The following is a 72,089-nucleotide window of genomic DNA, read 5'->3' on the forward strand; positions in this document are numbered from 1 at the left end:
AACAGAATCAAAGACAAAAACCACATGATCATCTCAATAGATGCTGAAAAAGCATTTGATAAAATTCAACATCCATTTATGATAAAAACACTGCAGAGAATTGAAATAGAAGGAACATATCTCAACATTATTAAGGTAATCTACAATAAGCCCACTGCCAACATCATATTAAATGGGGAAAAACTTCAAGAATTTCCCCTAAAAACTGGAATGAGACAAGGATGTCCACTATCACCACTTCTCTTCAATATAGTACTAGAGACTCTAGCCAGAGCAATAAGGCAAGAAAAGGAAATCAAAGGAGTACAAATAGGAAAAGAAGAACTTAAGCTTTCACTATTTGCAGATGACATGATACTATATTTAGAAAACCCAACAAACTCAACCAAAAGGCTTATAGAACTGATCAACAAATTCAGCAAGGTATCTGGATACAAAATCAATCTTAAAAAGTCAGAAGCTTTCCTGTACACCAACCATAAATCCACTGAAAAAGAAATTCAGAAAACACTTCCACTCAGGATCTCGATCTCCCACAAAAAAATAAAATACCTAGGAATAAACTTGACCAAGGAAGTAAAAGATCTCTACAAAGAAAATTATAAAACACTGAAAAAAGAAATCGAAGAAGATCTTAGAAGATGGAAAGACCTTCCATGTTCATGGATTGGCAGAATTAATATTATTAAAATGGCCATCCTCCCAAAAGTGATCTACAGATTTAATGCAATGCCCATTAAACTACCAAGATCATTCCTCACAGACATAGAAAAATCAGTCCTTAAATTTATCTGGAATAACAAAAAGCCCAGAATAGCCAAGGTAGTTCTCAGCAACAAAAACCACGCAGGAGGAATCACAATACCTGACTTTAAACTATACTACAAAGCCATTGTAATAAAAATAGCATGGTACTGGCAAAAGAACAGATATATAGACCAATGGAGCAGAATAGAAGACCCAGAAACAGGTCCACACACTTTCAGCCAATTGATTTTTTGACAAAGGGGCCAAAAACATACACTGGAAAAAAGATAGCCTCTTCAACAAATGGTGTTGGCAAAACTGGTTAACCATATGCAGAAAATTGGATGTTAATCCCACTTTTTCACCCTGTACAAAAGTCAACTCACGATGGATCAAAGACTTGGAAATTAAACCAGAGACCTTGAAGCTCCTTGAAGAGGGCATAGGTCCAACACTACAACACATAGGCACAGACAAACATTTCCTCAACAAGACCCCAAAGGCACAACAAATTAAAAGGAGAATCAATACATAGGATTGCATGAAACTGAAGAGCTTCTGTTCAGCAAAGGAAACTATCAAGAACCTCAATCGAGAGCCAAGAGAATGGGAGAAGATTTTTGCCACCTACACCACTGATAGAGGACTAATATCTAGAATATACAGAGAACTCAAGAAACTCAACACTAAGAAAACAAAGCATCCAATAACAAAATGGGCAAATGAACTAAATAGACACTTCACAAAAGAAGAAATTCAAATGGCCAATAAATGCATAAAAAAATGCTCAACATCACTGGCAATCAGAGAGATGCAAATCAAAACTACCCTGAGATTTCACCTAACTCCAACTAGAATGGCCATCATTCAAAACACAAACAACAACAGATGCTGGCGAGGATGTGGAGAAGTGGGAACTCTAAGACATTGTTGGTGGGATTGCAAATTAGTGCAACCACTTTGGAAAACAGTATGGAGAATCCTCAGAAGAATGGGAACAAATCTTCCATTTGATCCAGCAATACCACTGTTGGGTATCTACCCAAAAGAAAAGAAATCAAACTACCAAACTAATGCATGTGTATCTATGTTCATAGCTGCACAATTCACCATAGCCAAACTATGGAACCAGCCAAGATGTCCATCAACAGATGAATGGATTACAAAACTGTGGGATATGTACACAATGGAATTTTACTCAGCCATCAAAAAAAACTTAATTACATCATTTTCATGGAAATGGATGGAACTGGAGGACATTATGCTAAGTGAGATTAGTCAGGCACAAAAAATAAGAAATCAGATGCTTTCCCTAATATGTGAGAGTTAGGGAGAAATGGGTCATAGGAGGAACTCTTGGAAGAGGATCAGTAACTTTTAACTCTGTTTACATTGTCTTTGGATATACAATATTTTTTTTATTTTTTAGGGAGTTTATTTACTCTTTTGTTGCCTGTGCCATTGAAATCATATCCAAGAAATCACTTCCAATTTCAATGTTGTGAGGTTTTATGACCCAGATTTTCTTCTAAAAGCTTATAGTATTAAGATTTATATTTAGGTCTTTTATCTATTTTGAGTTAATATTTGTATATGTGTTAGGTAAGGGTCCAATTTTATTCTTTTTCATTTATTATTATTTTTCAACAATATTTAGTTAAAAGACTAGTATTTCCTCCACCAAAAGTTCATGGAAACCTTGTCAAAAATAACTTGACAATGTATGGAAGAATTTATCTCTAGGCTTTTATTTAGCTCCAATGGTTTATATATCTGCCTTTAGAACAGTACTACACTGTTTCAATTATTGTAGCTTTATATGGTTTGAAATCAGAAAACATACATCTTCTAGCTTTGTTCTTCTTTGAGACTGTTTTGGGTATCTAGAGTCCATATTCCATATCAGGATAGATTTTTTCTGAAAAATAAATAAATAAATGTATGATAGTTTCACCTAAAAAAAAAAAAGAAAAAAATATTCTCTGGTAAGAAAGAAAGCAAAAAGAAATATTGAAATGTTATCTTTAAGTCATCAAAAGTTTGGTACCAGACAAATGAAACTGTTATGTGAGATTATCAATGTTAATATTGTATAAATTGCTATAATACTAGATGTCAACCAGTAAGCCAAGCGTGGGAAGGAGGGATGGGGAGGGAATGGGGTGGGGATCGTGGTAGGGGCTAACTGGGCGAGATGTGCATGTATGTCTACAAAAGTATTTTCTTTATACCACTATGATGTATGAATACATTGCACCAATAAAAAATAAATTAAAAAAAAAGAATTTTATATTCTAGAATTTTCTAGAATATTAAGTAGAAAATTCTAGAAGTAAACAATGTTGAATAACATTCTGAGTAGTGTGAGGAAAACTATCACCATACTATTTAGGCTTGCCTGAGATTCAAATCATCCCTTCATCCATAGTACTCATGCTCTATCCTCCTACGTGTTCATCTATCACTTAGTAGCTCTCTCAGTTCTCATATTGACTACTGAGGTATGCAGTCTTTTTCTTATTCATTTAATGATGATCAAAAGGCAAAAATAGTGGTATGGCAATTTAAATATGGAACAAATGTATAAAGTGTTTTCTTTGGTGAAAAGCTGAGTTTTCCACTTAAAAACTAAAAAAATTATATGCTGAAATGTATAATAAAAATCAAACTCTTTTATAGCATTCAGTATTATCTATGAATTCAGGCAACCATTGGAGTGTTGGAAAATATGCCTAGTGGATAAATGAAAACTACCTTAATATAAAATATCAAAATCCATTTATTATATACTACTTAATATTAAATTAATTGTTGTAGCTCTGTGCAGCAACACATACTTGTAAACCCAGTACTTTAGAGGCTGAGGCACGAGCATCACAGTTCATTTATCACAGAACTCAAGTTGCTGTGTTAGTATCTCAGGTCCAGGTCAGTTGTGAGTCTGGTCCAGGTCTTCAGATCTGACCTTAACCAGTATCCAACCAGAACCAAAAGTGGGAAGTTGCTTGATAATTAGTAGCAGAGCTGGCTGGATCAAAGTTCAGTCTCCTTACTGGTGATTCAAAATGGCAAGGTGGCAAGGTTTGCTGGTAGAAGAAGCTACAGGTTTTCAATCTCAGGTGCTAACACTTACAGTCCTTCACTTGCTAGGGATGCATTGTGGTTGTTAAGGTGCTCCTGGCCAGCAGCCAATGCTCCTGTGCACTGCTGATCATTTGTGTGCATTGCAGCTTGTGTATAATGCCCACAATTCCTTGAGGGAATTGTGCCACACTTGTGTGTGGATAAAAAGTTTTGCTTGCACACTGTACAGCATGTAGGAATGTGGTGAGCCACAATCAGAAGTGCTTTTTGAATTAAGTACATCTTTGGCATTAATGAAGCCCTTTAAAAATGTGTGCGCCAACACTCAACAACTTAGTAAAACCATTTCAAAAAAATAAAAATGAAAGAAAGGTTGAGAGCATAGCTCAGAGTTAGAATAACACTGAGTTAATCTATACATAATATCAAAAATATCATTTCTCAAAAATACCTGTTCCAAAAGAAATACATTAAAATATAAAAATTAATTAGAATTATTAGAATTACAATATTTTTTAAGAAAAACAACAGAGCAAAATATTTAGATAAAATGCTGTAAAAGTTAATGGTTTATAATAAAGACAGATTTTTACTTTTCAATACATCACTTACTTATGAGTATAACCTTAGAAATGAAATGCTTTAAGTAGAAAACCCAGAAATTTTCCAAAATTGTTATAATTGTTCAGGTAACAGTTATGTAAGATGTGTTATAGAAGATGTTTTCCAAATCATTATTCTTTGAAATGAAAATCCAAAGATTATTTTAAGTGGGGCATGGTGATACACAGCTGCAAACTAGAATTTGTAAGGCTGACCAAAAAGATTTCAAGTTCAAAGCCAGCCTCAGCAACATAGTGAAGCACACCTCAACTTAGTGGGATCCTATTTCAAAATAGAAACTAAAAACATGGGCTTAGTGTATATCTTGGAGTTGGAATGCTTCTAGGTTTAATTCCTAACCACACACAAACAAACACACACATACCCACCCACACACACACATTTAAAAGCTTTAATATTATGCCTTTTAATGCTTCTATTCTAATTTTATGTATAATTTAAAACCCCTAAATATAAAAATTTTTGTTTTGTCATAAATAAATAGATCTACAAATATCTTCTTACATTAACTCAAGGAGAAAAATGAGCCAGGTGTGGTGAGGAATACACATAATCTCAGTACTTGGAAAGCTGCGATGAGAGGAACAAAGGCTTGAGGCTGTCCTTTGCCAGTTAACAAAGTTCTGTTTCAAAATAAAGAAATAAAAGGAAATAAAAAGTGTTGGGGTGTAGCCTGGGTGAAGAAACTGCTGCGCTCAATCCATGGTATCAAAAAACAATAAAAGGAGGACAGTGATGTAATTGTTTTGTAATAACTATGTCTACTTTTCTATCTTTTGGAATGCAATCAGATATAAGCAACACACAAGAGTTGTGAAACTCTTTATACCTGTACACAAACACATTTTTTTTTTCTTTTTTAGGAAAATAAATAAAAGACGTTTAAAGCAGAGAACACTTTTTAATGAATAACCAAAGAAATCATATGTAAACATTGATGGAGAAAACATTAATGGATAAATGCCTCAGATATTTTACTTTTCAGGTAGAAAACCTAGGAGGCACGTTTTGTAGTCTCTCAGAGGCTTAGCAGGTGTGTGTTTGCAACCTACTTATTGATATCAACTATACTTCCTCCTTTTATTCATGGCTTAATTCCTGATCCACTCAACATTATTTCCAGGAATTACCTCTTGAATGAATCATTTGCAACCAAGTTCTGCTTCCACTTAGGATGTGAGAGCCACAAGAGAGCCATATTCTGATTTTAAACTAAGAAACCAGAAAAATAAATTGAATTCAAACTTTTCTCATGATAATAGGATCACTATGGATACAAGGTTACCAAAAAAGACAAGAATAGGCAAGAGTAAAATGTGAAAAGGAGAAACTAATATTTAACCAATTTATCAGTGACAAACTTTAAATAGAATTGAGATAGGATATAAGAAATAAAAACAGAAAAAAGGAGACAAAATAGAAGAAGTATGAAACATAATTTTTTTGTGTGTGTGGTACTGGGGTTCCTGGAAGCCCTTCTACCTCTGGGCTACACTCCCAGACCTATTTTATATTTTTTTAATTTGGAAGCAGGGTCTCTTAAGCCAGCAAGGCTGGCTCGGAACCAGCGTGATCTTCCTGTCTCCACCTCCCAAGCGTGGGGATTACCAACATGCGCCGCCATGCCCGGCTGAAACATAATTTTAACATCAAATTATAACCAAATTCTTTCTTCACTGCTTTCCTTCCCTCATTGTCTGATCTTGGGTGACAAAGGTGACACAGGCTATCTCCTCTTAATGGCTTCTTGCCCAGTGTGTTTTGCTGAATAAATTGCAAGTATTAATGAAAATTTGAGAAAAGTCAAAGTTTATTTTATTTATTTATTTATTTATTTATTTATTTATTTATTTATTTATTTTGGTAGTACTGGGGTTCCTGGAAGCCCTTCTACCTCCGGGCTACAGTTCCAGACCTATTTTTACATTTTTATTAGGAAACAGGGTCTCTTCAGCCAGCACGATTGGATGGCTTTGAACCTGAACGATCCTCCTGTCTCTGCCTCCCAAGATCGGGGATTACAAGCGTGCACCACCACCCGGCTTCAAAGTTTATTTTAAGTCAAGAAAATATAAAAGACAAAAATAGCCCCTCAGACACACAAGGAGAAGGGTCCTTGAAAGAGAGTAACTACAGAATTACTTAGAAGATGAGATATTATACTTTATGGATGTTTTTTATCTTCGCTTTTATGACTGGCCAGGATTGGGTCTTGGGAAACCCATGTCTTCTTCCCAGTCTCAATCTCTAATTTGAATCATCATCTTGTAGGCTAGTGAACTTTAATTTTCTGGGGCTAGTGGATTCTAGGTTTCTGACAACACTTGTCTGTCTCCCCACTTTGTACACCCTTGAAATTGATTTATATCATTCTGCAGGAGGGCCTGAAGGTTTGTTTTAATTTTCATAGATTTTATTTGGTCATTGTTGCCCCTCCCCATATTTTGTTAACTTTTCTTGTTTTTGTTTCTTTTATAGATGGCCTCTTTTATTCCTTATTGTTCTCAGGTCATCTTTCCTGCCTTAGAAGCCTGTGGCAAGTTCTATTAGATCCAAAATGTTATGGTGTAAGATGATATGGTTTGGGAGAAACTGTCCCTGATGATGCCTGTTAGGGTCCCAGACACAATTTCCCTCAAAACACACACACACACACACAAAAAAAAAAAAACAAAAAACAGAAAAAACAGTAAAATTGCGGGTTCTTGTCCTGAGCTAAGTATAAATACACATTAGCCCAGACTCTTGCTGAAGATTTAAAGAAGTTTATTAAAAAAGATAGAAATACAGAAGATAGTTACAGCCTCATGCCAGAATGGCATAGGGGGGTGGTGGTTCAAATTAATGCCCCACCAAAGAGACAACCGGACTTTTTATACCCATGACCTCCATCTTGTTTACATAATTCTGAGGTAGTAAATGTCCCTGTAAGGTTCCTCCTCCAGCAAGGTGTGGCAAGGTGTCTCCTTTCAGGAAGGTTGAAAGTAGACCTTCTTCTCCTATCCTACCTAGATTATTATGTATATCTGTCTTTAGAAAGAGGAAGCCCTAGCTCCCCTCTCCTATTGACTTGTTAATTACTTTTATCTAAGTCAATAGCTGTTTGCTCTTTCTCTCCAGGTCTGCCATTTTGACACAATTATTATTGAAATATATCTATTAATAATCAGAGCTTTCTCAATTCTTCCTAAGTCATTCCCAATACTGGTACACAAAGGTTCCTGAGGAATTTGCATGGGATACTAAGCACTGAGCCACACAGTGGGAAGTATTTATTTTTTATTTTATTTTATTTTATTTTTTTGGTGGTACTGGGGGTGGAACCTAAGGGCTATACTCCCAGACCTATTTTATACTTTCTTTGAAAACAGGGTCTTACTAATGTTACGGTTTGGGAAACTGTCCCCAGGGATCTTTGTTAGACCCCTGGAAATAATTTCCCTAAAACTCCCCAAAGATACACAAAAAACAGAATAACAGAAAAAGAGGAAAAGATAGAAATACAGGAGATAGAAATACAGCTCCATACCAGACTGGCATGGAGGGGTGACTCGAATGAGTACACCAAAGGGATTGCACGTGGACCTGACTTTTATACCCATGACCTCCATCTTGTTTATGTAATTCTGACGTAGTGAACTTCTCTGTAAGGTACCTCCCCTTAATCATGTTCAGGACCTCTGCTAGCAAGGTGTGGCAAGGTGTCTCTTTCATGAATGTTGACCCCACCAACCATCTTAGCTAGCTTATCCAATCATGTAGATCTGTCTTTAGAAAAAGGCCTAGTTCTCCTCAACTAAGATCTGTCTTTAGATAGAGACAGGCCTAGTTCTCCTCTCATATTGACTGGTTAATTGCTTTTAGCTAGGTTAATTTACATTGGAACAGTTGCCTGTTTTTAGGCAGAAACCAAGTCCTTGCACAGATTTGCCCTTCACCCAGTTTTTGAAATATATTAATAATCATAGCTTTCTCAAATCTTCCTAGGCCATTCCCAATACTGGTACAACTAAGTTGCTGAGAGCCTCACTAAGTATCAGTGGCTGGCTTTGAACCTGTGAGATCCTCCTGTCTCAGCCTCCCAACCCTTGGGATTAGAAGAGTGTGCCACCACACCTGGCTTGACTTATTTGTTTAGACAAGACTGATCACATAATAAGAATAATCTTTTTTATCACCTTCCAAGACAGTCATTTCCTTAACATTGCTGGCTACCCTTGAATAGCTTAAAAGAATAACTGCTGATAAGAGGGCAAAGGTCAGGACCAGAAACATCCTAAATCAATTTCTTACTACTAAAGTCATCCTCACATATCTCCCCTGGCCTATTCTTGAAAAAAATTCCTTATAAGTTAAAAAAAAAAAGTTTTGAGAGACTAGAGTAGATAGGCTAGAGTACGGAAATTTGTAAATGGAATGGGGGAAGAAGGAAACAAACATGTATGAAGTAACAAAACAAGTTATAAAAACTAACAATTATAAATCAAAGACAAAAAAAATCAACCAAAAGGAATAAAAAAGATATAAGAAAAAAAAGAAAGAGCAAAAATAAGAAAAGAAAGAAAAAAGAAGAACTAGCAACAGTGTGAGAGAAAAAAAGGAAAAAAATAAAAAACAGTAGTCTTGCCAATTTACATATATAGGGGCCAGGCTCATATAATATCTGTATGTCTGTTCACTGTAGCATATTCTGGAGTATATTCCAATGTCTCTCATTTGCTCTGTAACCTATTGTCACCTTTTGGACACTATGAGTTTGTGCTCTATACCCTCCAGCCCTAGCTCTGAGCACTCAGTCCTTGGCTCTTTGACTTCAGGCCTTGTGCTTTGCACCTTCCTTCCCTGGTCTTGTGCCTCCCTACCTGCACCAGCAGAGAGCATCCAGCAGCATAGTGTTGGAGAGACCGCCTGTGACTCTGCAGGCACCATGTCTTGAGCATTATGCCCGTTATGGTGGGAGATGATATGGTTTGGGGGAAACTGTCCCCTAGGACCCCTGTTAGTGTTCCGGGCACAATTTTCCTCAAAACACACAAAAAAATCCAAAACCAGAAAAAAGCAGAAAAACAGCTGGTTCTTGTCTTGAGCTAAGGGTGAATACACATTAGCCCAGAGTCTTGCTTAAGATTTAAAGACGTTTATTAAAAAGATAGAAATACAAAAGACAGTTAAAGCCCCATGCCATTCAGAAATGGCACTGGGCGGGGGGAGGGGGTGATTCAAGCGAATTCACCAAAGGGACCACAGGTGGACCCAGCTTTTTTATACTCATGACCTCCATCTTGTTCACGTTATTATGATGTAGTCCCCTTATTTCCCTGCCAAGGTGGAGCCCAGGTGTCCTTTCAGCCTAGGTCTCTTTTCATGAAGGTCATGATCAAAGGTCAGGTCAACCCCCTCCTTTAATCATATAGATCTGTCTTTAGACAGAGAAAGTCCTAGTTCTCCCCTCTCCTATTGACTTGCCAATTACTTTTAGCTAAGTCAATCTAAGTTTCAATAGCTGTTTGCTTCCTAACTGAAGCCAAACCTTTCTCTCTAGGTCTGCCATTTTGAAACAATTATTTCTGAAATATATCTATTAATAATCATAGCTTTCTCAAATCTTCCTAAGCCATTCACAATACTGGTACAATGCCTTTCCTGTGTCTCTGGAGGTTCTTTGGGACCCTTGGGGTCCCAAGGCCTCTCAGAAATTAAGTCTTCTGCCTCCTCTGAGTAATGAGTAACACAAGTGGTTACCTTGCTGTCCTATGGGCTAGGTTTCTTTAGGACACAGTGCACCTCTGTGGCAGAGAGCATCCAGTGTAGTCTTGGGGCAACCCTCTAAGACCCTGTGCAGGCACCTTGCCTTGAACACAATGACTTTCTTGTGTTTCTGAGGATTCTAACTGGACTACCTCCTGGATGGGATGCCAGGTCTTAGCCTGCCAGGGTCCTGCGTCTGCTCCGGGCAGTCTTCTGCCTTCACCAAGTACCGAGTAACACAAGTAGCTACCTTGCTGTCTTGCAGGCCAGGTCTCTTTATTATTTATTTTGAAACAGGGTCTCACTGAGTTGCAAAAGGCCTCACTAAGCAGCTCAGGCTAACCTTAAACCATGATCCTCCTGTCTCAGCTTCTCAAATTCTGGGATTACAAGCATGCACCATCATGCCTGGCTTTTTAAAGGACTTTTTGCAAGCATATCAAGGATAATTCCTAGAATGCCTCTTCCTGAAACAAGAATACAATGTACTAAGCAACTCTTAGTTGAGAGTTGGGGAATAAATATATGATTACTTAAAATCTAGGCAGACTCTCATATTTTAAATTTAGAGCAGATATCTGAAAGATTTATTTTTAATAATGGCTCATAAAAAGTCATATAGTGCTTACATAGTTTTAGGCACATTGAACATCATGAGACCTATTTTTGAGAAATATCTTTGAAAATGCATTTATGAAAAACGTTATGTCCTCCTAAAAGCCCTATAGCCCCTTAACTGAAACATTATTTGCACATTTATCTTTCAGGCCCTCCCACACAATCTAAAGCATATAAGCTCTGCTTTAAAAAAAATGTCAATACCTACTAATTGCTTCCTGAGTAGGTCTTGGTGTTATTTCAGTGAAAGGTATAATTTAGCAAACAAATTTAGCAAGCAGCAGATAAAACAATTAGTATAAAGATCTTTTGTGAACGAAGTGGCTGGCAGTGCACCCGCAGTGAAGGCTGAATTTGTAATTTAGAAAACAGATTTAGCAAGTGGCAGATACAACAATTAGTCTAAAAATCTTTTTATGAGAGAAACAGCATGCAGAATAGGAAAAAGAAAGATATATTTGCATAAAAATGATATGTCAATTTCACTGAAGAACAAATAATATCCCATCTCTACCTTTTATTTTTTATCTTATGATTTTATTTTTTTTTCTTGTGTATTGAAGGCGGTCAATGTACCAGGATATCACACACTTTATACCATAAGCAATATTTTCTCATATAGTAGGACAACTAACTTTTAAAGAATAATCTCAATTCTCAACCTGCCACAGCTTATACTGAATTGTGGAAAGAATTAAACCCTTTTTCTGTACTGACTCTAAGCTGTGCTAGTCATAACCTGTATTTCAGAAATGGCATTACCAGTTTAAAAAAAAAAATACTGGAAGCCAAAACTAATGTGGGCCTTTAGTAAAAGAAGCTATCATAGATATCATTCATTATTAGGATTCTTATATAAAAGCACGAAAAGCATCTAGACAATGGAAATGGATCACAGAATGTACTCACAACAGACATAACTGGATTGCATGAGCTTCAAATTTCTTCATCTTACTTAGGAAAGAATACCAGGTTTGTGATGGTAAACACTCAGTACCAGGGCCCAGTGCAACTCTTAGATCATCATGTTATATTCTAAAAGTGTTCCCAGTTAAAAAAAAAAAAAAAAAAAAAAAAAAAAAAAAAAAACTGGAGATAGAGCTCTGCTGCAAAACACTTTTCTACTATGTGTGAGGCTGTGTTGGATTCCCAGCATCAAAACAAACAAAACCAATACATTTATTAAAGAAAGAGGTACTTGTCTGTAGCAGAAGCCTTGTTTGTTGAACTTGTGCTACCCTAAGTGGAAAGTCATGAGAAGCCGTCTAGAACCCATAACTATTAAAATGGATCACACTTGACATTTACTAAGTCTTTGGGGTTTATGCTGCATTAAATGATTTCATTAATTTCAGAGACCTTGAGTTAGACTTTGCAAGCTAAAACTCATTGGTTTCATTTTAATTTGTTTATTGTTAATAACCAACTGCTGTTGTGTTACCCATTGTGTTTAGCTATCAAGTGCCCATAGTATATGATGCAAATATTTACTCCAAACTTTCTCCAGCTCACAGACAATGCAAAAGAATGTGCTTTTTGCCGGGTGTGGTGGAGCACGTTTATAATCCCAGCATTCGGGAGGCTGAGACCAGAGAATCGCGGTTCATGGACAGCTTCAGCTACTTGGTGAGGCTTTGCAACTTAGTGAGACCCTTTTTCAAAATAAAGAATAAAAAATAGGGGCAAGGGTAAAGCTCTGAGGTTGAATGCATCTGGGTTCCATCCCTAGGCCTGCAAAAAAAAGTGCTTTTTGGCTTAGTTGATATGCTTGTTAATGTATACCATGTTCATTAGGGAATTTTTCTTTCCCCGGAACCCCTTCAGTTAGGTCTCCTTATTTGCTCATCCATAGTTTCTCCTTTTTCGTCTAGAGGGCAGAAGGAGAGAGTGAGGTGGGAATTGAGTAAGGGCTGAGTGATGTGTGCATGTATGTCTCTACCATTTGGTACTGCATTAAGATGTATGACTACAATACGCCAATAAAAATTTTAAAATATGTACCTTTAGTACAAGAAATTTTTCAAAATTGAGTAAATTAATATTTAAATTGTTGAATTACATAAGGGAAAGCTATCTGTAAATGAATGTATATAGCATCAATGCTATTATGCATTTTTTAGATTTTGTATGTAAATGGTATTTTGGTTATTATGATTTTTTTTTTTTACAGTACTGATGATTCAGCCCAGGGGCTTTCTAACTCCAAGCTACACCCCTAGCTCTATTTTTTACTCTTTATTTTGAAACAGGGTCTCATTAAGTTGCATAGGCTTCACTAAGTAGCTGAGGCTGATCACAAATCTACAATCCTCCTGTCTCAGCCTCCCAAGTATTAAAATTACAAGCATAAGTCACTATGCCCAGCTAATCTGATTGACTTCTGTGTTTTGTTTTCTTTACTATTTTTGAAATAGGGATTGTCAGACACCATTGTACGGGGCTGTGCAGACAATGTGGCCTCTGTTACAACTACTTAATTCATGCATTTTAGTATGAAAGATCTCTTAGCCAGACTGAGTGAGCATTATTGTGATCTAATAAAAATTTATTCACATAGCAAGTTGAAGATATGATCTGGCTTGCATTAACCATAGTTAGCCAATCCTTCCTTTGGGAAATTATTAATCAGTCCTAAATTGTGTGAATTTATCCATGCTCTTTTTATACGAGAGGTAAGTTCACTGATCATGAACTTTCAGAATGAAAATTTTCTTTTCAATGTTGTGCAACTATGTGATATATTGTTTGGTATATATTAATAATAATGCACAAATAGTATCTTTTTATACTTTTATTGGTACATTAAAAAGTTTTTATTTATTATTATTATTATTATTATTATTATTATTATTATGTGTGTGTGTGTGTGTGTGTGTGTGTGTGGTGGTACTGGGGTTTCTGGAAGCCCTTCTACCTCTGGGCTACACTCCCAGATCTATTTTATATTTTTTTATTTGGAAACAGGGTCTCTAAAGCCAGCACGGCTGGCTTCGAACCTGTGTCATTCTCCTGTCTCCGCCTCCCAAACACGGGTAATACAAGAGTGCGCCACCATGCTTGGCTAAAAAGTCTTTTAATTTAATAAACTATCTCTCAAGTTTTTTGTATTATACCAAAGTGGAAAATACAAATTAATTTATAAAAATAATATATTTGTGAATTTTAATTAATTATATACTACATATAAAATTATATTTATATATTATATTTCAGTGCTATAATTATTACTAAAGTTCAGAAGTAAAAAAGATGATAGAAATAAATTTGTCCAGGCTCCATATTATACAAATAGAAACTAAAACCATGAATGTCATATATCTCATTGTGCTGAGAACAATAAGGCTAAGAAATAATTTAAGGTTTTTTTTTAGTTTTTGCAAAATTTCCCATTTCCCTGTTCCATTAGCTTATGAATTTAGATTCTGAGGGAACATACAATGTATAAATCACCAGTTTTTATCATTTAATATGCTACTTATTCAATTGACCCAGGTATGTAGCTTTTTTTTTACTTCCACAAATGCTAAAATAACAGTTTATATTTTACTATAAATATTGCTTACAAAATTATTTATTATATTCTGACCACCAACTAGTAATAAAACTTACATTCTTCTATTCTCTTCTTTTGACAGTATAAGATATAATAAATTCAAATGGCTTCTGGTAATTATAGTAAAATAATTCCACTATAGTCTATTTATTATTTAGTGTTTGTTTAATGTTTTTTATTTTTGTAATTAAAATATTTATGTGTACATATAGCTATTTATCTAGTTTTGTTAGTGATAAGTTTTTCCATAAAAAATGGTTGAGCCAAACAACAAAAGACTTAAGCATTGATGTTGAAGCATTACTATTAAATAATATTGAAAATAATCATCTTTCAAATTTTTTATAATTCATATAATAAAAGAAACATCAGAAATTATCCATTATTTGAAAATCATGCCATCAAAAATTGTAGATTATATTAGTATTAATATAACTAAAAATTACTGACATTTCACTTAGTGAGTATGATAACCCAGCTGCTAGATAAAAAACATGCATATTATGAAAAGATAAATAGTGGTAAAAATATATGTTTATAGAAAAAGAATGTATGAACTTATTACTTTAAACTTAACTTAGAATGAGCTTTTTGTTTCAAATGAAGCATATTTCCAAAATAATTACAAGTGTAATACTTACAGCTCATTGACTTTTGACAAAGTAACCAAAAATATGCTGGAGAAATTACAGCATTTTAAGCTAGTGGTGCTGTGAAAACTGGATATTTATATGTAGAAGAATAAAAATAGATCCCAATTTCTCATCCTGCAAAAAAAATCAACTAAAGATTCTTCAGATACCTGGAAATTAGAACAGACAATTTGAAATCACTATGAGAGTGCATAGGACTAACGCTCCAAAATATACATAATTGTAAAGATTTCCTCAATAACACCCCCAAAGTTAAAAAAAAAAGTAAGATTGAGAATTAATAATAAAATGGCATCAAGTTGAAAAGTTTCTGTGCAGCAGAAGAAACCATTAAGAATCAACAAAAACAAGCAAGAGTCTATAGAATGGGAGATCTTTTTCAACTACTCTTATAAAGGCCTAATATCTAGAATTTATAAAAAAAAAAAAAAAGCCGGGTGTGGTATACATGCTGGTAATCTCAGCATTCAGGAGGCTGAGACCAGAGGATCACGGTTAATGAATAGCCTCAGCTGTTTAGTGAGGCTCTCCACAACTTAGCAAGACCCTGTTTCAAAATAAAGTATAAAAAAATAGGGCAGGGAGTGTAGCTCAGAGGTTGAACCCCCTGGTTTCCATCCCCAGACCTGCAAAAAATAAAAATTAAAAATTAAAATTAAAAACTGAGCACTAAAGAGATAACCCATACAGAAAGTAGGGAATTGAATTGAATAGACACCACTGAAATGAGGTATGAAAACCCAATAAATATACAAAAACATGCTCAACATTATTTGCAAACAAGAAAATACAAATCAAAATAACATTGAGATATCCTCTAACTCATTGGAATGGCAAAAATGAAGAATACAAACATTCAAAAATGCTGGTGGTAATGTGAGGATATAAAACTCATATACTATCATTCAAACTGCAAATTGTACAACCACTATAGAGATCAGTATGGAGGTGCCTCCAAAGACTAGGAATAGAATCACCATATGACTCAGGTACAGGACTCCTAAATATCTTTTCAAAAGCAAAGCTACAATTCCATAATAATACATGTATTTCCATGTTTATAGTAGTACAAGTTGCAGTAGCCAAATTATGAAACCAACCTGATATTCTTTAACAAATGAATGGATAACAAAAATGTTCTATATATAAACAATAAAAAAAAAACAATTTTTTTTTTTTTTTTTTTGGTGGTACTAGGGTTCCTGGAAACCTTTCTATTTCCGGGCTACACATTCCCAGACCTATTTTATATTTTTTATATTTTTATTTGGAAGGAGGGTCTCTTAAGCCAGCGAGGCTGGCTTCAAACCAGCTTGATCCTCCTGTCTCCGCCTCCCAAGCCCAGGGATTACAAGCGTGCACCACCACGCCCGGTTACACAATCAAATTTTATTCAGCCATAGAAAACAACAAGGTTATTTAATTTTCAGTAAAATAGATGGAACTAGACAATAGTATGCTAAGTGAAATTACTTAGTCATCAAAAGTCAAGGGTCAAATGTCTTCTTTCATATGTCGAAGCTAGGCAAAAATTAGGAAGTAAGGGGACTTGAGATAATTGAGGAAAGTGATCAGGAGAGTAGTAGGAAAGAAGAAGGGAGGGACTGACAAAAAGTTCCAGGTATGCTATATCCGTGTTTGAAGAGATCATTACCAGTCTGGCTTTTATGTATGTAGAGAGTCAGGTAAAAGGATGAGACTAACGAAAATCTATGTCCATGTTTGTTTATACGACTCTGAACCTCACAAAAATGTATAATTACAGTGCAGTAATAAAAGTATACTTAAGAAGAAGAGTAATATTTTCATGTTCTTACCAATAGTGAAAGACTATTATTTGATTTAGCAACTGCCTCACTTTTGCAATTTCAAAGTCTATCTATATTCAACTGTAGCATGGAGTTCTGAACATGGTCATCAATTTTGCTCCACTGAGAATATTCTTATCTATTGGGAATCTTAGAATACTTTACTTTAATACAGTGTTAGTTTTCTTTTATAGTAAACATTTATATGCATAGTTTATTTTATCTGCTATGAAGAACCATAGAAATTAAGTCCTATATAGTACTGGATTTATGTTTGTGCATAAGCTAGTATATTAATTCATTTATTTCTGTAGTAGTTTGAGTAATATCCTGAAAAGAAATCTACATCTTTATCCTCAGAACCAGTGAACATGTAATTTTGTATTTAAAAAAAATTAAAAACTGCAGAAGTAATTAAGTTAAGCTTATTGTAATTATAATATTATCTTGAATTATCCATGTGGGCACGATGTAATCATGAGAGTCTTTAAAACAAAAAGGCAGGGGATTGAGTGTCAGATAGAAATGGAAAGATGCTAATCTGTTGTCTTTGAAGATGGAAGATGAAGACACAAGCTAAGAAATGCAGCAGATTTTATAAGCTAGAAAAGGTAAGCAGATTCTCTCCTAGAGCTTCTATAAAGAACACAGACCTCCCAGGACCTGAATTTTAAGACTGATCATCAGAGGTATAAGATAATAAACGCCACAATTAATCTAATCCCTGCTAATCTTCATGGAATTTGTTATAAAACATATCAAATTAGTACATTAATTTGTAAATATGTATATCTTTACATAAATATGTGTCTGTATAATATAAATGTAACTATTAATATTATTTAATATCTATTTATATTGGTTAGCATTAATGAGAAGCTTAATTTCAACTGATGTAAAATATATATATAGCAAGTACGTTCCTAGTATGTGCTTATGATGAAAGATAAGCGATGGGTACACATAAATGACTATTCACTCTCAGGTAAACTCAATTTAGACTGGTTTCCCTTGATGAAGGGATACACAAAGATTATATAGGCCACTGTAGAATTTTATGATTAATTAATACAAATAAGAAAAGCAGAAATGAGTGGAAAGCTAAAGTGGAAAAACTGAGCCTTGTACTTTAAATTGGTATTGCCATTTATTGGCATCATTAAAATGAGGGATTTTGTGAGGTATATTTTAAAAACATAGTTTAAATAGAAATTTGTGATAGAATCTTAGGAAATGTAAAAATTTAACTATTAAAATTATGCAGAAATTTTACGTGTGTGTGTGTGTGTGTGTGTAACTGGGGATCGAACTCAGAGATATTCTACTTCTGAGCTACACCCCCAACCCTGTTTTTTATTCTTTATTTTGAAACAGGGTCTCACTAAGTTGCAGAGCAGCTCACTAAGTGGCTGAGCCTGAAAGCAAACCTGTAATCCTCCTGTCTCGGCCTCCCAAATACTGAAATTACAAGTGTGCTTCACCACACTGGGCTCAGAATTTTTATTTATATTTTTGCATGCATATCCTTCCAATACAACTTTGCCTATTTTTCAAGATAATCTCTAATACTCATTTTATGTGGTGAAAATAATTTATCTTTCTTGTAATAATGAAATCAAGAAATAACAAAATAAGCTATTAATAATGTTGACAATTTCAGATTTTTAGAACTCCATATTATGTCATATATATTCTGGGATGACATATCTTTTAAATCATATTTTTGCTTAATGTCCTGGTGGGAAATTCATTTACTCTTTTTTCACATCAAAAAAAAATATATTTTTCCCTGTATTCTTCCATACAGAATTTTCTTCAATGCTACGAGGCACATCCATTGTGTGTGTGTGTGTGTGTGTGTGTGTGTGTGTGGTACTAGGGCTGGAACCCAGGGGCATTCTACCTCTGAGCTACACCACTAGCCCCATTTTTCATTCTTTATTTTGAAACAGGGTGTCACTGAGTAACCCAAAATAAAAAATAAAAAAATAAGACTGGGGGTGTGGCTTGGAGTTAGAATGCCCATGGGTTCCATCCCCAGCACCAGAAAAATAATATTTATACTAAATAGAGTGTACACACACACACACACACACACACACGCACACACACACACACACACACACACACGCACACACACACTACAGATCTATAGTAGTTGAAACAGCATGGTATAGGCACAAAAACAGGCACATAGACCAATGGAACAGAATAGAAGATACAGAAACAAACTCACACACTTATAGTCAATTGACTAAAGGAGCCAAATGCATGCACTGGAGAAGAAGAGATAGCCTTTCAATAAATGATGCTTTAAAAAACTGGCTATTCACTTGTAAAACAAAAAAAAATGGAACTAAATCCTTACCTATTACTTCTCACAGAAATCAACTCGAGATGGATCAAATACCCGAAATTAGACCAGAGTCTATGAAGCTATTAGAGGAGAGCATAGGTTCTATATTCCAACATATAGGCACAGATAGAAACTTTCTCCCCAAGCTCAGAAAATTAATTATTAATTTTAATATTAAGTTTTAGAAAGTTGAAATTATCAACAGGTTCTAAGATATGGAAAAATAACTCTAAATATTTAATATTTTCATGCATATTAAATGCGCAGCAGCCAAATAGATATATCACACACGCGCGCACACACACACACACACACACACACACACACACACAAACACACATGTTTCTTATAGCCATGTAGCTTTCTTCACTCTAAATACTCTACTTAAATATTATGTTTTCTTTTGCAAGCTAATTTTGAATTATGGTACATCTGTCATAAGAATATCAATATGTTATATGATATAATGAAGGCTTCGTGAGTTGTCAGATATTTAATAGCTAACACCTTGAAAGATCCTTATTATATGTGACAATAAGTTTAATGCCCAGAGTAGTTCACAGAATAATGATATCAAGGTGCTCAAATCTAATTGCTGGACTCTTTAGAAAAAAAAAAAATTATCTCTTAGGATCACTCCTTTTTTGTGTGTGTGGTACTGAGGATGGAACCTAGGGGCATTCTACCTCTGAGCTACACAATTAGCTCTGTTTTTCATTCTTTATTTTGAAACAGGGTCTCATTGAGTTGCAAAGGGCCTCACACTAAGTAGCTGAAATGTAAGTAGTAAGACACACTAAGTAGTCTTTGAAATGTGATCCTCCTGTTTCAGCCTTCCAAATACTGGGATTACAAGTGTGCACCCCCATGCCTGGCTGGATTACTCCTTTATTAATGGTGTGCAAATATCTTATTCACATAGCTAAATTATTATGTAAGTATATTTTTAAAGTATATTTGAAATAGCAAATAATTGTGTATAGAGTCCAGATTGCAAGTGTCAGCTGTTGGCTAAAGAAGTACCATTTAAATAAAGTTGAGCTATAAAATAACAATATTGCTTAGACCTGAGTTGTGGTCAATTTTTGTTTTTATTTCTATTTGGTTTTGATAGAGTAGATTTAAGGTTGTTAGAAAATAGATAATGTAACATAAAATGTTTGGCAGAAAAATAACATTTTGAGAGTACTGAGTATACTTTTCCAACTATCAGTTTATGCCAAAAATTTAAAAGGAATGTCTTTGAAGATGTGCTACATGATGTTGTAACTGTGGTTATTTATACAACCACAAGTGGTTATATACATTCTAATTAATTTAAATTAAATTAAATCCAAAATCTATTTGTTCATTTGAATTAACCACATCTTATGTGCTCAATAGCCACACTAGCCTTATGTGCTCAATAGCCACATCAGCCTGGTAGATACAAAATTTCAGCGCACATATAAAATAAATCTATCACCACCAGAGAATCAATATTTTAGACACAAAAGGATCAAACATGCTATTTGGAATCTATTATAGCTACATAAAAATTATCTGCTACAGCCCAACACCAAATTCCCCTTTGGCATTACGATTTGTATATGTGAGATATGGTCATGTGTCCCTGTTGGAGAAGTCTAATTTTAAAGAAAGCTCCAGTTTATCCTTAGGAAAAAAGTAACTGAAAACTCATATATAGAGGGAATAAAATATACACTTTTTGCAATTACATGACATATTTTTCTTGGATTCATTTCTTTAAGGATCTTAGTCCTCTTTGAAGCCTTCTTAGTACAAAAAGAAATAATGAGCTAAAACTAATCTCATATTTTGAGAGGTGGTGCTCTGTATTAGGACAATGCAGGAATGTGCATATTATGATAATTCTTCATATAATACTTTTCATACATTCACTTAGCATTTCTATTTAATGACAATATAATATATTTGTTCTTAGCTTATTTTTTTAAAGGGGTTCTTTTTTTTGTCTTTTTGGGAACCGGGGATTGAACCCAGAGTGCCACACCTGCAAAGCAGGTGCTTTGCCACTGAGCTACATCCCGGCCCCTGACAATATAATTTAGAAAATTAAAGCAATATATAAGTGGGCTAAAAACATTAGGAAAGTCAGGGAATCTGATTAGTGAATTATTCTAAAATAATCATGAGTTTTATTCATGGGTAGGAATTGCAATATTAGACTGAAAAGATTAACATTGTAGGAAAGGAGGTATTCCACTTAAATTATGTGCCATGCAATAAGCAATAAGCGTGATATTCTAAAAGAAAGCTTAAGTTGTTATAGGCTAACACTCACAAACATATCTAAACTAAGCCAAACTTGAGAAGGAGGAAGAAGGGAGAAAATGGGATGAGAAGTGGAGAAGAATTAAATGAGTGATATGTGCATTTAGGCTTCTACCATCTTATAACTCTTTAAGATGTGTAACTATAATGCACCAATAAAAAAATAAAAGTGCTTGAGGAATATAAATATCAAAGACATATACAACTTCTCAACATAGATGTTAACAGCACAGAAGGTGATTTTAGGAGCTATCTTAAATAAAAATATTCTGCACCTTCGTATATAACTTTTGACAAGACCTAACCAAAAAAATAAATAAATAAAAAATAGACAGCCAACCTAATTGAAAAGGATAAAAGCTACAAACAAGGTTTGGAATTCAAATGTTTTCAAGTGAAGAGGATTATGGATCAATGATCTGGAAGTGTCACTGGGGACTAAGGGCACAGTCAATAGTACAACCATCTGTAATAAAAATACAAGAAAGCAAGAAAGTGTCAGAGTGCAACAGCTGTAAAAATTATACATATACAATTTGTGCTGAAATAAAAGTGGTTATAACATAGTGTAAGGGATGAGTGTAATTTTTTATTTATTTACTTATATATTTATTTATTTATTTATTTATTATTTTTCTTGGTGGTACTGGGGTTCCTAGAAACTCTTCTACCTCCAGGCTACACTCCCAGACCTATTTTATATTTTTATTTGGAAACAGGGTCTTTTAAGTCAGCACGGCTGGCTTTGAACCTGCTCAATCCTCCTGTCTCCACCTCCCAAGCGCGGGGATTACAAGCGTGCACCACCATGCCCAGCTTATTTATTATTTTTAAAGAATTTATTTGTGCATTTTATTCATACATCTTAATGGGATACAAGATGGTAGAGACATACATGCACACATCATCCAATTAGCCCTCACCCAATTCTCACCCCATTCCCTTCCCCTCCCTCCTTTTCATCATTGGCTTAGTGACTGATTTTGATATGTTTCTTAAAGTACATCATATACATTAGAGAATTTTCCTCTTTCCCTTTCCCATCCTTCCAAGTTGCCTTATTTTCTCATCTATAGAATCTCCTTCTTCATCTAGAGTTTCTATGACCCATTTTTTCCTAGCTTTCAAATAATAGGGAGAATATTCGATTTCTTATTTTTTGTAATTGACTAATCTCACTTAGCATAATGTCTTCCAGTTCCATCCATTTCCTTGTAAATGATGTAACTGTGTTTTTCTTTATGGCTTAGTAAAATTCCATTGTGTACATATCCCACAGTTTTGTAATCCACTCATCTGTTGATAGACATGTTGGCTGGTTCCATAGTTTGGCAATGGTGAATTGTGCAGGTATGAACATAGATATGCATGCATTCATTTGGTAGTTTGGTTTCCTTTCTTTTGGGTAGATACCCAGAAGTGGTATTGCTGGATCAAATGGTAAGTTTGTTCCATTTCTTCTGAGGATCCTCCATACTGTTTTCCAAAGTAGCTGCACTAATTGGTAATCCCACCAACAATGTTTAAGAGTTCCCACTTCTCCACATCCTCACCAGCATTTGTTGTTGTTTGTGTTTTGAATGATTGCCATTTCAGTCGGGGTTAGGTGAAATCTCAGTGTAGTTTTGATTTGCATCTCTCTGATTGCCAATGATGTTGAGCATTTTTTCATGCATATCAAAATATTTTTAAAAATCTTCAATATTTCCATTTTTGTGTGTGTATGTGGTACTGGGGCTTTCTACCTCTGGGCTATACTCCCAGAACTATTTTATATTTTATTTAGAAACAGGATCTCACTAAGTTGCAGAGAGCCTCACTAAGTAGCTGAGGCTTGCTTCGAACCTGTGCGATCCTCGTGTCTCAGCCTCCCAAGCACGGGGATTACAAGCGTGTGCCACCACATCTGGCAATATTTCCATTTTTAAATGTCAACCAAGGAGTATCTCAAAATATACCTATGAATTAGATTTGTTTAGACTTTTTCTGCCCACTTTCCCACCTATTTTTTCTGTGTTGACAACTGACACTTTAGGTAACGCTGCAGCTGAAATCAAAAGCTTAAGTGTCAGATACCTTTATCTCTTACTGTCATGTAGAACCCATTCTTCAACCCATTAGAAAGTCCTGTCTTCTCTAACTTCTCTAACTTTAGGTGATGACAATTTTTTTTATTATAAAGCAATTTTCAATTTGTTTTCCTAAACTCTGTTCTTAATGCCTTACCGTTCAGTGTCCACAAAATTTACAAATTGAGCCTCCAGAAACTTGAAATCATACCAAAATAGTCTGCTTTCTAAATATCTTTTAAACTTACCCTGACTTATACATTCTTTTTTTTTCTTTTTAATGAGGCAATGTAGTTATACATCTTAATGGAGTATAAGATGGTAGAGGCATTTATGCAATATCACTCAATTAGCCCTTACTCAATTTTTTTATTATAGGTTATTTGCCCAAATCTTAAATCAGCAAGCATATTTTACAAAATCTAAGACCTTTCATCATACTCATTCTGGATTTAAACTCTGGATGGTATGCAATAATGCCATTTTTTCAAATGTTTAATATTCCTCATATTATGCATGCCTACTATCATGTAATTTTAATTAGTTGTGCTTTCTTTCTATGGCTACTTTAAGTGAATGCTATTCTTCACTGTGAATTTATACCAGTTAATGATCATCCCAGTAGGAGAAGACAAAATCTTCTATGTAGTAGTTACTTAACTCTGTCTTTATTCTTACAAATAAATCTTTTGATGTGCTATGTCAGAATTTAAATATACATCTGTGTGTATATTTATACACATTTTTATTCATGTAGTGTTATTTTAAGTCACTTGTATAGAATAACATCCTTAAGATGACTGTACACTTATATTTACATGGATGTATGGCTTTTCTAAACTTAGCACATACATGAGTAAGAAAATTAAGTACATATAAAGTCAATTTGCAAATCATATAGCCATAAAATATACTTTTGAAACATAACTTTCTAATCTTATTTTTTTCTTTTGTAGTACTGCGGATAAAACCCAGGGCATTCTACCTCTGAGATATACCCACAGCCCTAATTTTTATTCTTTATTTTGAAATAGGATCTCATTGAGTTGTAAAGGGCCTCATTAAATAGGTGAGGCTGGTCACTAACCACGATCCTTCTGTTTTGGCCTTTCAGATGGTGGGATTATACCACCACGTACGGCTTTTTTAATATTCACAGAGGTAATGAGTGACCAGTATGACCATCTGCAGGTCATAATGTAAAAAAATCACATTGCAATGAATAATTTCTGAATAAGTATGCCAGATTTTAAATAAATGTTGTATATTTATAAGTGGAATTTGTTGTAGGAGAATAAATACAACAGCTGCTTTTTAATCATATGTAGAAATTATGATTCAAATCTGTTACATTTAATAGCACAATGCATTTTGAAGAATGTACCGCTAAGTATTCATGTACTAAGCATTTTTGCACAATAACCATCACCAAAATAACTCACACTTTATGGTTTTGAAAACAGATTGGCTTTTTTTTTTTTCTAAACTGAGCTCATTTCTTACGCTAACACATAACACTATCAAAAAGCCTTGAACTTCATTACACAAAAAACTTGAACTCCATTACCATTGTTTAATAATCTGCAAGTTAGCCATTCATGCCTCTTAACTTAGGGTAGAATTTTTGCCTCTGTCAAAGTGACACATTTCTAATAAAAATCAAGGGTTAATTCCTTGATTTCTCAAATAATTCTATGAAAGAACAGTCGAGAACACTCAAATAAGCAATGAATCTTACTATTTTGACAAAATGCTTAAAGCCATGTTAAAAACTGATGTTAATAATATCAGTACCCACATATATTTTGTGTCTATAGAATTAATTTAACATTTAAAATATTTAATTGTTTCTTAGAATTTCTGGACAATATTCATCACTATTAGCCATTAGATACAGTAAATACTTCTTTTAAATTACTGTAATTTTTAAGAATAAATGTGAAAGGAAGAATAAAGGAATTTTTAAAAGTAATTTTACAAAAATACAAAAAGAAAAAAAATCTTTGGGTTTTAAAAATGTAGTGTGGCAGAATACAGAATTTGATATTTCCTCTTTAAAAAAATCATAGAACGGAACATGTCGAAACAGCCATTTAATTTATATAAAAATAAACCAAAGATGTGTAAAAAATTGGATGTAATTATTATTATTATTATTATTTTTGGGGGGTGGTATTGGGGTTCCTGGAAGCCCTTCTACCTCCGGGCTACACTCCCAGACCTATTTTATATTTTTGAAACAGGGTCTCTTACGCCAGCGCGGCAGGCTTCAAACCTGCGTGATCCTCCTGTCTCCGCCTCCCAAGCGCGGGGATTACAAGCGTGCGCCACCACTCCCGGCTATAATTATTCTTTAAAAAGTACAAAATCTTGGATATGAGCAATGACTGTCTTAAATGGTATCGCCTAAGATCATCCCCATTTCCTCTCAATATTGTGGCATGATAGTTACATTTGACCAGGTTGGCTGTGAAAATCAATAGTTCCATTGATAAAGGGGTGTTTCACAGTGAGAACAATAACACTCAGTATCCAGACAAATTATTAGTCATAGTGGTAGCCCAGTGGTAAATGAAGCTGGGAGTGTCTCCTGGAGCCTCAGATTATTCTCCTGGAAAGAGCAAGTAGTAGCCAACTAATCAGATGCTTGCTTAGCAGGGAGATCTAGAAGATATTTTTAAAAGAGACTTTTATAAGTTTTACAGACATCTCTTACTGATCGAAACATCTTAATTCAGGCATAGAAGAACCTGAAAAGAGTATAAGTAACTACATATTAATTAAACCATGTGAAGGGAAAAGGTTGGTGCTAGTATGAATACTAATATATATATATATATATATATAATTACTTCAAGAGTAAATATGGATCTATATGTAACCCAGCAATCCCACCTATGGGTATTTATCAAAAAAATTAAAATTTTCTTCTTTTGCCACATTATTTGTGATATCAAAGACTCTTGAGTATCCCTAATTTGATTATTGAATTAATAAAATGTGAGATATACATGAATATTATTTAGTGATTAAAAACCAAATAATTTCTAACATTTCCACAACATAAATAAGCTGAAAGTAGATTATATTAATCTCACTTATATGTGAAAACCAGGAATTTAAAAGTCATAAAAAAGAGAATAATATGGTTTCCAAGTAATAGGGGGTGGAAGAAGTTAGTAGTCATTTTCAAAAGATGCAAAGTTTTACTTAGGCAAAATTAATAATTTTGAAGATCCAGTATATTAGATATAGTTAATTGTACTGTTGTTATATTTAAAAAGTTTTATAGGTAAGATATTAAGAGTTCTTATTACAAATAGCAAAATGATATGTGTCAGGTGAGGAACATATTTTCTAGTTTGTCATAATTATTTCAACAACTATGGATAATTAGAGTATTGTATTTACACAGTAAATATACACAGTATTTGTTTCTCAAGTATACCTCATTGAAACAAAAGAAAGAAAGTTATAATGAATTCCATAGGTATTACCTAAGTACACTTCCATTCAATAAAAAATGAAAGTATTTATTGCTATAGCAGAGTTGAGCTACCTTCTCAGAAATATTAAAGTAAAACTACAGACTGAAATGAAACATTATTACATGGATAAAGTGATTAAAAACAGAAAGAGGAACACCATAAAGGCAAATATATAGTTAAATATGCAAGTTCATATAAGTATATTGTTTTATCTTTTCCTTTAAATTATTTTTAAGTCATAGGAATGCATAAATATAATGACAATTTAGTGTTTAGTTTATACTACATATAAATATAATGTGAGAAAATAACAGAAAACTAAGAGACAAATAGCTATAGCAAAATAACTTGTCCATCAGTTCAGAAAAAAGCTACTTCAATTCCAAATTTAATGTTATAATTTAAAAACCATATTTTTGTTCTAAGAGCAATTACTATGAGAGTAATTAGGCATGTATAATGAGTTTGAATACATCCTTATCCAAAGAAGATATATATTACCATAAGTTATATGTGAAAAGATAACAAATGTTCAACAGCACTGTTCATTATAGAAATGCACATGACAATGAGAAGATATCCCTTCCCAAATGCTAAACTGGCTGTAATAGAATAACATGTAATATCAAATATGATAAATGGTAAAGAAGAATCAGAGCTTTCCTACGTCATTGGGAATATAGAATGGAATGACTACTTTGGAAACAACTTGGCAGTTTCTCAAGATATTAAACATAGAGTTACCATATAACCCAATTATTCTATGCCTAAACATGTAGTTGAACATTAAAGGTTGGAAAAGAATGTGTACATTAATCCTAAGGACAAAACATTTAGCTTTCTGACCAGCCAGCCACAGAAAGCATTAGAATGTTCAAGACGACGAGGATGATGAATATCCAGATAGCTGATATAAATAACGTGGGTTTGTTTGTATATTATTTCCATAGGGGTACTGTTACAAATTTCTACAAAAATCATGGCTTTCAGCAAGAGAATCACTTTTCTTATGGTTCTGAAGGCAAGAAATATAAAATCAAAACTTCAGGAGAGCTATACTCCCTCTGAAAGTTCCAAGAAAGATTCCTTTCTGGCTCCTTACAGCTTCAGATGCTCCCATGCATTCTTTGACTGATAACTGCAAAACTCTAAACTTTGATTTAATCTTCACATGACACCTGTCTCTGTCTCTGAATCCTCTCCTGTTTTCACATGGACATTAGTCACTGGGTTTGGGACCATTGTAACCCAATATGGTCTTATTTTGATTCTTAATTGATAATATCTGCAAATACACTACCTCCAAATATGACCCCATTCAAAGAAGTTCTTTCTAGATAGATATGAGTTTGGGGGTTATATTATTCAACTCCTTAATGATTTAAACATGTAATAATAGTTATTTATTTTTACTGGAATTGAAATTAGTTATGGCCTCTATACAAGCCCTTACAAATTTCCTAACTTAACAATACAGGTTCCAGTACATCACCACCTCAGTGGCAGTGCACCATTTATTTGTTAATGTTGCAACATTTGATTTATGACCTTGGGGTCAAAGACAAAAGCATATGACAAATCATGTAAAGGCAGCAAATTAATAGAAAATTAGAATATCATATTTTAGGCACAACTAATTTCTCAACTCAGAGACAATATCTTTGAGGATATGTAATTTAAGATGTGTTATATTCATTTAAGCATTAATGGTTATGTATGCCCCCCAACAGAATAAATGGGTAAAAGTGAGATTATCCATTTTCACTGTCTTCCTACTTCCCAATTGGTAAATTTAATCTTCCTTCTCTTGAAGTCAGGGGCTCTGTGAGATTAAAGGTTCTCATTTCCAAGGAACAAAGCTATGGTTACAGCTACAGAATGTAGCAAGGGAAAAAGTGCATTAGATATATTTACTTTTGGTGTTTCTGTGCACTGGAAAAAAACTATTAATAATTTCAACAACTGTGACCTGTCAGAAGAGAAACAAAAGTCTGTCTCATAACAAATATAACAAACAATATGCAAACTCTGCAATGAATCCCGGAGAACAAAGATGAGTGTCTGTTTTGTTCTTGGGATCAGTTGAAGCAATTGAGAATGTTCCAAAGTGTCTTGGAGAATCTGCAGCTTGTTGTACTCCTGTAGGTTCATTAAAAATAATGGGAAGAGTGGCTTTGAGTACAAGACATGGATAGAAGTAGAAAACTGTAGTAGCCAACATCTCCCGCACTCGGTGCATCAGTGATTTCAAGGAAGCTCTACCCTGGAACAGACTCTCCTCTAGCTGACAAATTATCACTTTAAGTGTGTCACTATATGTTTTCTTTATTTGTCATGTGTCCTTTTAACACTGTCGGAGCCCATTCATCATGAGTATAAGTGGAACTTGATAATGTGGGAGAACAAGTATTCCAGAAACATCGACTAATGGGGACAGGGGACATTTAATGAATAAATCAAAACATTTCTCTTGGTTTGCAGTACAAAAAGGCATGGTATATGCAAATTAGGAAATACAACAGAATCCATTTTTAATTGCACTGTTATTGTTTATAATAGCATTTATGTTGGCATTTCTCCTTCCTATTTTAATCTGTCTATCACATTTGCTTTATAAAATTGCCATTCACCAAAACTAACTGCACTCAAGCTCTGAATAAATTTCTCTTTTTAGCAAGAGCATGATGATCAAAGTCACAAAGTTATAAGACTTCATTACTACTAATAATAATTAGTAACACAGGTTAAGACAATTTATGTGTTGCCAGTTTTTTGGCAAAAATAAATCCAATATTTATTAACCATATCTTTAATGAGCACTGCTATATAAAAGTAGCTTCTGATCATAAAATGCAAAGGCCAAATCTGAACACATTCTCTAAAATTTCTGCTTCCATCCTTTTGGGAAGTTCTAAAACTATAGGTTATTACAAGTGAAATCGTCAGGTTGAAATTTTAGTTTTTATGAACACTTACTTTTACTCAAATGGATTCCAATTTGGATCACCATTATCAGTAACAGCACTATCGGGATCTAGAGATAATTAGGAGCATACTGTGCTACACTGCGTGTTATTTCTTGTATCTGAGCTGGAACGTATAATCTACTTCCTAATATGTGCTATTTTTTTTACAGATGCAAGAAAGAAACAGTTGACATAATGCTTTAGAGAGTGCATTTATATAGTAAGTCTTGGGGTTTTCAAAACTACAAAAAAAATTCATCCCTCATTAAATGATTATATCATTTGTCTTTATACCTGCTATTTTCTGAAAGATGAGAACATGTTTGCTTAAAATGTGAGTTAACTAGAATTTTAAAATTTATATGTAAATATTAGAAATAAGAAATATTTTAAGGGTTTTAAGAAAGAGAGAATGATTTTTTCTTATTATTTCCAAATATTTTTCAAATGTGCATATACAGCGATCTCAACTAGGGACCTATTCATGTTACTAGCATAATGTCCTCCAGTTTCATCCATTTCCCTGTAAGTAATATAATTGTGTTTTTTATGGCTTAGTAAAATTCCATTTTGGACATATCCCACAGTTCTGTAATCCATTCATCTTTTGATGGACATCTTGGCTGCTTCCATATTTTGGCAATGGTAAATTGTGAAGCTATGAACATAGATACCATGCATTAGTTTAGTAGCTTGGTTTCCTTTATTTTGGGTAGATACCCAGAAGTGGTATTGCTGGATCAAATGGTAAGTTCATTCCTATTCTTCTGTGGATCCTTTATACAGTTTTCTAAAGTGCAATCCTGGCAACAATGTTTTAGAATCACTAAGACAAGCATGGGAAGGAAGGGATGGGGAGGAAAGGGGGTGGGGATTGGGTAAGAGCTAATTGGGTGATGTGTGCATATATGTGTACACAAGTCTTCTATCCCATTAAGATGTATGACTATAATGCACCAATAAAAAAATTTAGGAGAGAGAGGAAGATGGGAACCAAGAGTAGCAGTGTGTACGAATCCTGCTGACACTCAATCCCCATTGTCCCCAAAACTGAGCACTACAAAACCAGATAATACTATCAGCAGAGGAATAAGAACAATAATAAGAAGTGACATAGAAAAAGAAGACTAGAAGATGGAACAGGGAGAAAAAAAGCTCCACCCACAGTGGTGGGTGCTGACATGAGCACAGGCTTCCCACACCCCAAATTTTGAAGATATGAGATAAAAAAGGAGATATCACAACTGACAGTGCAAAAATCAAGAGGATTATCAGAGATTACTTTGAAAAAAACTATACTCCAACAAAATGTAAAATCTTGAGGAAATTGACAACTTTCTAGATAAATATAACCTTTGTAAACTAAGTCAAGAAGACATAAAAAACTTAAACCAACCAGTAGCAATAAAAAAAATTGAAACAGCAGTAAAGACCTTACCATCAAAGAAAATCCCAGGACCAGATGCCTTCCCAAGTGAATCTTATAAAACATTTATAGAAGAGCTGATGCCGACACTCCTCAACCTTCTTCACAAAATAGAGAGAAACAGGACTCTCCCAAATACATGCTATGAAGCCAACATCATATTAATACCAAAACCAAATAAAGACAGTTCAAGGAAGGAACACTACAGCCCTATATCTTTGATAAACTTGGACGCAAAACTGCTAAACAAAACACTAGCAACACACAATCAAAACCACATCAAGAAAATCATACACCATGACCAGGTAGGCTTCATCCCAGGGATGGAAGTCTGGTTAAACATACAAAAATCAGTCCAAGTAATTCATCATATAAACAGATCCAAAGACAAAAAGCACATAATCATTTCAATAGATGTTGATAAAGCCTTTGATAAAACTCAATATCTACTTATGATAAAAGCACTGCAGAGAATTGGAATAGAAGAACATACCTAAACACCATAAAAGCAATCTACAATAAACCCAACATACAATAAAGCCAACATCATATTAAGTGGGAAAATCTTGAAGAATTCCCTCTAAAAACAGGAACAAGATAAGAATGTCCATTATCACCACTCTTCAATACAGTACTTGAGATTCTAGCCAGAACAATAAGAAAAGAAAAGGAAATCAAAGAAGTACAAATAGGAAAGGAAGAACTCAAACTTTTGCTATTTGCAGAAGACATAATACTATACCTAGAAGGCCCAACAACTCAACCAAAAGACTTATAGAACTGATCAACAAATTCAACAAAGTGTCTGGATACAAAATCAATCATAAAAAAAAAATCAGAAGCTTTTCTGTACACCAACCATAAATCCATTGAAAAAAATTCAAAAAACACTTCCACTCAGGATTTCCCACAAAAAAAAAATACTTAGGAATAAACTTAACAAAGGAGGTAAAAGACCTCTACAAAGAAAATTGTAAAACATTGAAAAAAGAAATTGAAGAAGATCTAGAAGATGGAAAGACCTTCCATGTTCATGGATAAACAGAATAAATATTCTCAAATTGGCCATACTCTAATTTGATAAAAGAGATCTACAGATTCAATGCAACACTAAGTAAGTTACCAAGATCATTCCTTACAGACATAGAAAAATCAGTCCTTAAATTCATTTGGAACAACAAAAAACCCAGAATAGCCAAAGTAGTTCTCAATAACAAAAACCATGCAGGAGGAATCACAATACCTGACTTTAAACTATACTTCAAAGCCATTGTAATAAAGCAGCATGGAACTGGCACAAAAACAGATACATAGACCAATGGAGCAGAATAGAAGACAGAAATAAATCCACACACTTCTAGCCAATTGATATTTGACAAAGGAGCCAAAAACATGCACTGGAAGAAAGATAGTCTGTTCAACAAATGGTGTTGGTGAAACTGGTTAACTATATGCAGAAAAATGGAAATAAATTCCACTTTCTCACCCTGCACAAAAGTCAATTCAAGATGGATCAAAGACTTGGAAATTAGACCAGAGACCTTGAGGCTCCTTGAAGAGGGCGTAGGTCCAACATTGCAACACATAGGCACAGATAAAAACATTCTCAAGAAGACCCCAAAGGCACAAGAAACTAAAAGGCAAATCAATACATGGGTCTGCATGAAACTGAAGAGCTTCTGTTCAGCAAATGAGACTAAGATCCTCAACTGAGAGCCAACAGAAAGGGTGAAGATTTTTGCCACCTACTCCTTCAAGGGAGGACTAATATCTAGAATATACAGAGAGCTTAATAAACTCAACACTAAAAAAAAAAAAAATGCGATCAAAAATGGGCAAGTAGGCTAAATAGACACTTCACGAAAGAAGAAATTCAAATGGCCAATAAATGCATGAAAAAATGTTCAATATTGTTGGCAGAGAGATGCAAATCAAAACTACCCTGAGATTTCACCTAACTCCAAATAGAATGTTAATCATTCAAATCACAAACAACAACAAATGCTGGTGAGGATGTGGAGAAGTAGGAACCCTAAAACATTGTTGGTGGGATTACAAATTAGGGCAACCACTTGGAAAACAGTATGGAGATCCTCAGAAGAATGAGAACAAATTTACCATTTGAACCAGCAATACCACTTCTGGGTATCTATCCAAAAGAAAGCAAACCAAACTACCAAACTAATGCATGAATATCTATGTTCATAGCTGTACAATCCACCATTACCAAACTATGGAACCAGCCAAGATGTCCATCAACAGATAAAAGGATTACAAAACTGGGATATGTACACAATGGAAATTTACTCAGCCATAAGAAAACACAACTACATCATTTTCAGGGAAATGGATGGAACTGGAGGACATTATGCTAAGTGAGTTTAGTCAGTTGAAAAAAGTAAGAAATCGGATGATTTCTCTGATATGTGAAAGCTAAAGTGAAATGGGTCATAGGATGATCTCCAGGTGAAAAAGGAGATCCTATAGAGAAGCAAAAAAGGCAACCTTAATGAGGAAATGGAGGGGGAAGAAGCAAACTCTCTAAAGCACATGATATACTTAAACAAACATATCAGTGTCAACCACTAAACCAAGCATGCGAAGGAAGAATGGTGTGGAGATGGCATAGGGTCTAATTGGGCGATGTGTCAATGTATGTCTACACAGGTTTTTATCCCATTATAATGTATGAATACATTGCACCAATAAATAATTTAAAAATATTAACACAAAAAAAGAAATACAATTTTTAAAAAACAAAAGAAAATTTAAAAATTTAAAAATGTATAATTCTCTCAGATTACTAATATTCATTTTCCTTTTGGTTTATTTTTTCTGTATTCACAGTAATACCCAGCCAATAATAACAAATACATAATATAAATATATAAAATACATTAAATACATTTTATTAATATGAAATAGTAAATAAATATAAAATAATAACAAAAATAAAATAAAATGAATATTGTATTTGTAAGAAATAATAATGTATAAGTACAATGTACCAATAAAAGAAAGAATTAAAGAAGAAATATAGTAATTGAGCTATTTAAAATTAAAATATAGTTACATATGTGCTTATATTGATATATCAAATAATGAATTCATGTGGTAGGACCAAAATTATCAATAAATAACATCAGCATTTATTATAAATGTGAAGTAGGTGCATTAATGCCCTGGTTATCACCTTGCCTACATCCAATAAGAATGAATCCACATTTAGTGAGTTATAAGAATCAGATTCAGTTTTTTATAGATAAACAACAATGAGGAACAACAGAAGCCTCATATTAGTTGTGAGCCACTATACTCAAAGTTCACAGAAACTTCCCAGAGTGGATAAAGAGTCTTATCTGTGTATAAACACATACATTAATTTTAGGGATCCTGAAAAACAACATATCCTGGGTTTTATTTTTTCAGACTTCATGATCTTGAGTTAAAGCATTAAAGAAAATCCTTTATTTATAAGATGATACCCTGAGATTTCACCTAACTCCACCTAGAATGGCATTCATTAAAAACACAAACAACAACAAATGCTGGTACAGATGTCGGGAAGTGGGAACAAATTGGCCATATGATCCAGCAATACTACTTCTTGGTATCTACCCAAAAGAAAGGAAACCAAACTACCAAACTAATGCATGCATATCTATGTTTATAGCTGCACAATTAATCATTGCTAAACTATGAAGCCAGAAAGATGTCCATCAACAGATAAATAGATTAAAAAACTATGGGACATGTACACAATGGAATTTTTCTCAGCCACAAAGAACATAATTATATCATCTACAGGGAAATTGATGGAACTGGAGAGCATTTTGCTAAGTAAGATTAGGCAGTCACACACACAAAAAGAAATCAGATACTTTTCTTAATAAGGAAAAGGTAAGGAGAAAAATCAGTCATAGGAAAAAGCCTAGATAAGAAAAAGAAACTATAGATGAGCAAATAAGGAGACCTAACTGAGGGAGGTGGGAGGAGGAAGAGGGACATATTTGATATGTTTGTGAACAAACATATCAAACCAATCACTAAGGCAAAATATGAGAAGGATGGAGGGGGTTAGGAAATGGGGTAGAAACTGGGTAAGGGATAACTGAGTGATGTACGCAAGTATGACTCCACCATCTTGTACTCCATTAAGATGTGTGATGACACTGCACCAATTTAAAAAAAAAAAAAAGGTGACTGGAACAGAGCCCAAACTGTTCTTTATATTTTTTATATATTTATTTATTTATTGTGGTACTGGGGATGGAACCGAGGGACATTCTACCTCTGAGCTACATCCCCAGCCCTATTTTTTATTTTTTATTTTGAAACATTGTCTCATTGAGTTGCAAAGGGCCTCACTTAGTAGCTGAGGCTGTCTGTGAACTGTGATCCTCCTGCCTCAGCCTCCTGAATGCTGGGATTAAAAACATGTGACACCATGCCTGGCTAGCCCAAACTGTTCTAAGAAGAATATTCTTAGCTCAGGATATTGCCTTTTCAAAACATCTTGCAGTTCTTTGTTATTTTTTGTAATTAATAAATTTTATTTTTAGAGCAGTTTTGGGGGTCAGAATAAAATTGAACAGCAAAAATTATATTCTCCTTACACTTCCTGTTGCAAGCAAATTCTTGAAAACTACAAGTATAAAGAGAGATAAATTTTTTAACGAATACCCAAAGAAATGCTATGCAGTCAATATATATCCATATGTCAGCAGAAACTGTAATGTGATATAAAAGCATCTAATTTTAATTAGACAAGTTGCAGGTCAATGCTGCAATATAACTTTTTACTGTTTGTATCTATTTAATATATACTACATTTCAATTTGATATAAGTGGACATAAAGTTCCAACTTTTTATTCCCCATCAAAGTTCATAGGTTGAATTTCATTGTGAACCATACTACTTCTCTAGTACTTAAGGATATTTTCTACCAATTGCGACTAAAAATCCCGAGTTATTCATTCCCAGCATTCCACATCCTTGCCACACTCCAAAATAAAGTTCCACCTAAGGATATTGATAAGTGTTTCCCAGCATCTCCTGAGACTTGGCCCCCATCCTGTGGCAATATTGATGGTGGAACCTTTAATAGATGGCCCTTATAACAGTCCTCAAGTAATTGGTGATGGAGCATTGAAGGGGATCATGGCATCTGTTTCTTTTTCTCTTCCTGTATCTCACTTATCTGCCAGGAGGCGAACACTTCTGCTCCCACACAGGATTCTACCAAGATGTGTTCCTTTAACACACACCCCAAACAGCGAGGCCAATTAATCATGAACTTAAACCTAGAAAACTGTGAGATAAAATAAAATTGTCATTTATCAGTTATAAGGTGGTTATAACACGTATTTGTTATAGTGATTAAAAGCTAGTATAACTAACTACAGAAGAGAAGAAACAAATCTTCAAAGTGCTTATTAAAAGTCTTTTGAGGCCAGCATTATTTTAGTCACAAATTTAATCAAATCAAATAATCCTTAAAAGTACACATATTTAAAAATTATAAAAGAGCAGCTTTCCCAATATTCTTTTTCTCATAGCGATATAAAGACTCAGAAAAACTTGAAGTGGTTTAGTAAACCATATCTGCACAAAGGTACACCTTACAAAAGGTGTATAGGATTATGTAGACTACTCAATCTCTGTCATCATTTATAAAATAAGTTCCTGAAAGGAAAAAAAAAATGAATTTATATTTGCTGTTACTTGGAAACAGGTTAAGTATGAAGGAAAAATACTGAATAAAATTTTTCTTATGTTATGAGCAAGAAGAAATGAAGTGAAGTAAATATAAAACTTCAGGGTTTTTTTGTTGAATAAATCATCAGGGACTCTTCAGCCGGTCAGTTGCCCTTATGAATACAGTTAATGTTTAAATCAAAACCATAACACGGTGACTTTTATAATGAAAGAAAATGGATGAAAGGCAATATAACATGTATTGTGTTTTCTAAGCTTATAAAAACAAAAGAACAATATTTTTAAAAGAATTTTGCAAAATATAATTTATAGAAATAAATGAATAATGAGTAGACATACTAAAAAGACAAATTTAGTGCTTTTTACCTACCGTGTATACTAAGAATTTCTTGTTCTGCTGTTCCATTTAGAGATAGTATGCATTTTTAGGTTATTTTCTGAATTAAAATATAAAGTTTTATTAGTTAAACCTTATGATTTTTATTTGAATTTTAACTGAAAATGATTCTTAAAGATAAACACCATTCATATATTTACATACAAATATACTTAACACAGACATATAATTGGATTGATAAAAAATTAAAAATCATAGCCAGGCATGATGGCACAAGCCTGTAATGCTAGTACTTAGGACTCAGAGAAAGGAAGATCTCAGGTTTAAAGCAAGCCTCAGCAACTTAGACCCTGATTCAAAATTCAAAAATAAAAAAATAAAGTAGGACTGGGAGTATTGCTTGGAGGTAAGGTACCCAACAGGGTTTAATCCCTAACACAGCAGCAACAATAATGCAAAAATCTTTTAAATGACATTTGTTATGGAATATAGATAATATATTTAAAAAATGAAGTGATGATATACTGGTAAAATAATTGCAACTTACCCTACTAGAATACTAATAATATGGGCTCAAAATAAGTGCCAATTGCCCATTAGTTAAAACAAGTTGAATGGGGAAAAAACATGAATACAAATAGAAAATAATCATATACTTTTAAAATAAAATATTAAAACCAAAACAATGTAGCCAGGCATGGTGGTGCATACTTGTAGTCCATGCATTTGGGAGGATGAGACAGGAGGATAGTGGTTCACAGACATCCTCAGCTATTTATTGAGACTTTTTGCAACTCGGTGAGACCCTGTTTCAAAATAAAGAATAAAGAAATGGGGCTAGGGGAGTAGTTCAAAAGTAGAATGCCCCTGGGTTCCATCCTCAGTACCACAAAAACAAAAATGTAAAACAAAAAACAGTGCAATTTCTATATCTTGATTACACTGGCACATTTCAATTGAGAAATGCAAGGATAAATGTCAGATTAACGTAAACTTCTTTATTGCAGGAATAAACTTCAGCAAGAGTTGAGCAACACATAAAGTTTTATAGTAAATTTATTATACTCAGATACTTTATCAAAAAATTCCAAATATCTAACATATCAATGATTCTAAGAAATACTGATTTAGATTAGGGTGCCTAAAAGGAAATCCTGAGATAGGGATTCTTTTTAAGTCTGTTTTTTTTTTTTTTTTTTTTTTTTTTTTAAGCAGTTGTTCAGTAGGAGACTAGAAACTATGGAAAGGCAGGACAGACAAAGAAAAAAAGGGCAAAATTTCAGTTAGACACCAGCCCTTATATTAGTATAATGGCACAATCTGAAACATGACTTGACACGGGAAGTATAATCCACTTTGATGGCGTATCATCTGCCTTTGCATTGTCAGAAATTTATTGGGTGGTTGACTTCCTGGGTAAAATCTCACCTTCACCTGTGTGCAACAAATACGCCATTAACAGCCAGCAAGAAAAATGATATGCAATAGCTCGTTGTAGCAATTTTGGGTGGGATCTATGACATTTTTTAAATTTCCTCCTTTAAAACTCTTTGGTTAATATGCCATCAATAATCCAACCATTCACATTTTATGAAAAATATGAAAGATACTTTATTGTGAAGAACTAGGGTCTCTCATGCTTCAATGGGTTTTGAGATTACAATTAATGTGTATTGCACCTCTTATTCCCCCCTTCCATGCACCTAACTAACATGGCTGATGACTGCAGGATACTTTATGGTAGTTTTCTTGATTCATACGCAAAATCCTGGGTGTTCTCAGCTCTAGTAACCAAAATCATCTATGGTTCTGTCTATACTGATTTATTTACAAATAAATGGGTCATAAAATACACAGTGATGTCCCAGTAGAATATTTGAGTATGCAATCATGCTAGAAATATAACAAATTTTAAAAAGTGTCACAAAATTTAATTGTCAAAAAGCTTGACTTAGATAATGTAGGTCGAAACACATGCTTGATGGACAAAATGTATAACATGAGAATAATAAATTTCCAACTGTAAATTGTGTTTTAAGACATAATATTATATTTTACATTTCTGGAAATCATTTGCAAGGAGTTAAGAAAAGGAATAGATTGAATATCTTCCCTTTAATTGGAGTGGACATTGGGAGAGTACAGAGGTATATCAAGTATATAACTTTTTCAAAATACACCATAATATTTTAACTTAATATAGAGATATCAATATAGTGCAGCAACTTGCAGAACACTACAAAGATAGAAATGAAAATAAATTTATTTTACAATAGAAAACTAAGAAAATTTATAAGTAATATGAAAAAATAAAATAAGTAAATAAACTTTCCCAGGTCTATCAAAGAGGGTATATTCATATTACTTAGTGAAAGATGAAAAGCAAGAGAATTTAACAACATAAATGTACATTTTCTACACAAATTGACTCAGGAAGTCAAGGTCAAAGTTCTATAGGTATGAAATGATACTTTTTAAACAGAAGCAAAAAGAAAGCATAAATGTATACTTCACATCAAAAGAAGTAGAATGCCAAGGATACGGCATGAACTATAGCACAGAGTGTAAATATACTGCATTAAATATTATAAATCTAAAAAATATAACATTTGTCAACTTGTGAATTTAATAGATACACATACCATATAAATACAAAGATTGTTTAAATCACAAGGATAAAGGGGGAAAACTATGCTCTCTTTTTCACTTTCATGAATCAAGGATTCAAACTAAATGAGAATATGGAAATTATTAACTGAAACATTGCCTGGGTTACAAAATCTGCATTATGGAGGGAGGGAGCTGGGGAAAAGCTCAAGTGCTGTGTGTATGTATATCACTATCGATATGAACCGCACTACAATGTGACACTCTAGTGTACCAATATGACTATTAAGGAATGTTTAAAAGCAGTATCACCCAATTTTTAAGAGCTTGCCAACTTTGTCTAAAAATCCAAATTAATTCAATGATGCCTCATAATTTATGTGCCTTGGGTTTCAGGAGTATGTTTATACTGCTCTGGGAAGTGGCTTGGCTGCTATGACAGAGAAGAAATAAGATGTGGCTGAAACAAGATGGAGGGTTAGTCTTTCCACAAATAAGACTCTAAGTATAAACTACCTGGGGTTGACTGACTTGGGGACCCTAAGTGCTTCTATTTGTTGCTCTACTTTGCTTAAAATGCAGCTTCCTCTGTGAATAAAATAGCTTTTCTTGTTCTTTATCATTTCACACCAACTTTAAAGTCAGTGGTCGGTACTGAAAGGGTATGAATATATTTATGTATAAACAAGGTCCCTGAAAAACATTACAGGAGAAAAAAGGTGACAGGAAGAACTCTAAATGAAGAAGGAGAAACCATAGAGGAGCAAATAAGGCAACCTAACTGAAGGGGATAAGAGAGGAGAAGAGGAAATTTTCTAATGTTCATGATGCACATTCACAAGCATATCAAAGTCAATCACTAAGCCAAACATGAGAAGGCGGAAAGGGGAAGGGAACGGGGTGGGAATTGGGGAAGGTGTGAAAAAGTGAAGTGTGCGTGTATGCCTCTACCATCTTGTACCCCATTAAGATGTATGACTACAATGCACCAATTAAAAACAAGGATACTACATCGATAAAAAAATAAATGTGTTTCAAAATAATCAAATTAGCAGAATAGATGCTATTTTCTTTAATTTTTGTAATTGCTTATATGTTCCCATTTTCTTCTAGAGGTAGAGAAAAATGTAACCTAATTCCAAATGCTAACTCATCACTCATTTAAAATATTTTCTCAGAAGTAACAAAAGTCTATTTTTGTCTCATAATTTTGGCTCAATTGTGAGTGTGAAATAAAATATTGTCATATTTTATGACAGTAATCACTGTATATTCTGAAATGACAATTGGGAACATGAGTGGTAGACCAAAATCAAACAAATACATTATTTTCTTCATAAAATAAGAGATAATTTATTGGAAGTTAAATGGATATTTACATGCAGTAATTTCTTTGTTCATCAAATTGTTTCCAGAGGTTTTTGCATATTGGGAACTGTGGGCACAGGATTATGAACTTGAAACATTTCTATCCGTGTGTCTCCACTGAACTTCTTCCTTTGTTTTTGAAGGGTTAATCTCTGTTCCTTGGAGAATTTGCTATCCTTTCAGTTTGGGGGTGGATTATTGGATAATTGCACTGTCTTCTCTCCTGTTTGATTTTGTTATATCATTTAGTTTGATACCGTATAAACACTCAGTGATCTTATGAAGTTAAATGAAAGAACATGCAAACCCTAGTATTTGCCATTAAATCTTTTTTTAAATCAGAACCATCCTTTTCTTTTTTGCATATAAACACATATGTTTTGGGTTTTTTTCTTTAAAATTATAATAGTAAATTTTTTTCAGGTTGACTATTTTTTCATGCAATAAAACAACTTCATAAACATATTAAAAGAAACTTACATATATTACCTACTGTGTAACAAGCCATATCAAATACGTTCTATCAATATTAAAGGCATTAACATCTCACTATTATTACATATTTTATGTAAGGAATTCAGATTATAGAATTGAAGTTGTAGTCCCCAAATAAAAAAATATTAAACATGTGTTGTTATTTCTTTCTATATTTTTATTTTAAAAATATTTTAAGATGGGCATCATGGCACATTCCTATATTCCAAGTAAGTGGGAGACTGAGGCAGGAGGATCACAAGTTCAAGGCCAGTCTCAGCAATTTAGAGAGGCTTTCAGCAACTTAGTGAGACTTTGTTTCCAAATAAAAAGTAGAATAAGACTGGGCATGTTGCTCAGAGTTAGAATCCACCTGGATTCACACCTTACATTTGCTGATACTTCAATTATCAGTATTTCAATTATGTCTTCTCCTTTAATAAATGTTTAGAAAATGTAAGTCATTATTGATGATTTTTAGTGTATGCAATGCTCATCAGTAATAATTTTTAAAGCTATAGTTACATTTTTTGAAATGTTTTTCAGGTAAAGGACTCTGAATTCTTTCATATATAGGCAGGTTAACAAACAATAAAAAGTGCCTACCTCACTCATTAATGTTTTAGAATTCAACTGAAAAAGTGGAAAAAGTAGAAAAAATTACATGATTTCTTAGCTAATATTCAGTTTTCTGAATGGGAACAATGATGACTTAAGATATTCTCTTTTAAGAGCACAGCAGCTGCAACGCTATTGCTTTCCTTCAATCAAATGTGCAGCTTGTGATGTGATAAAATGTTTCAAGTTATTTTTTTTATTTAGTTCTTATGCTTAAGCAGATTAAAATTCAAACATTAAAACAAAGATGGAATGTTGGTTTTTTACACCATCTAAATAAGCTGCTGAATTTTCCATAAAATATGCTTCAGAAGAAAAAAAAAAAGAGAAAGAACATTGTCTATCTAACTTGAAACAGGAGGAAAAAAAATGTGTCCTAAATGATCATGCAGGAGCTTTTGAGATCTTGGAATAACCAAATTATTTTGTACCAGAAGCATAAAATTGAATAGATAGATGTTATCTAGAACATTAAACACCAAGGCACAAAAACTGTATTCACAGAATATTCGTTGTGTTTCAAATGGAATATCACAGGATATTTGTCTGTGTTTCAATAGAGTGGATGGGAAAGCTGAGAGCCACAAAGTCATTCTGTCTTTGGTTACTTTTATTAATTTTTTTTTTTTTGGTGCACTGTAGTCGTACATCTTAATGGAGTACAAGATGGTAGAGGCATACATGCACATATCACCCAATGAGCCCTTACTCAGTTCCCACCCCATTTCCTCCCCTTTCCCTCCTCCTCATTTTTGGTTTAGTGATTTTAGTATGTTTGTGAATGTACATCATTTACATTAGGGAATTTCCCTTTTCTCCCCTCCTATCTTTCTCAGGTCACTTTTTGCTCTTCTAAGAATGCATACCCTTACCCTGCTCCCTGCCACCCCCCCACCCCACTCTGAATCCTCCTTTTCTGTGTTGAGAACAGAGATACAAGAGGCAGTTCACATGATCAGCAACTGTGAAATGGAGTTATCAAGTTTTAATGCGCATAAATAAAAGTCTTTATATCTTTTACCAAACTATATAACTGGGCATGCCAAAATTTTAGTCAGCAAATCACTAAAATTAATCTTTAGAGACTCTTAGGAAAAACCATTGCCTACTCTTTCTGTGTATACAGAACTTTAATGAACTCCCACGGAGATCCTCATTGTTGTCTTGTTTTTGTTTAGAATTTGAATAGAGTTGTGTCAACACTACATTACTTGTATTCATTAAAGAAGCAATACAGTTGCAATATTTCTTTGGGCCAAGTGAACTTCCAGTGAATTACAAAAAATAAAGTGAGTGTTGCTATAATATACTCACTTCTTAAAATTTTTTTAACAATGAGAGAATTGTAGAATATAAATGTAGTTTCTAGAAACCCAAAGTATGAGCATAGGAAGAGCAACAGGCATTCTTTTGGAAAGTAGCATTAAACACTGCAATCTATGGACATTATGTGGTAAAAACAATGATATTAAATTGATGGAAATAATTCTGAACAGTTTAAAGTATCATTTGAACAGCACTGTATATTTCAATGTTTTTAAAATAAAAAAGAACATCTGTTTTATGATACAAATGTATAAAAGAATGTTTATAAGTATATATAAGTTTTATTTATCAGAATAAACACTGGTGAACCTATCACCAAGTTGAAGGACAAGAATAATAAAATTGACGATGTACTTCCCAGAACATCTTCTGAACTTTTTCCTGAAATAGAATTTGTATATATTTCTGTTTTTAATCAATGTACACATTAAAATAATATTAGGTTTAGAGATTTTTTAAATATCTTATACTACTTAATTTTAGCTACTTACTCTTTTTTCATTTAATTTTTTATTTAAAATGAAAATAAAATTAGTATAAAGAAAATAAAGATAATAAACTATGTACAATACGTGTGCTGGTTTAGAAATTCAGAAAAAGCAATTATTTATAATTTCTTTAAGTGCTATATTTAATGTAATGTTTTAGAAATATATATTTTTATTTGACTTAATTGCTGTATTTTAATCATACACCTAATGCAGTTTAAGGTTATGTAGAAATACATGCACACAGCACTCTTTGAGCTGTGTACATATCTCACAGTTTTGTAATCCATTTATTTGCCGATGGACATCTTGGCTGGTTCCAAAGTGTAGCAGTAATGGGTTGGCTGTACAACAAAAGAAACTATCAAGAACCTCAAAGGAGAGCCAGCACAATGGAAGAAGATTTTGCCAACTATTCCTCCAATAGAGCACTAATGTCTACAATATACAGAGAACTCAAGAAACAGCACTAAAGAAACAAATAACCCAATCCAAAAAATGGGCAAGTGAATTAAATAGACACTTCATGAAGGAAGAAATTTAAATGGCCAATAAATGCATAAAAAATGTGCAACATCATTATCAGAGAGATGCAAATCAGAACACCCTGAGATTTCATTTAACCCCAACTATAATTGCAATCATTCAAAATACAAACAACAACAAATGCTGGTGAGGATATGGAGAAGTGTGAACTCTAAAACATTGTTGGAGGGATTGCAAATGAGTGAAACCGCTTTGGAAAACAGTATGGTAATCATTTTTAAAGATTAAGCTTTTCAGCTGGGCTTGGTGGTGCATCCTTGTAATCCCTGCACTTGGGAGGCTGAGACAGGAGGATCGCAGAGGTTCGAAGCCAGCCTCAGCTACTTAGTGAGGCTCTCAGCAACTTAGTGAGACCCTGTTTCCAAATAAAATATAACAAATATGACAAATATGTCTAGGAGTATAGCCTGGAGTAGAAAGCCCCTGGGTTCCACCCCAGTACCACCAAAAAAAAAAAAAAAAAAAAAAAAAAGATTAAGCTTTTCTCACTTTCTTTTTAAAAATATAAATTTTTACTTTGAATGTGATTTTTTTTTCTTTTCTTTTATGTTTAACATATTTTGAATTTTATTTAAGAAAAGCTTGTTGTCTCCAGGTGCGGTCGCGCATGCTTGTAATCCCCGCACTTGGGAGGCAAAGACAGGAGGATCGCGTAGGTTTGAAGCCAGCCGAGCTGGCTTAAGAGATCCTGTTTCCAAATAAAAAATATAAAATAGGTCTGGGAGTGTAGCCCAGAGGTAGAAGGGTTTCCAGGAACTCCAGTACCACCAAACAAAAAAAAAAAAAAAAGGAAAGAAAGAAAAGAAAAGCTTGTCTTACAGCACAAATTCAAAAATAATACTTCAAAAATTTTTTTTCATATTCAAAAATATGATCTTTAAAAATATTTAGTAATATGCTTTTTACTTCTACATGTTTGATCTATTGATGGATGCATATGTTATGATGGATGTTCTCAAGAAAATGTGCATTAGTATCACTTGGATTAGTATGTTTATTGCAATGGGAATTGCTGTCTCATTTTGCAGTGTTCACTTCAGTCATTCTTGATTTAGGCACGAGACTACACATTCTAAAGTATTCCCAGTTGATATTGACAATCTAGATAAGCGATCATACACTGAAAATCATTATAGTACAATATGGATTGAAAACCCAATTTAATTTATTTTCCATGAAGATACACAAATATTTCATCATCATTATTTATGATTTCATCAATCCCCAATAACTTTCAATTCTAAATATATCATAGCAATACATAAAAGAAAGTCCTCTAACATCTTCGGGATTTTTTTTACTATTCTTGGCTCTTAACTCGTGCATTTTTATAATCAATGTAAAAATTTTGCAACTAATCTTATGGAAAATTTGTATTGGAATTGCCAATGATTTACAAACTATTTTCCAAAACTTGATAGCATTATTGTATTGTTTCACTTCCTTTTCTCTGTATGCAACATGAAATTTAATTATGTCTTTTAGAACTTTCAAGACAATATTATACTAAGTGAAATTAGCCCATCTAAGAAAGTCAAGGACTACATGTTTTATATTATATGTGGATTGTAGAAAAAAAAAAAAAAGAATCCAAAGATTCCTCTGAGCCAAGCATAGTGGTACAGGCTTATAATCACAGTACTTCAGAGGCTGACACAAGAGGATCCAGGTTTGTGGCCAGACTCATCTAATTAGTGAGGTCCTCTGAAACTGAGTGAGACTCTGTTTCAAAAATAAAGAATAAAAAGTACATCTAGGGGTGTTGAGGTACAATGCCCCTGGGTTTAATCTTCAGTACAAAAAAAAAAAAAAAAGCAGAGGGGTCTTCTGAAGAGAAAAAAAAATAGTGCATGCTGGAGATTGGAGGAGGATGGTGGGAAAATACAAAAGAAAGATTAAGGAAGGAAGTATAATGTTATGTCCATATATGAAGACATATCTACCAATCTCACCAACCCAAAGAAGGAGAAAAAGAGGCAAGTGGGAAGAGATGCTTTGGGAAATGCATCATATGATGTAGCCATGTGTGATATTAAACTTTGAATCTCATTATGGTATGTATTTACAATGCAGCAATTTAAAAATGCAGATGGCAGTGAACGTTTTTTAAAATTTATTTTATCACTTATACTTGAATATGTCTATCATTTTATTTATTTATTTATTTATTTATTTATTTATTTATTTATTTATTTATTTTTGCAGTTCTTGGGATGAAACCAAGGTGCATTCTACTTCCAAGCTACACCCCCAGCCCTATTATTTATTCTTTATTTTGAAACAAGGTCTCACTAGGCTCTCCTGAACTGTGACCCTCCTATCTCAGCTTTGCAACATTTTATTAATTTAAATTTGAAAAACTATCATCTGTACTACATCTCTTTGCTTTTAACTTTTTATCTTGAAATATAAATATATGTGGTATATAAGTACAAATGTATACATACAAGTATCTAAATGGAATATTTTTTACTATTATAAATTCACAGAAAGGTGTAAAAGTGGCAAGATACTGGCAGCCTTTGCTTTATCCTTTCCAATGATAGCATTTCAAGTAACCATAGCAGAATATAAAATTCAGAAAACTAGTTTTTGTACAATCCACAAAATGCACTCAGATTTCACAAGTTTTAAATATATTTGTGTGTGTATTTGTTTACATGTAGTTTATCATGTGTAGACTTATGTAACCAGGAAAATAATTTAAAAAGTTCTACTACAAACTTTTATATGCTTTCTGTTTGTAATCCTGTATACAATCCTTGTAACTCTCCCTAAATATTGATAGATTTTTATTCAATTCCCCATCTGTATAATTTTGTAATTTTAAGTGTTTATATAAACAGAATTATAGAGTATTTAAGCTTTCTTGGTACTGGGTGTTGAACTCAGAGGCCTTCTATGAACTACACACTAATTCATTTTTTATATGTGCTTTTATTGGTGCATTATAGTCTCACATCATAATTTAAATTATGTTGACAATGACAAACACACAGCACTTGGTGACTCCTCAGCTTCCTCATTTTACTCCTTCCTAATACAGAGTAACCAGATTAATATTTGCATATTCACATTTGTATACATAGCCAAAGGTAGTATTTTTTATTAATGAACCTCAGTCTTCCTCCTCCCCTACCCTTAGATTTCCTCCCTGGCTGACGGGTCCAGCCCTTTAGCGGTGGGGCTTAGCAGGAAGGTGAGTGCCGATGGCCCGAACAGAAGCACACAAGCCGGGATTGAGTCAAGCAGGATCTCGTTTATTTCTCTCCGGCAACCCAATTTAAAGCAAAAAAAAATTGCAAGGGGGATTTCCAACAGGAAACGATTCTAACATAACATGCTAAAGGTCACTCTTGCATGCGCAAGGCACATAACTTGTAGCCAATCATTATCCAATGCATGAGGGGTTCACGAGCATGGAAGCATTATATGAGCCAATAAGGCTCAACATTACCAAATTGGGCTAGCGGGGGCAAGGGGAGTAGTTACGCCCTCCATATCCGCTCGGTGCTACATGTTGCTGATTCATCGGAAGTTCTGTCAGGCGGTTGTGCAGACGCCAACACCTGGCTCCACTGAGATTTCTTCTCTATTATCTGGGTTCCTTCTCATAGCCCAATGACTCCCTAGCTTGTGCCTATTGGAGAAAACATATGACCTGTGATTGGCTAGTCTCACTTAACAAAATGTTCTACAGGTTCTTGATTCTTCTTGCAAATGATGTAATTGTGTTCCTCTTTATTACTGAGTAGAGTTACATTGTATGTATTTCCCATAGTTTTGTAATCTATTCATCTGTTGATGGACACCTAGATTGGTTCCATAAATTGGCTGTTGTGAATTGTGCTGCTAATGAATGAACATAAGTATGTATATATATTACTTTAGTTCTCTGGTTTTAACCACTTTTTAAAGATACCCAGAAGCTGTATAGCCAGAACTATGGTAGATCTATTCTCAGTTTACTAAGAATAAACAAACTGATCTCCATAATGACTGAAATAGTTTGTACTCTCACCAACAGTGTAGAAGAGTTCCTATTTCTACACATCATTGCCAACATTTTTTGTTATTTGACTTCTTTATGATCACCATTATGATTGGGGTTAGATGGAATCTCAATGTAGTTTTGATATACAACTCCCTACTTTCTAGTAAAAATGAACCTTTGTTTTATGTATCTGGTATTTGTATCTTTTTTTTTTTTTTGAAGTGGCTATTCAATTTAGTTGCCCATCTATTGACTGGATTCTTTACTTAATACAACCTAGACCATTGCTGCTCCGCTGATTGTGAATCTGTGATACTACAGAGTGCTGACCTCTGGCCTCTGTGTCCAGTAGGCTTAGGGCTAGCAAACTAGTGATTGCTTAGTTTCAAACATATCTAGTTTACTGAGCTTTGATGGTCCCAAGGACACCACTCCAGATTTGCTTGTTATGGTCATATGAAGCACTTTCATTCACTAGCTTATATGCATGCCAATTACAAACTCTGCTCTCTGAGAGAGTATTTAATTCACAGTTTTATGCTGCAATTACACTGCTGGGCCCCTGTCCTCTTGCCACTGTCTGGCTGATACTGCACCACTGCCACTCTTTGCCCAAGGCCCAAAGTCCTGCAGAGAGAGATTGCAATGTTCCAAGTTAGGGTTTGGGTAGCTCAGTTTTTTAGCCCCAAGTGCACCATCACTGTCCTTGGCAGATACACTCCCTGGGGGCCTTACTGTCCTTCAGAGCTGGAGCTTCATGGTACCCAAGTTCTCTGCTTTTAGAGCCTGCAACTTGTTATGTTGAGCTATTTCTGGGACCACTTGTGGATGACCCATGGTGATTCCTATTGAACTTACATGGGCTCAGTTAACTGAGAAGTGCAGTACCCTCTGTCTGCCTCTAAGGGCCAACTACTAATTCACTTTTCTGCTGTATTCAATAGTAGTCCTCACCCCTACCACCACAAAGGTGGTATGCAAGGTATAAGGCTCCCTTCCAGTCTTATTTTCATGTCATATAAGTTCCTGTGGGTTGGCAGGGCCAGCTTCACCTCTGAGAACATTTTAATTTATGTTGTTGATGGGTGCTGTTCCAGATATTGCTATAAGAGATGGGTTAAACAGCTTCTGTGGTGTCCAGTTAAATTATGTATTCTGTGGGATCCCTGTTGTGGGACAAAATGTTGACTCTTTTTGTTGATGTTCTGTATTTGTAAGCCTCACAACAAATCCAGTTTCTTTTTAGAGGTTTCTGAAAGCTGTTGACAGCAGCCAGCTCTTGCACCAAGGCCTGCCCCAGATGGAACGACCATGGATCTCTGGTTTCTGTTTTCTAGGCAGGTGACATCCTAGTTTGTTTATTTTTTATTCTGAGACAGTCTCATAAGTAGATAAGGGTCTTATAAATTGCTGAGTCTGGGCTTAGTCCTAAGATTCATTTAGTTCTGCCTTCCAAGTACTAGAAGTAAAGTTCTATGCAACCTCACTCAGTAAATGTTTATGCTCCTGAGCTTATTTTTTTTTTACTCAGCATATTTTTTTAAATTATATTCATTCTAATATATTTATGGAACTTTTGGACATCTTTAACCATAGAATTGTTAGTGATTTTTCACAACAAAACTACATACCATATGTGTATAATGCAAACTAATTTCGTAGTTCATCATTTCAAGTAAAGTATACAAATCTTAATTTTATTTATATTCTTTATTTTCTCCCTTATGATGTATTTTAATACTTTAATATGTTGTGAACCATTCAGCTATTTAATTTTTTCTTCAATCATATTACATAATTAATAAAATTGAAGAGAGGAGATAATATATTCTGATTTTCCAAATTTTAACTGTTTTGTTTTTCTGGTTTCATGATATTTTAGATGTTCTTCTTATATAATTTTTATATTTATAAAAACTCATTTAGCAATTCTTTTGTGATCTTCTACACATGCATTTAGTTTTTCTTTAATTCAGAATGCAAGAGTTCACTTTAATTTTTAAAGGACATTTTAAATGAATATACTTGTACCAGTATTAGGAAATGGCCTAAAAAGATTTGAAAAAGTAGTTTTGGTTATTAATATGTATATCAAAAATTGGTTTATAGAAAGTGGAGTTCAGATCTGCAAAACAGAAAAGCTGTTAGGGCCTGGTTACTGCCAGGCACTCAAGTAGCTGTTATAATGCAAATACCCTCACTAACATAATTAGCAAGTGGATAGAGGAGTTGGACCTAGAACTTTCACATCCAAAAAACAGGTTTGCATAATAAATGATATCTACCAAGAGGCTAAGAATTCTCCAATAGTATGGAAAGAGGTACTGACCTTTGTGAAAGGTGTGCAGATAACATGTGAATCATTCTGGTCTTGTGAATCATTCTGGTCTTAACAAAGAAACCTAGGCTTATACCTGCAGTTAGGCAGGAAGTTTTTTGCCAGGTCAGAAATCCCCATAAGTATAACAGAAGAAGTCTGCATGGAGTTACAGGGTGAACTTACACCTAGGTCATAGGATTACATGGTAGAACAACATGGGTGACTTTGTGTCTATAAAAGCTGTTGTGTACTTTGAACGCCAGTGACTTTGTTTCAGGCCATCCCTCCATACTATCCCTGGATAGTATAGGGATATAAACTATCTTCTGTATTTCTATCTTTGTAATAATAAACTCATTTAAGGTTTTAGCAAGAGTTCGAACTACTGTATATTTATCCTGGTTCTGGACAAGGACCCATGGCTAGAGAACAGTTTCTGGGAGCCTAACAGAGGTCCCCTGGAACAGTTCCCCCCAAAACCGTAACAATACCTTTCTCATTTGATGACTTATTTTTGTTTTGCTTTTAATAACTTGAAAATGTTATCCAATTTTCTTTTGTTCTACATTCCTTTCTGATTATAAATATATGGTATTTTATAAATATTCTTTCCTTAGATACAATGTTTTGTGACTTTGTGGCTATTTTTAATATTTTGCTTTGCCTCTATACTCTGGTATTTTATTAGAATGGGCCTTGACATGATTTTTAAAAATTTATCTTGTTTGGATTTTTGCAGCTTCTTGAATATCTAGTTTTATGATTTTCAACAAATTTGGGACAGTTTCTGGAATTATTTTTTGGAATTTTTTTCCATATATTTTTATTATCTTTTTTGAAATTTTGACATACACATAGATCTTTTGTTATTTTTAATTGCTTTGGAGGGTAGTGGCAATTAAATCCACAGGTGTTTTACCTTCTAGTTACAACCCCCCCAGTCATTTATGTTTTTTTTTTTTAATTTTTGAACCAGCATCACATTAAGATGCTGAGGGTCTGACTAAGTTACTGAGACTGGCTTTAAACCAGAGATATTTCTGTTTCAGCCTACCAAGTACTAGAATTGTAGGCATGTAACATTATGCTCTGCTATTGTTAATTGCTATGAGGAAAATACACAGCCTATGAAAATGTTTATGCTACAGCAAATTTATGTGGCTGCACTAAAACTTTATGGCTTGCAGAGCCAAACTATTTGAATATTTGCAGAAAATGTTAGTTCTGTATACTAAATAATTGTGTCCTTCCAAAATTCTTATATTTAAAAACTAATCATCAATGTGATGATATTTTAAAGTAGAGCCTTATAGAGGTTATTAGGTTATGCAGATGTCACCTTCACGAATGGGATTAATGTAATTGCAAGAGAAGCAAAACTGATGAAGGCTTCACTGTTACTTGAGATTTGACAATAAGGTAGTAATTTGCAGCTAAAAAGGTAGCCCTCCCCAGAACTTTACCAAATTTGCATCCTGATCACAGTTTTTAGACTCCAGAACTGTGACATAATTTTTTTTTCCATTAAAGCATCTAGTTGATTTTATTTTTTATAGCAGCCCAGCTAAGGCAATGAGAGAACTCTGGTTATGGTAATAGGCTGAACTGAATCATCTGGCTCAGTTTTGGTTCTGGTGCTTATAGAATTTTTGAGTTTTAGTTTTCTAGCTCATAATTTCTTCTTTTTATATAAAATCAGAAAGCATAAGTGAACAATATTTCTTCCAGATATAATTTATTTTTCCTTTTACTATGTCTATAGAAAATTTCTAGATCAAGAACTATCCTTACTCCTCTCCTTGCACTTCTGCTTAATTCAAGAAATAGTTCCCTTTGGTAGCTGATGGTTTAAAGTTCATTGGTAGATTGACAGATGCCCTCAGGGAAATTCCTCCCCATTCTAGTGTTTTCTGCTTAGCCTTCAAATGTTATTCTATGACCTTTCCAGTAACCTTTGAGATGTCTGATGTCTGGCTATGTCAGCAACATTACATTCACCACAAACACATACACAATTTTATACAAAATAATTATTTGAAAAATAAAGCACTAGCTCCTCACAGTGTCAAGATTTTACCTAATTGTTTATACTTCAATGTGAACTATTTTTCTTATAATATTAAATTATTGAAATAATTGGTGTAAGAAATTTTACTTTTTAAATGTATAAAATTTTAATAGTCCATGTAATAAATTTTAATGACTATAGTTTTTTTTTTCTTTGAAATACTTTTAAGACTTTTATTACTGATGAAAGGATAAAAGTTTATGTCAGAGTAGGCAAGTACTTTTGAATAATTTGGTGGTTCTATAAGTTTAGTAATGTGGGAATTAGATAGAGAAATGAAAGTGATTATAAAACTCTTCTTTAGAATCTTTTAAAATACTTGTTTCTGAAAAATTTATATTTAAAAATTTATGGTTATTTGGCTGGTTTTTCTAATATAAATGTAAACTATTACCATTTTAAATAATAGGCACTGACACTTTTTAACAGAGAAAAATAACATTACATGAATTTTTTTTTTTTTTTGGTGCTAGAGATTGAACCATTTTATTTTATTTTGAAACAGGGTCTCACTAAGTTGCTGAGGGCCTCACTAAATTTTTGAGATTGTGTTGGGGTGTGTCCATACAGCGCCTAAAGAGATGCAGCCTCCCTTGGCCTGAGTGGCCTGCAGCTTAAGGCAAAGCTTTAGGTAAAGTTTAAGAACTTCCACAGTAAAATGATTCAGCAGAAAAGGGGCTAAATGGCACCTGAAGGAAGCTATGAAGGCGTGGTTTTCCAATTCATTATGGGTGGGGAGACTGAGTAGTTTTTCCTTTTTTACCTTTAAAGGAGCTTCCGCACACATGAATGGCTCATGTACTGGCCTGGGATTGGCTGTGAACTACATGCTAGTGATCTTTATCCTGATAGGCTAGGCTATTTCCCATGGAAATTCCCCTCATGGTTTTGTGCTATATATATGATTGCTTGAAGAGGAATAAATGAGATCTTGCTTGACTTGACTCCCGGCTCGTGTGTGTGTGTGTGTGTGTGTGTGTGTGTGTGTGTGTGTGTGTTTGGTACTGGGGATAGAACCCAGCTTTTCTACCTCTGGGCTATACTCCCAGACCTATTTTTTTATACTGTATTTAGAAAAGGGTCTCACTAAGTTGCTGAGAGCCTCACTAAGTAGCTGAGACTGGATTTGAACCTCTGTGATCCTCTTGTCTCAGCCTTCCAAGTGCTGGTATTACAAGCATGTGCCACCACGCCTTGCTCTCAGAAATATTTTTAAAGCCAAATGTGGTGGTACATGTTTATAATCCCAGTACTCGGGAGGCTGAAACAGGAGGAGCTCAGGTTCAAAGACAGTCTCAGCAAGTAGTGAAACTCTCATCAACCTAGCAATATTCTGTTTCCAAATAAAAATAAAATAGGGTTGTGGTGTAGCTTGGAAGTAGAATGCCTCTGGTTCAATTTTCAATGCCACAAAAAGAAAAGAAATATTTTAGATTGAGTTATTCACATAGGTAGGATCTGAACAAGAGAGTGATTGAGAAAAGAAATTGAGGCAAGGTTTTTTATATCAACTGTGACTCTCAGCAATTATTTCTCCTCAGAAAGGCCCTATTTTTTATTTATACTCAAATAAGTGAGGGGTGACCCGGGCATGGTGGCGCACGCTTGTAATCCCTGAGCTTGGGAGGTTGAGACAGGAGGATCACACAGGTTTGAAGCCAGCCTCAGCTACTTAGTGAGGCTCTCAGCAACTTAGTGAGACCCTGTTTCCAAATAAAATATTTAAAAAAATGGGTCTGGGAGTATAGCCTGGAAGTAGAAAGACTCTGGGTTCCACCCCCAGTATCACCAAATGTTGCAATGTAAAAAAATAAAACAGGGCTGGAAGTGTGGCTCAAAGTAGAATAACCTAGGTTCGATCCCCAGTAACACATATGGAAATTTTTCTTTAAAAAGCCTCATTAAGATATAAATTAATATATTTAAATTTCTTGTGAAACTTACTGACACAGAATTTTCTTTTTGCCTTCTGTCTACTAATGTTCATTTTATTTTGTTTTTGTTTTGTTGATGTGAATTTAGTTTGATCTCAAAACCATGGATCTTCCTCAAATGTGACCATGACAGACGGTATTTGTTTTTACAAAAAAATTAAAAATTGGCAAAGAAAAGCATGTTAAAATGTAAATGTCAGGCGTCTAATCATGATGAAGTCTTTCAATAAAGAATGTTACTTCACCAGCATATTCTGCAACCAGCATGGAGAGATTTCCTGTCAAAATAATTCTTATTATCCAGAAGAATTGTTTTTAATAGCAGTTAGAAATCTATTAGAAAGTCTGTTTCATTATACTATACTTCTTCTTGTTGTTAATAAATAATTTTTTAAAAAATACAATGAGATCCTGGCATGGTGATGCAAACCCGTAATCCTAGTAGTTGGGAGATTAAGACAGAAGAAGTTTCACAGTTTTGAGGACAGTTTCAACAACCTAGAAAGTCCCTGTTTCAAAACAAAAACAAAAATTATGGCTGGGATACAAAGCATCTTTATAATTTATAACTGATTATGTAATTAGATTTAAGCTTAAATTACTTTTAAAAAATAGTCCTATCTAGTTTTTTATTTTATCTTGCCTCATTAAAATATTTTGAGTGACTTTGTATTATGTATACATTCACAGTATACATTGTAACTTGTCAATAATTTTCTAATTACAAAATTAAAGAAAAAGTAAAAATGTAGAAAATAGTCATATGGAAAATAAAAATGTGTCAATTTAATCTTTGTAATTTTATATGTACATATATACATTTATCTATATTTATATCTATCTATCTATCTATCTATCTATCATCTATCTATGTATATACCCATGCAGTAACCATTTCCAGTGCTCTATATTACTATATATCCTTATATTCATAAGTAAAAAGTTCTGTTTTTTCATTTAAACTTAGTATAAAATTCTAATTCTGAAGTCAACTAAATCTAAAAAATTAACAGGTATTGAGTAAACATATTATCTTAAGAATAACAAAGCTGCATCTTATTCTTAAAAAACAGAATACAATACATGATTTCAGAAAATTTTTAGGCATTCAAAATAACCAAAAAATGTGAAAAGTATATCTATAAATATATGCTTATATTTTAGTTATCTGTATGTGTGTATATATATATATATATATATATATATATATATATATATTCATATACATGTGTGCTTAAGAAATTATTGCTATGAATATAATATTTAAAATTATAATAAAATCTTCAATATGATTAATTGACTATAAGTGTATGAATTTCTTTTTCTATCTTTTATTCTATGCCATTAATCTACATGCCTATTTATAGACTAGGCCCATACTGTTTCAATTAATATAGATCTCTATTGTAATTTGAGTCAGGAATTATGACACCTCATTTATGTTTATTATTACTGAGAATTGCTTTGCTTATTCTGGTTTTTTTGTTTCTTTATATGAAATTGTGACTGATTTTTCTAGGTACATAAAGAACCTTATTTGATAAGGATTGTATTGATTCTATAGATTGGACTTTTTGGTCAAAGAATAAACAGCAGGAAAGCACTAAATCCAAACTAAAAAAAAAAAAAAAAGTCACATACCTTTTATATATTAAAGCATGGCAAAATTGAAGTACAATTGTTTTAAAAGATAAAACCTATGTTTGTGTTTCATCATGTCTTCTCTTTTTGTTTTTTTAAGTTTATTTCTCTCATTCAGGCACAGACTTGAAAAAAGAAATGATTATGAGGATTAAATATACAGTGAAACAGTGATTTGTAAATATCAAAATGGAACAGAATGGTTTGTTATTAGAGCTCAGAAAAATCAGTAGGGAATTTGCTTCATGCTATTTAATTAAATAGTTAAATATTTGAGAGAAGCCAGAAGTCTTGCATTTGCAGAAATGTCTGGGAGTATTATTAATTCAAGAATACACTGCAGGAATTACCTGGAAGGCTGCCCAGTTCTTTCTAATCAGTGTCACTTTGGGTATATCTTTCTTAAAAAATTCTAATTGTACAATCTTTCTGTTTATCAAATTACTAGACATTATATTCATAAAGTCTTGACTGATCACTCACTTCAGAGAAATGATAAAGTAATACTTTTCCACATCTGAAGCCAAGAAATCATTTTATAAATGTGTATTCTGGATTAGGTACTGGAATAAGCCTTAGAAAATACACAGAGAGTAGAACATCTTTTAAAGGTCATCAGAATTTTTTTTTTAAATGCTCAGTCCTTCAGGGATGGAGAAAGAGGTCTAAAGAAGTAGTCAGAAGAACAGAGGTGAAGTCTAGTTCTTTTCACTCAGTGACTCTTCTGTGAATTTTACTATTAGTTCTGTAAATAATGTAAATTTCAAGAAAATAATGTAGTAAGTATTTTGATGCAGATGAGACTCGTTTTGAGGTTCAGTGTTACTCCCCATGGTGGAGTTTTCATACAAGATATTATTCAATATTAGCATTCCATGCTATTTATCTATCAATATTGATTAAACACACTAATCAAAAAGTCCGAAGAAAAATGACATACATTACATTGTTTAGCTAAAGTACAATGAACCCACATTCAACCAGATATATAAAAAAAGTAAATCTTAATCATTTGTTAGCTTCTATACCACAGACATGAGAAATTTTTTTAAGTTTGCACAAATTGCCAAACCTTCATTATACTTAGAAATACTGCATATATTTGTGAATGCAAAGGTAGATGGGGGTATTTGAGGCTGATTATTGTATTAATGTAAGTGTTGCTTACTCAAATAATAATTTTATTCTAGCTGCATAGTTGGTATAACTGTATTCAAGATTAATATTGATTATATATAGCAATTTGATAATAGTAACATTTACTTACATTTTAATAAAAATGTATTTATATTAGAAAATGATTATTATAATTTATTTAAATATATTATGTATCTAAATTAAAAAATCTGTAACACATTAAAACCCTCAACATCAAAATGAATAATAGTAGAAGAAAATTTTAACTCAATACTTGCTAAAATATTGTCACCTAAAAAGTAAAATCCTTAAGACTGATTTGTGTTTAACCCACCAATTATCCATTGTTTCTTAATATTGCTAAGGAATATCTTACAAAATCAAGAACAGATAAAAAGTTAATCTATTGATTCTCTTAGATATGATGAAACACATGTAATATACTAATGTAATTAAAATTATGTGGTAAGAAGATATGGAGGTTTTACTCATAAGTTAATTTTATCAAATTTTTTATTAATTTGAAAACTACTTTAAACATGCCATGGGTTTATTTTGTATTTCAAACATTTATATTTGAATATTTTATTCACTTACATGTATTCACTACTTATATGTATCAACAATTGAAAAATAAAATTATATTTCTATTTTTATATATTTATATTATTTAATGCAAGATTAAAATGTAAGTCTACTATTTTATGAGTACGGTGCCATGGGGTGCAGCGTCATATGTATAAGAGATATAGAGTAATGAACCAAAAATATGTTCCTCTAGAAAAAACTATTTTACCAAATTCGCTGAGATGACATATGAGTCCATTAAATAATTCAAATGTATTTATTTCCTTTTATGTATACTTAAATGACTAACAAACAAGTAATCCAAAGCCTACTTGGTAAAAAAAATTTTTTTTCTAAATTTTACTACCAATATAGTTATAGATGACAAGAATAAGTGAGTTGTCCACCTCTAGCCCAAAGTAGCATGCAGTAGTGAATGTTAGTTATGGTGATTTTTATCTAAAAGCTAATTCAAATATTATAAATAATCTTATCAAAATCTTCTATGCTCGTTTTTATATCTAAGCTATTAGTGACCCATTAATTAAGTTGACAGTACTAGATGCTGTAACAAAAATGAAGTTGACACTATTTTATTTTTTATTTATACACACACACACACACACACACACACACACACACACACACATATATATATATATATATATATATATATATATATATACTTTTTTGTGTGGGTGGGTCTGGGGATAGAACCCAAGGGCATTAGATCTCCGAGCTACAGCCCCTACCCTATTTTTTAGTCTTTGTTTTGAAACCGGGTCTCACTGAGTTGCAGAGGGCCTCACTAAGTAGCTGAGGCTGTCCTAGAACCGCGATCCTCAGGTCTCAGCCTCCCGAATGCTGGGATTACAAGTGTGCACTACCATGCCCAGCTGACACTATTTTAATGTCACTTTTTCTTTTAAATTTGTAATTAGACAATTTTCTTTGAAAACAATGATTTTTCTTTACTCTTAAAGAGCTATACAGATGAGGAAAATGTTATAAAATTATAACTTTAAAAATTATGTTGTATTTCAGAAAGGTTTTGTTATTTAATATAAAATAAATTTAATATAAAGTTGCTCTGTGTGTATGTTTTGCATAAATTTAAAAAACTAATAAAGATCAATTGAATGATATATAAACTTCAATAAAAAGTCAAGGCAAATCAAAACATTTTTATTGGCATATTGTATTAATACATCTTAGGAGTACAAGACGGTAGAGGCATATATGCACCCATCACTCATTTAGTCCTTCCTCAATTCCCATCTCATTTCCTCCCTTCTCTCTTTTTTCATGTTTGGATTAGTGATTGACTTTGATATGTTTGTGAGTGTACATTATGTACATTAGGAATTTTTTTCTCTTTCCTCCTCCTATCTCCCTCAGTTTGGTCACCTTATTTGCTCATACATGGTTTCTCCTTCTTCGCCTATACTTCCTTCTATGACCTTCTTTGTCCCTAGCTTCTGCATATTAGGAAGAGCATCCAATTTATTTTCTTTATGTGACTAATTTTACTTAGCATAATTTTCTCTACTTCCATTAATTTCCCTGTAAATTATGTAATTTTGTTCTTAATGGCTGGGTAAAATTTTATTGTTTACATATCTCATAGTTTTGTAATCCAGTTATTTGTTGATGGACATTTTGGCTGGTTCTATACTTTGGCAATTGTGAATTATGAAGCTATGAACAGAGATATACTTTCATTAGTTTGGTAGTTTGTTTTCCATTCTTTTAAATAATTTTTTTGGGTATTGCTGGATTATGATGTTCTTTGCTAATATGCAGAAACTACATCATAGAAGAAACTCCAGATGAAGAAGGAAAAACCATAGATGAACAAATAAGGTGACCTAACTGAGGGGGATGAGAGGGAAGGAAGAAAATTTTCTAATGCACATAGTATACATTAACAAACATATCAAAGTTAGTAAGCCAAACATGAGAAAAAGAGAGGGGGGAAGGACTGGGATGAGAATTGGTGAAGTGCTAAATGAGTGATAAGTGCATGTACGTCTTTACCATATTGGACCCAATTAAGGTATATGATTACAATGCACCAATTTAAAAAGTTTAAAAAAGAAACATAATTTTTATATAAATCACATTTCAATATATTCCCCTTGAAACTTTTAAAAATAAGCATATAAACAAAATTACATGTTGAGTACTCCTAATTCAATCATTAGAACTAGACTTGTTTGGTATTTTAGATATTTTAAGATTTTGAAATATTTGAATATACACAATGACATCTTTGGACAATAGGACCCACCTCTAAATAATTATGTATCTTCTACATACTATGAACATACCATGAAAGTAATCTTATGTTTATAGTGTATTTGAAATTTGACTGAGGGCCATCAAATTAAGTCAGATGTAAGATTTTTCATTTGTAGCATCAAGTAGGGAAAAAAAATTCAGCATTTGGATCATTTTGGACTTAAGATTTTTAGATTATGGATGGTCAATATATACGTTTCTATATTTAATTTTAAGAATCTTTTTTCTGGCATTATGTGTTTATTAGAATATAATATAGGTATTTCTGGGCATAATCCTTACACTTGGGAGTCAGAGACAGGAGGATCACGCAGGTTTGAAGCCAGCCTTTCCAGCTTAAGAGAACCTGTTTCCAAATAAAAATATAAATAGGTCTGGGAGTATAGCCTGGAGGTAGAAGGGTTTCCAGGAACCCCTGTACCACCAAAAAAAAAAAAAAAAAAAAAGAAATATAATATAGGTATCATTGAGCATAAAAGTATTTAAAGTATGGCTACATGATTATTAGCTTTCATTTTTCATAAGTAGCAGACTTAATACAAAAATTCTGAGAAATTGATAAAAATACTAAGTTCTAAAGACCTGTCCACAAATTATTTGAATGGTTGTACTTAAAGATTTTTTATTATTATTATTTTTTTATTGGTGCACTGTATTCATACATCATAGTGGGATACAAACTTTTGTAGACATACATGCACACATCACCCAGTCAGCCCCCACCCGATCCCCACCCCATTCTCTCCCCATCCCTCCTTCCCATGCTTGGCTTAGTGGTTGACATCTAGTATTATAGCAATTTATACAAAATTAAAAATGATAATCTCACATAACAGTTTCATTTGTCTGATACCAAGCTTTTGATGACTTAAAGATAACATTTCAATATTTCTTTTTACTTTCTTTCTTACCAGAGAATATTTTTTTTCTATTTTTTTAGGTGAAACTATCATATACTTATATATTTATTTTTCAGAAAAAATAATATATCCTAATATGGAATATGGACTCTAGATACCCAAAACGATCTTGAAAAAGAACAAAGCTAGAAGATATATATTTTCTGATTTCAAACCATATAAAGCTACAATAATTGAAACAGTGTAGTACTATTCTAAAGGCAGATATATAAACCATTGGAGTTAAATAAAGGCCTAGAGCTAAATTCTTCCCTATATTGTCAAGTTATTTTTGATGAGGTTTCCACAAACATTTGGTGGTAGAAATAGTAATCTTTTAACTAAATATTGTTGAAACATAATAATTACATGGAAAAGAATAAAGTTGGACCCTTACCTAATCCCATATACAAATATTAACTCAAAATAGATAAAAGACCTAAATATAAATCTTAAGACTATAAACTTTTAGGAGAAAATCTGGGTCATAAAACCTCACAACATTGAAATTGGCAGTGATTTCTTGGATATGATTTCAATGGCACAGGCAACAGAAGAGTATACAAACTCCCTAAAAAATAAAAAAAAAAATATTGTATATCCAAAGACAATGTAAACAGAGTTAACAGTTACTAATAGAATGGGATAAAATATTTCCAAATGCTATATCTGAAGGTATATTAATATTCCAACTAGAAATCCTAAAAATTAACAACAATAAAGGCAAACAATACCATTTAGAGATAGGTAAAAGACTAACATAAATAATGAATCTCCACAGATAACCAGTCTTAGTTGTCTGTTGGATGGAAACTCTTGTTTCTCTGGTTCTGGTGTGTGTTACCTATTTCTTCTTTGTAGTTAATCTCTTTGAGTATTTTCTCTAGCGCTGGTTTTGAAGACATAAATTCCTTCAGTTTCTGTTTGTCATGGAAGCTTCTTATTTCTCCATCTAATTTGATAGAAAGTTTTGCTGGGTAGGAAATTTTTGGCTGGAAGTTGTTTTTTTTCAGAGTTTGGAATATGTTACTCCAAGCCCTTCTGGCTCTCATGACTTGGTTTGGGAAGTCTGGAGTGATTCTAATTGGTTTGCCTTTGAATGTCACTTGGCCCTTTGTTTTTGTTGCCTTTAAGATTCTCTGCTTGGCTTCCACAGTGGTCATTTTGACAATTATGTGGCATGGGGATCCTCTTCTCTGATCCTCTCTAACAGGAGTTCTATAAGTTTCCTGGCCCTGTGTATCGACCTCTTGCTCTATGTTTGGAAAATTTTCTGCTATTACTTCCTTGAAAAGATTGTTAATCCCTTTGGTTTCACCTTCTTTTCTCTCCTCTATTCCAATTATTCTTAGGTTAGCTCTCTTAAAATGGGCCCATATTTCTTCAATGTCAGATTCCTGCTGTCAGATTTTTTTTTCTAAATTAGAAACTATGCGTTCATTTTTTGAATGATCATCTTCTAGGAGCGAGATTCTATTCTCCATGTGGTTTAATCGGTTGTTTGTACTTTGAATTGAGGCCTTTACTTTATTAATTGCAGCCTTTATCTCTCTTTGGCTCTCTCTGAATTCTTTTCAAAACACCTCTATTATTTCTACAGTTATTTTCCTGATTTGATCTTCTATAAATCTCTGAATTTCTGTTTTATCAGGTTCTGATGTTGTGGGGTTGTGGGCATTCATTGCTCCATTGTTATTCCTCTTTTTCATGATTTCAGAAGTTTGTGTCTTCTCTGGGTTCTTCCCTGGGTCACTACAATTTCACTTAAGGTGCTGTGGATCTCGAGACTATGGTATCTCAGTTCCCACTACTCCTCTACTGGGTTGTATCTCAGAGTCTCAGACTCAGGGAGTCAATCGAGGCTGCTTTAGACTATGGGGGGGTGCCAGGTTGGGCGTTCTCCTATAGTATAATATCTGCCACCACCACTCCCCCACTGGGTCAAGTCCCTGGGAGTACAGTACTGAGATTTCTCCTCTGTGGCCCGCAATTTGACTCACTGTTCTTTAGTATGCAGATGTAGCTGTACTGGACTCGGTGAAATCTCTGCTGCTGCCGCCGGTGGCAATATGGCGCCGCTGCTATGCCCCCGGCCGTGAGGCTGGTGTATTTCTTCTTGGTTTTGATTTCCACTCTGAATCCCTGCAGCGTGTGCTGAGCTCAGTCACTAGGAGCTTTAGATTTTACCTGTGGCAAGAAATCCTGCCTGGCTGTCCCGCAGCGGCTCACCTCAGCTTGCTGTAGCCGTCCGGTGAAGTCGCCGCTGCCGCCGGCAGTATGGCGCTGCTGCCGCGGTCTCGGGCGTGAGGCTGGTGTATCTCCTCTGTGGCTCTGAGCTCTGTTCTCAGTCCGCTTTGTCTCTGGAGCATGGTGATTTTTTTGTTTCTCTGGTGATGGTGTTTTCTGGCTATGAAAGGCGCTGATTTTGTGGTAATGGAGATTTGTTGTTAGCGGGGCTCTTAAGCCCCACTTTTCTCGGTCGCCATCTTCCCGGAAGTCCTCAAGATTTTTAAAATAAAAAATAATTCAAAAGTTTAAATAAAATAGTTTAATAAAATTAGAGTTGAAACCTGATTACTTTAATTAAAAGTTTTTAGAAACCCAATAAGCTGATAAGAACCTTTAAACAAATTCTATTTTGACATTTGAAGAAAAACATTGAAATCCACAGAAGTATATTTTTCTTCAATGTTACCATATTTATTAAATAATTAGACAAGCAAATAAATAGAAATACTCAGGGAAACAGAAAATAAATGAAAAAAATGAATATTATTTAAATTAGTAAATAATGTTGCTGTACATTGAGATAGTAATTCAAAGTGACGTAGTGTTCAGAGGTAATCAAGACATTTTACTTTCCAGGAGTTAAGAGCTTAGAAGAGGACAAGGAGGGAAGATGACTAGAATGTCACACATGAGAAAAATTCTTGGTTTAGAAGGAAAGGACAAATATAATAAAGTGGATAGAGTTGGATAAAAAATGGCATCCAGCTATACAACTCCTAGGTATCTTTTCTTTTCTTTTTCTTTTTCTTTCTTTCTTTCTTTTTTTTTTTTTTGGTGGTACTGGGCTTCCTGGAAGCCCTTCTACTTCTGGGCTACACTCCCAGACCTATTTTTACATTTTTATTTGGAAACAGGGTCTCCTAAGCCAGTGTGCACGGCTGGCTTTGAACCTGCGCGATCCTCCTGTCTCTGCCTCCCATGCGCGGGGATTACAAGCGTGCTCCACACCCGGCAAGGTATCTTTTCAAAAAGGCTGAAATAAAGAACTACAATAATATATGCATACCCATATTTAAAGCAACGCAATTCACAATAGTCAAATTATGGGACCAAGCTAGATGTCCATCAACAGATGAGTGGACTACAAAATTATGGTATATACACACAATGGAATTTTACTCAATAAGAAAAAGAACAAACTTTTACCATTTGCAAGAAAATGGAAGGACATAGAGAATATTATGTTAAGTGATATTAGGCCATCACAGAAAGTGAGGGGATCACGTGTCTTCTCTAATACGCACAAGTTAGAGATATTGGGGATACCAGAGGTACTGGAGATAAAAGAGAAGAAACCTCAGTTGAGCCAGAGAAGTGGATTAAGAGAAAAGGAAGGAAAAGAGTGAGTTTTATCAATGGGATTACTACCATTGATTATGTGTACATATGTTAAAAAACAATGTCAATTTCAGCACTCTGTATTGGGAAAGGGGAAGATGGGGAGGTGGGAGCATCTACAAAGTGTTGTGAGCACAATATGATTTAAATTATGATGTGAGATTATAATGCACCAATAAATGTATATTAAACACCAATATGTATTTATGAAAAGAAAAGGGCATTTAGATGTGGTAGATGGCAGGAGCAAATGAGCATTTTCACGGATCATATCAGGTGATGATAGTTTGAGGTGAGTGGATCGAGGGGCACCTGGACAGGTCGAGTGTGAAACAAGGCAACTGAATATACTGAGACAGACCATTATTGCTTTGTTAGGTTACATATTTTTCAATTAGTATAAAATATGGAACAAAAGCATTCTTTGGAAACATCACTGCACTAAACATTTTATACAGTGCTGCTCCTCTGAGCCTGAATCACATTGTGTATTTGTTTATCACCCTTGTTTCTATATGTTAAATTTCAACAGTTTACAATGAAATCAGGAATAATTTGGTACTACATTTTAGGAGCTTGACAAGTCCATTTATCAACCAAGTTGCTAAATTGCTTAGCAATGCCTTTCTCCCCTTCAATTGATTGGCTATTGACTGCTCCACATAACTACTTTAGATCTTTCCTTTGTTCAAAATGCACACTTACTTTCTCCTCCCTCTCATTGGCTGATGAACAAGCCATCAACTTTACTGTGAAGACAGGTTTGTCTTACAGAGCTCTTTAAGTTTTCTCCAAGTACCTTCCCTTTCTTCCATATTTACAGTGGCACGTGTTCATTTCTACTCTTTCAGGATCTACTCCTATTGATACACTAACCCACATCTACCTTCAACCTTTTTCTTTGTTCATGCAGATGGTATTGCTCGCATTTTTTTATTTCTTCTTTGAATGAACAGTATTAACTCCAAAAAGAATTAATTTTGAAAAGTACTTTTTAATAACATATTTTATTCTCTTTCTAAACTTTTCTCTCTATTTTGTTAAGCTTCAAGTTAGATTTGTAGGTAAACTAATACTTAATACTGTCTCGTGAAGTTGTATTGAAAGTAACTAACAATCTTCTAATCTTCCAATAAATAGACACTTTCAGTGAATTCTATCTAATCTTTGTTATGTAAAGCATAATTAATATTGGACATTTAAAAAATAAACTCACCTTTCTATTTGGTGCATTTTAATTTTACATCATATTGGGGTTCAGACTGTCAGAATAATACATGCACTCAGATTTTTATTTCCTCCCTACCAAATTCCTTCTCCCCAAGACCCACACAGGACTTTGAGATAAAGTTGGTAGTTTTGTATATACTCATAGTGTATCTTTTACATTCCTTATAACTTTAACTTCCTCCTCCATTTCCTAATCTTTTTCAGTCACTCTTGTGGAGTTTCTGTTTATCTATCTAATATTGTTCTTATTTCTGACTTATCTGTAGCTTCCACATATAAGAGAAAAACAAATTTACTCATTGTTTGAGACTGGCTATAATTACTTTGTATAATTATCTTGTGTCATTCATATTTTTTACAAATGAAATATTTTTTTCTTCTTTAAGGCTGAGTAAAATTCTATTTTCCATTATGTACCAAAGTTTTGTGATTCATTGATCTTTGATAAACTCCTAAACTAAGCTGGCTTCATAATTTGGCTATTGTAAACTGTGCTGCTATGAACATGGATATATAAGTATCACAATCTGATTTTACATTTTTAGGAAGATGCCCAGATGTGCTATTGCTGAGTCGTGGCTTGACTTTTAGCATATTATATTTTACTTGTTATTCAGTCTATGAATATTTATTTTCCAGTGTAATTCAGACAACACATGTTTTTGTTACCATTACAAAATACATGGGCATGGGTTTCTATATTAAAAAGAAAACAGTGTTCTTGTAGATCACTTTGGAAGTCTAAAGTTTTAAATATTATGGTGACCTTCTTGCTGAGATGGCACAGAAAAGCATGGACAAAAGATAAAAAAAGTGTGTATGTATGCCTGCTATTTTTTTCTCTTTTTTTTTTATAAAGCCATGGGTATTGGATTGCAGAGATTCTACCATAAAATTTTATAAAACCCTAATCACCTCTTAAAAGCCTCACTTGTCAGCACCATACTTAGGCTGGGTTCCCATTCTTTTAATCATTTAAAATAAAGAATTAATTTGAACACATGAACCCAGAGGGGGACACATTCAAATCATGATCAACTACAACATTTTACCCCTGAAATTCATGTTTTAATTTATTTTCACAAAAATGCAATCATTTAATTCTAATGGTTCAAACATATTAATTCAAAAGTAAAAAAAAAAAGAATTTTCATTAAGTGATTTCTCAACCTCATTTTATTTATTCGTGCACTGTATTCATACTCAACCTCTTTCTCTCTCTTTCTCTCTCTCTCTCTCTCTCTCCTTTTTATTTTCTTTTTCTGGTGGTACTGGGGATGGAACCCTTCTATCTCTGGGATACACTCCCAGACCTATTTTATATTTTATTTGGAAACAGGGTCTCTTAAGCCAGTGAGGCTGGCTTTGACCCTGTGTGATCTCGCCTCCCAAGCACGGGGATTACATACGTGCGCCACCACGCCCGGCCTCAACCTCATTTTTAACACTCTGCTCTTTTTCTGGGAAGGCTGTGCATTTTCTAAATCTTTCCAGTCTGCTTTCTTTTTTTCTTAGTTTCATTGTGACTAAATGTAGACAATAATATTTATGTCACAGTCTGAATGCACTGAGTTTTGAAATGTACTCCAACAAATATATTAAGACATTATTCTTAAATTTTGCCTTTTATAAAGAGGTCAGAGAACCAGGTGAGGCTGTATATGCTTGTAATCCCAGCATTTGGAAGGCTGAGACAGGAGGATCATAGTTTGTGGAGAGTCTTAGCTTTGACTTAGTGAGGCCCTTTGTAACTCAGTGAGACACTGTTTCAAAATAAAGAATAAAAAATAGGGTTGGGGGCTTAGCTTGAATGTAGAATGCGCCAGGTTCTACCCCTCATGCCTTAAAAAATAAAAAAATTAAAAAATTAAAGAGGTTAGAGGTATAATGCATACATCTTTTTTGCCACAGTGCAACAAAAGTGGTCATCAGTAGAATTTTGAACACAATCCTTATTTTTCTTTGGTACTAGTGACCTAGGGTACTTGTTTTCTGAACTCTCACCAGAATTGCCTATAATATTCTACTTATAATAATCTATGTCTTATTTTGATAGCTCTTCCACACGTTTTTCTTTTTTCTTTTCTTCTTTTTTTTTTTTTTTTGTGGTACTGGGGTTCCTGGGAGCCCTTCTACCTCTGGGCTACGCTCCCAGACCTATTTTATACTTTTTTATTTGGAAACAGAGTCTCTTAAGCCAGCACAGCTGGCTTTGAACCTGCGTGATCCTCCTGTCTCTGCCTCCCAAGCACGGGATTTCAAGCCTGCGCCACCACGCCCGGCTCTTCCACACTTTTTCAATCTCTGCCCATTACACAATTATAGAGATATGTCTACAATTTCAGATATTCATTGTTAGTAACAACCTCACTTCCCATCACCAGTTTTCTGAAGAATTTTATTTTTGTTTCTATAATAAAATATTTGAAGCTAGGGTACAGCATAAAGAAAAGATTTTTATTTACTCCACAGAACTGAAGCTTCAAAGGCCTGCATCGGCTGCTATCTTTTAGATGACAGAGTTCTGAGGCAGTTTATTACATCACTTTACAAGAGACATGGAGCATCTTGGTGCTTATTCTGCATTGTCTTTTTATTTTTAAAAGCCACCGGTATTTACAAATGTGGCTCTAGATAAACTTACCTAATGTTAATCACCTCACAAAGGCCCCACCTCTAAATGTTAAAGTACGTTAAGTCTCTGCACTTTTAATATATTACTAAAAGTATTAAATTTCAACAACTAAACCATCGTGAGAACATGCAAATCATATCCAAACCATAATAGTGTGAGTTTTGTTGAAATAATGAAAGAATTTAAAGTCAAATAGTATCATGTAAACCGAAGAGGGTAGACTAGGAAATATTACACAAGTATTTTAGAAGTGCTTTTTTAAATTTAAAAGCTCTGCTTATTTAAACGATTAATGTTTCAACCCAACACTTTAGTAGCCATTTAAAGAATATATGGGATTTAGATCAAACAAATTTAGAATCGTGCAAATTTATTTTTCAGTAAGTATTAACTAGACAAATCATCTTATACCTCTGTGCAATGCTAACTCATAAGGCTGTTGTAATTTTTAAGTCAAATAATGCTGGTAAAGTTAAACATATTACCAGTTAAATTTTGTTTAAATTAAACGTATTATCATAAATTTATCTCTCAACCTTTTTGTTCTTTATTGTTTTTATAACTGCATTTTAATAATCAAGTTGCGTAGTTCTATCTACCGAAAAATAACAAGTATCTTAAAAATTTGTTGATGCCTCTTCTGCTTCACCTTCTCTCTACCCAACAAAGTTTGTGCTTAGTCAGTGGACCTTATTTTGAATTTTATTTTTGTGCTATTTGGTGCATTAAAGTCATAATGTAAATTTATGTCATAATGTAAATCATGTTAACAATGACATACAAAAAACATAGTCTTCACTTTTAAGAAATTGTAGAAAAATTTTAAATAAGACATATGCATAATATGAAAATAAAGTATTTTTAAAGATTAAGTAAGCCAACTTATTGAGATGTATTATTGTATGAAAGCATATGCATTTCTTTTCTATTGATTAATCTTCTAAGACTGCAAAATCATTTTTGGTAGAGAGTGAAAGAAGGCATTATATGTTATGTTTTGCTATAAGAAACTCTTTAGGTTAGCATAACAGTGGTTTTTAGATTTTTTTTGAAAAACAGTAATTTTGAAGCATTTGTATTTTGATAAAGTTGTACAGTTTTTCCATCTATAGAAAAATTGAGTTGTAATATGTTATCAAGTAAATTATTGTCCTGAATGAACAGAGTTCTTTTAAATTTTAATGTGATTTAATATTGGAAGCCAAGATGTAAGAAACAAGATGGTTAATAAGAAAATCATAAATGGACTTTGTATTTCAGTACAGATATTCAGCTCTGGATTTAGAGAATGTTATAACTAAAAGGATTCTTACAAAATTGCTAGTGCCATCTCATTTTCCAAATCAGAAAACTGAGACCATCAAAAGTTTAAATAGCTCATCCAATAGCATGTATTTAGAAAAGAAATAGAACTAGAAATTATTTCAATTGGTTTATATATGGAGTTCCAATGGTTTGTAACCATCCAATGCTTCTATATCCAAGAAGATGTGAAGTTCCATTTATTGTGATTGGGATATAAAACTACTGAAAAGAGCTGTGTTTTGAAAACTACGAAGAGATTCCATTTCAAGAGATTCATTTTTTATGTTTCCATATGCTTCGTTAAGCCTAATTAACAATTTTATGGTGCTATAATTTGATTAAGTCAATCAAGTCATTTAATTTCTTAGAAGTGATTGCCAGCAAAAGAAATAGGACAATACTGGACAATGAAGATTAAAGAAAAACAAATATTGCAGGTAGGAATTTGGTGAAACATTTTCTTGTTTCTAGTAAACTGTTAATGCATATGTGAGTGTGAGTGTACGTGTATGTGTGTGTGTGTGTATGTGTGTGTGTGATTTTATGTATGAACATATATTTATTGTATCTGTACATATCTCATTATTTTGAGTAGTTATATAACACAATGATGTCAAAAGCAGAAAAAAAATACTTTGCTTTTTATACTAGCACTGAATAACCAATCACAGAGATTCGTCATCTCAGAAAGTTATTTCAATTGTGAGAAGAAATATTTCTCTTTAGAAATGTCACTTCAGCTGAGTTTTTGTCATATGCACCATTATCTCAATTGACACTGCATACTAAAACTCACAAAATAAGGTAAAGGTAGAATATGTGAATGGTCACACAACCCAAGAAGATAACACCATATCATGAACACAAACCATAGTAGCAGTAGTAGCCTAAGACAGAGGAAATGCAAAGCATTTTTATAAGAATATTCTTGGCCAGGCTTCTCTATCTCAAATTAAGCTCCTCAAAATTTATTCAACCAACATCTTTAATAAATGCCTATTATATTTACCCAGTGCCTTGATTTAAAAAATAATTTGGTCAATGTTTATAAGCAATACTTATGTCAAAAGGTAGTCTCTCCAGCACACCAGAACCCTTACCATGACTTCTCCATTCACCATCCCGCCTTCTTCCCACAGGCCACTACTGTTTGACACCCCACACCTCATGTTTGTAGCTATCCTTTTTAAAGTAAAAAATTATTCCAAATTAAATGAAACTCATTTTTATTACTTTTTATTTTGCTAAAAATATGTATGAAATAAAGGGAACACTTAACTATCCCAGGTTCAGCTATATGTCCACCCACCCCTTGTTTCCAGAAGTGAAAATTATCTTGTTAGCAGTTCATTGAGATTATACCATTAAAAAGAGTCTCTCTCACACATGTGAGCATGATGATATGTAACAAAATATTATATAATATGTAACAAATATTATATTATATGTAACAAAAATAAGTAAATGTCTAAAATCTTTATGTCAATGACAATACATCATGAAATTTTCTATG

The sequence above is a fragment of the Muscardinus avellanarius genome, assembly GCF_963383645.1.
Source record: "Muscardinus avellanarius genome assembly, chromosome: 5".
In the NCBI taxonomy this organism is placed as follows: domain Eukaryota; kingdom Metazoa; phylum Chordata; class Mammalia; order Rodentia; family Gliridae; genus Muscardinus; species Muscardinus avellanarius.